This window comes from Rhinoraja longicauda, unplaced genomic scaffold, assembly GCF_053455715.1.
Source record: "Rhinoraja longicauda isolate Sanriku21f unplaced genomic scaffold, sRhiLon1.1 Scf000072, whole genome shotgun sequence".
In the NCBI taxonomy this organism is placed as follows: Eukaryota; Metazoa; Chordata; class Chondrichthyes; order Rajiformes; family Arhynchobatidae; genus Rhinoraja; species Rhinoraja longicauda.
In genome coordinates, this window is record NW_027601290.1 from 197,566 (window position 1) to 249,860 (window position 52,295).

Below are 52,295 nucleotides of genomic sequence, written 5' to 3' on the forward strand. Positions count from 1 at the left end.
TCAGTGAGCTCACACACACACACACACACACACACACACCACACACACACACACACACACACACGATTAGTGAGTGTGTCGTCTATTGTTTATTACAATGCCTAGAACTGTAACACAAGCACCCACACACAGAGAGAGAGAGAGAGAGAGAGGGGGAGAGGGAGAGAGAGAGGGGGGGAGAGATAGAGAGAGAGTGGGGTAGTGGAGAGAAAGAGGGAGGGGGGGTAGTGGAGAGAGAGAGAGAGAGAGGGAGGGAAGGAGGGAAGGAGGGAGAGAGAGAGAGAGAGAGAGATAGAGAGGGAGTAGTGGAGGGAGGGAGGTTTCTGCAGAGAGAGAGAGAGTGAGTGAAAGTTTTGTAAAGTTTGGGAAAGAGAGAAGGAGGCAGAGACTGAGGGGGAGAGAGAGAGAGAGAGAGAGGAGGTGGAGACACCAGGGTTAAAGGGGTGGAGAGAGAGAGAGAGAGAGAGAGAGGCGGGTGCTCCGGCTGCAAACACACGGTACGTCCTCTAGAGAGCGACAGAGAGTGAGAGAGAGAGAGAGTAATTGTGGGTTCCTGGTTTCCGGGGCGCTGCCCCTTTAAGGGGCGTCTCCAAGTCCCGCCCCCTAAATGCCGCCATTAATTAACAATATTAATAATAATAATAATTAATAATCAAAGATTGATTGATTGATCGGTGGGTGGGTGGATGGATGGATGGATGTTAGTAGGGAATCCTACACCGACAAAGATTTTTTCACAGATAACGCGAGAGAGAGAGAGAGAGAGATTGGCCAACTCTCTCTCTTTCTCTCTCTGACCTCTCTCTCTCTCTCTCTCTCTCTCTGACACACACACACACACACACACACACACACACACACACACACAAACAAACAAGTGTGTATTCTCAAAAATGTGGTTTATAATTTCCCGTTTTCTCTCTCTCCCTCCTTTCTTAAAAAGTAGGACAAGCTCAGCTCCCCTCCAATCAACAGGAACCCATCCATAATCTGTGGAGTTGGCGTTGGGCTGGCGTTGGTCAGTTGGATGACAATAATCAGAGACGGCACTGACTTTACCTGTTAGTTTATTAGAGATCTCGTTCGTAGACAGGCAGGTTTCTAAAAGCACAAACACACAGAGTTGCGGCGGTCTCCGGAGACAGACAGACAGACGGGGGAAAGAAACGGAGCTCCGATTAAATGTCCAGGGCCGATAAACCAGAGCCTTGAGGTCGTTTACCACTAGTCTCTCCATGAGCAGTTAAGTTATCAGGATCGGGCGGAAGGAGTAGGGACATAGAGGCCAGGTTAGACAGACAGACAGACAGACAGCCCGCCTGGCTAATAAAGCATCATGAGGTTAGGGATCAACTCTGATGAGTCTATAAGCTGGTCTCTAATGAGCCTTCCGTCTGATTTATATCTTTATAGTTATCATTAGAATGATAAAAGGGGGGGGTAATGTGGACATGAGGAACACAGAGCCATGACCCAACTCCACAAATGTATAGAACATTGGAAAATGATCAACAAAGGTGGGTGGGTGGGTGGGTACCCCGTTCCTGCCTTCTCCCCATACCCCCTCACTCCGCTATCCTTAAGAGCTCTATCCAGCTCTCTCTTGAAAGCATCCAACGAACTGGCCTCCACTGCCCTCTGAGGCAGACAATTCCACACCTTCACCACTTTGACTGAAAAAGTTCTTCCTCATCTCCGTTCTAAATGGCCTAATCCTTATTCTTAAACTGTGGCCCCTTGTTCTGGACTCCCCCAACATTGGGAACATGTTTCCTGCCAATGTGTCCAATCCCCTAATTATCTTATATGTTTCAATAAGATCCCCCTCTCATCCTTCTAAATTCCAGTGTATACAAGCCCAATCGCTCCAGCCTTTCAACATACGACAGTCCCGCCATTCCTGGAATTAACCTAGTGAACCTACGCTGCACTCCCTCAGTAGCAAGAATATCCTTCCTCAAATTTGGAGACAAACTGCACACAGTACTCCAGGTGCGGTCTCACTAGGGCCCTGTACAACTGCAGAAGGACCTCTTTGCTCCTATACTCAACTCCTCTTGTTATGAAGGCCAACATTCCATTGGCTTTCTTCACTGCCTCGACAAGGTGCAGCAGAATGAGAGTAAGAGCAAAGGATACTGTGAGGATTTCAGATTTGCAACATGGAATGCATTTTGTACATGTCAGTTCTCATTTCATTATTCAAATGAGTTGGGACTATTGGGTATGTGAGTGGAAGTAAGAAAATAACACAAATCTGTTGACCACTGTAAGGTAACGTGTGACTTTTGCAACCAGTTTTATGGGAATGGAAGTTTAAAAAAATCGCTATTCCAGAAGATATGAAGGAAAAAGAGAAAATGCCAACATGCTGGAAACACTCAGCAGTTTGAGCAGCATTTGATTACAGTCCCAGTTCTGATAATGGATCATCCACCAATTGCACTTCCACTGTTTTCTGCATTCACTATTTTAATCAATAATGTAAATACACATTGTCTTTATTACATTGTAGGAAAAATGGCAGTCATTTGTACTTGGCCAGATCACGCACAACGTTAAGATAACCAAATATGTTTTAACTTAGATTGCTGGAGATTGTTTAAAGGGAGGGAGAGATCACCTGTCCACAGCTGGGATAGTTCAGGACCAGACGTAGTGCCGTTTAATACAGAGTTGTATCTTTCAGCTATGATAATAGAGAATGTCTGCAAGATAGCAAAGGATAATCTCTGTTTGTTGAGGATGAATCAATTGGAGAGCTGAGCGCTGAGAGGAACAGATTTTTAGTCAACAGTTCGGTAATTCAATGTGCAACTGCAGAGTGAAATTGTTTTAGCACATATTACACATGCAGGCATTGCCATTTTCAAAGTCTAAATCCTGTCTGCCCATGAGCTTGATGTGCTGGTGCAGTTCCTGTGAACAGACCTCCCTGTCCTTAACCATCTTTGTGTCCCGCGGGGCGCCTCCATCTACCCTGAAGGAGCTGTAGGCATGAACCCAGTTCACCCACCTACTGGGCCACTCCTCGCCCCTGACTTCTCCAGCTCCCTCCCGGTAACGCCGTCCTGTGAACCTTTGGGCGGGTTTGGGCAGCGTCCTGTCGAGATGAGACGGATTATTCTCCTGTGAAGTGGGACTGGTGATGGTTATTGCACACAGATACCTGACATCATGGAGACCCTGCAGAGTCTAGGCATGTGATATCCTTCTATGCTGGAATGGACACTCCAGGGATGGCGCTGAAATGCGCCATGGGAGCAGTGGGGACTACAGTTTCCAGTAGAGTTGGGACGTTTGTAGTTGGCCCATGAAATGTTTTATTTCCCGTTCCAGCCAGTGGGGATTTGGCAATAGATAACATGGTGGTGTAGAAGCCTTTGTACTGGATGGCAAGCCAACACCGCCATTCATTGTGATCATGGCTGATCATCCACAATCAGTAACCTGATTCAGCTCTATCTTACTCTCTCTTAAATCCATCCAGTGATTTGGCCTCCACTGCCCTCTGGCAGAGAATTCCACAAATTCACAAATCTCTGGATGAAAAAGTTCCTTCTCACCTTGTGGTAAGAATAGGGCCAGCAGAGTGGACAGTAATTCCCCATTAGTGGGTATTTTTCCTCTTTCTCTGTGAGTTGAAGCCTCCAAACAGGTGAGGTGTGTATGTTGGGGATTGACCGTGTTTGGTCTGGAATAGTGATACGGTGATCAGGGGTTTGAAAGCTTCAGGGATCTGGCACAAATGATGAATTGCTGCCTTGGATAGATCAGGGATCTTTGGATGTCAGGGCAGACATGAATAGCTAGGTGGACTAATCCTACTTTTATGTTTTGTTAATTTGCAGGGGTATAACTTGTTTGGATGGGGTGTTTTCCACACCTCCGCTGCACTGTAATGCTGTTTGTTGGTTCACAAGGCAATGTCTTTCTTCACATTTAATTGTCACCTGATGGTTCTGTTAATATTGTTTATTTCAGAGCTACAGAGTTTGCGAACGCCTGACGACATCATGGCTGAAAGTGGTGACTGTGGAGGTGATTCAGTGACCTCTACATCAACAAAACAAAAAGGTTTGTGAGCCTTCTGTGAAATGTATATGTTGCCCTGACAGTGCGTGGACACCTGTTGTAAGACATGGAAGTGGGACTAGGGATGGGGGTGAACACAGAGAGTTGACATCTCCAGGGATATCACCGTTACAGGTGGGCGGATGCAGGAATTGTCTGATATATCAGCACTCTTTTTAGAAACAAATTATTTGATTAGCCGCAAACGTTATAATATCAGAGTCCAGAATCAGATTCTGAGCAGAAATGAGCCTTTGACCCATCTGCCACCTGACAATTTCTCTGCATTAATCCCATTACTGAGCACTAGTAGTCTATCACCTGCGATTCATTTGCATTTGGAATGGACACCCAGATGCTCCTACAATGTTGTGACAGAGTACCAGCCACCACCTCACCACCTCAGGCTGTGTCCTAGCTGCAGTCATCACTACTGAAAGATTCTTCCTGAAAGATCATCCTGTAAACCTCATGGTCCACGCATTAAATCCATGCCCCCTAGTGTTAACCACCTCTACTATGGAGAAAACTATTTTTCCATCAACGTTGCTTCTCGTAGTATTCTGAAAATCTATCAGATCACTGCTTGTCTGCCCCAGCTTCAAGGAAGACCACTTAAATCACTCCAGTCTCAGTTGATATTTGAAATATTCATTTCCAAACAATATCCTGATGGATCTCCTCTGTAGCTTCTCCAGTGCAAAGGCATCCTTCCCACAGTATGGAGATCAGAATTGCACACACTCCTCCAAATTAAGGCTTAATCAACTCCATGTAAATTTGTAACAAGGCCTCCCTGCAGTTGTATTCGATGCTGCAGCTGATGACAAGAATGCTAAATGTTGTCTTCGTGTGCACTTTAGGGATCTATGGATTTGTACGGGTGTTTCTCAGTGGTCTATAGGCCCTGTCATTCATGATGAATACCCTGGTTTTATTTATCCCTCCAACATGCGTCAACTTGCCCGTATGATGATTAAATATGAAATGTAATGTCCGCCGACACAAATACTGGTTCAAATCCAGTTGCGGGGGTAGAAATGTAAATTTTGGCAGAAAGGCTAAAATCGCTAATACTTGGAACACAATTATCAGATTATCTCGAAAGTAACAATCATCCAAATTTTATATTGGATATCTGGACATAACATAGCACCTGATTCGAGGGCTTCTACGCTCTTATCAAATTTGTGAACGGACCTCGCAGAAGCTAGGGTAAACGCAAAATGCTGGAGTAAAGCAGCGGGTCAGGCAGCATCTCTGGATAGAAGGAATGGGTGACCTTTCGGGTCGAGACCCTTCTTCAGATGCCAGGGATGTATTCCTGTTCTCCGAATTTACTTTTTTTAACTATTTACGCATACCGCATCAAGGACATTGGACTTTGTGTAAGGGACTGATGTGCTACAATGCTGCAAACTACATTCTGCACTCTGTATCTTAACCTTTGCTCCGTCTGTTCTTGAGTTTCAACCTATTATATCTGTGTGTGGTATATCTGATCCTTTTGGATTACATGCAAAACCAAGCTTTTCACAGTACTTCAGTACGTGACGTTCATGCACGTCCAGTTAAAATGAATGCACGACTGAGGAGTTGGTGCAAGGGTCGGATAGTCAGATATTTGAATAATTTGGATCTTTTCGGGGAGAGAGGTGACCTGTAGACGAGGAACCTGAACTGGAAGGAGACTAACATCCATCCGTGTGGCCAGTTTTGAAAGTTCTGCAAAGGAGGGTTTAAACTGATTGGCTGGGAGACGCAATCCAAAGTAGTATTCAGACAGTTCAAACTGAGCTGTCAGTGGACGAGCACTTTGTGACCAATCACAACAATTCAATTAGCTTTGAAACCCTGTGTAAAAGAACAGTTCTGGCCTTCAATATAAAATTCTACATTGGTTGGTGACAGTATGAGATAGGAACAGTGATTGGAGTAAGTTGTATGTGGGCAAAGGGGCATCTGAAAGGGGAAGTCTTTAAATTGTGATAGTGAGATTTCAAGATATGCATGTTGCCAGTGAAGGACAAGTAAGGAACCCTTGATGATGAGAGAAATTGAGGCTCTGGTTAGGGAAAAGGAGACATGGGTTAGGTATAGGCTGCTCGGATCAATGCTTTCCTGGTAGAAGTGTGAGAGATAACTGAAAGGCGAAAATCAGGAATACTTGGATACTTTAGCATACTTAAGAACAAAATCAGTAGGGCAAAAATGTGTGCACAAGGTGGCTCTTATAATTAAGGAGAAGGCAAATATATTTTCCAAGTATATTAAAGGAAAAGGGGTAACTGGAGAGTGAAAGGATATCCTCAGTGATCACCTGTGTGTAGAGCTGCAGGAGATGGGAAAGGTCTTCAATTATAATTCCTCCTCTGTCTTTACCAAGGAGAAAGGCTTGAAGTCTTGAGTGCAGTTGTATTACAGTCGAGGTGGTGCTTGATGTCGTTAACCGTATGAAGATACGTAAATCTTTGGGGGCTGTGATTAGATGTCTCTAAGGCTGCTGTTGAAAGTTAGAGAATACTTTGCAAGAGCCTTGGCTGAGATATGTTAATCATTGTTAACCATGGGTAAAATGCTGACCATTTGAGGGTAGATAATGCTGTGCTTCTGCTTTAGTCAAGTCAAGTCAATTTTATTTGTATAGCACATTTAAAAACAACCCACGTTGACCAAAGTGCTGTACATCTGATTAGGTACTAAGGAAAAAAAATGAAACATACAGTAGCACGCAAACAGTTCACAGCGCCTCCTCAATGAGCCTCAAACGCTAGGGAATAGAAATAGGTTTTGAGCCTGGACTTAAAGGAGTCGATGGAGGGGGCAGTTCTGATGGGGAGAGGGATGCTGTCCCACAGTCTAGGAGCTGCAACCGCAAAAGCGCGGTCACCCCTGAGCTTAAGCCTAGACCGCGGGATAGTGAGTAGCCCCAAGTCGGCTGACCTGAGGGACCTGGAGTTAGAGAGGTGTGTTAGAAGATTTTTGATGTAGGGGGGGGGAATGTCCATTTAGGGCTTTATACGTGAATAGGAGGAGCTTGAAGTTGATTCTGTACCGTACAGGGAGCCAGTGGAGAGAGGCCAGAATCGGGGTGATGTGGTCCCTTTTACGGGTACCCGTCAGGAGTCTCGCTGCGGCGTTTTGGACCAGTTGCAGGCGGGACAGGGAAGATTGGCTGATCCCAGTGTATAGGGAGTTGCAGTAGTCTAGGCGGGAGGAAATGAAAGCGTGAATGATTTTTTCTGTGTCGCCGAATTGGAGGAAAGGTTTGATTTTAGCTATGGTACGAAGTTGGAAGGAGCTGGCTTTTACCACAGCGTTGACTTGCTTATCAAATTTTAATGCAGAGTCAAATATCATGCCGAGGTTTTTGACATGCGGTTTGACTAGGCAGGATAGGCTTCCAAGACTGCCTGTTATCGGTTTGATGGAGTCGGGGGGCCGAATAGGATGACCTCAGACTTGCTCTCATTTAATTGGAGGAAGTTCTGTGCCATCCAACATTTTATGTCCTCAAGGCAGTGTAAGAGGCTGTTTAAATTTGACTGGTTGTTGGGTTTCAGGGGGAGATAAAGCTGAGTGTCATCGGCATAGCAGTGGAAAGAAATGCCGTGCCTTTGAATGATTTGGCCAAGGGGGAGCATGTATAGAGAGAAGAGAATGGGGCCTAGGATGGAGCCTTGTGGAACTCCGCAGGAGAGGCTAGCTGGAGCAGAGGAATAACTGCCTATGTTGATGGCGAAACTCCTATCTTTGAGGTACGAAGCGAACCAGCTCAGGGCAGTGCCATCAATGCCAACCGCGTACCGGAGACGGTCAATAAGGATGGTGTGGTCCACTGTATCGAACGCTGTGCTGAGGTCGAGAAGGAGCAGGATTGCACAGTCGCCGGTGTCGATGGCGAGAAGCAGGTCGTTGTGTACCTTCAACAAGGCAGACTCTGTGCTGTGGTGGGCTCTGAAACCTGACTGGAAACTTTCCAGGATGGTGTTTTGGTGCAGGTAGTTATGCTTTAGAAGTGTTGATAAGAAAATTCTGATAACTCGAGACGAGGACCCACGAGAAGCATAAACTATAGATTAGTGAAGGTGGCTTTTGGCACGTTGACTTTAATCATTCGGATAATTCAATGTAGAAGTTGTAACATATGTTACAGTTGTACATGACATTGGTCGCATATGTATTCTGTTCAGTTTACTCATCCTATTTCAGAAAAGATAGCATTAAGATGGAAGTTTGTGCAGAGAAAATTTACGTGGATGTTCCTAGTACCCATGGACATGAGCTATAGAAATAAGTTGGGCAGGCTAGAACTTTATTCTCTGGTGTGCAGGAGACATTATTCTTTGTTCATCTGGATTGTGGTGCTCTTTGGTCTGTACAAAACCTCTTGGGCTCCCAGCTCAGTTGAAATGTTCAAGAGGGAATGTTGGCCCATACCATACTGCAGGACAACATGAGAGGAGGGACTCGGCGGGGGGCACCGAGAACAATGGTGGGACCGGGCAGAGGGCCACCGAGAACAAAGAGGGACTCAAGGGAGGTCGCCGCGAACAAAGATGGGACCCGTCAGAGGGCCACCAAGAACTGGAGGATCTCGGGGAGGTCGCTGATAACAAATGGAGACCCAGTGGGGGATGGCAGCAACTAAGGGGGCCCAGCGGGTGTGGGGGATGGGTTCCTGTGTTTCCATTCCCCTTTAAAAATGACTTTGGGCACAGAGGGTGGTGGATATGTGGAATGAATTGCTAGTTGAGGCACGTACAATAACACAATTTTACTGACATTTGGGCAGGTACATGGACGAGGAAGGTTTGGAGTGATAAAGGCAAACTTGGACAAATAGGGCTGGCTCAGGTAGGGCAGGTTGGTCGACAAGTCTACGTTTGGCCGAAGCACCTCTGTCTGTGCTGTGTGACTTCCGTGTTTATGCCACGCAGCGAGAGAGAAATAATCTGAAAAGGTCTACATGAGAAAGAAAGATCAAAACAAGCCATTTAAATAAAATTGCATTATATCATTAAGATTACAGGATGCAAGGGACGTGTTTGAAGTAACAAGGCCAAATGGAAAATAGTACGTAGCGATTTTATACATGGATCAACAAAGGTAGATAGAGCATAGTAACGCACAGGACAGAAAAGGTCTTTTTGGTCCACAATGTCCATGCGGACCGATGCCAAGTGAAACTCATCTCCGCTGCCTTCACACAATCTATATTTCTCCATTCCCTGCATATCCACCTGCATATCCTTGAGCTTCTTAAATACCACTATCGTATTTGTCCCTACCACCACACCTGGCAGCGCGTTCCAGGCACCCACCATCCTCTGTGTAAAATAAAACTTCACCCGCACATCACCTTTCAATTCTACCCCTTTCAGCTTAAAACTGTGCACCCCAGAATAACAAACGTCTGTCTTCTCCGTAAATGAGCTTTGAATTTAGAGGACCACATTGCTGTGAATCATGTGCATTCTTATTCTGCTGTTATTGTCGTGGTTTTCTTCAGCTTCGAAATTAAGGCAGGCGACACGGAGAATTCTTCGAGAAGTTAAAATCCTTTATTTGCAAACAACGGCTGGAACAATCAGGAAGTCAACCGCCTGACTGCCCTGACTGTCCACTTAGTGCATCGGGCAGTCTATGTTTATAGGATTATTCCAAACCTTATCTTCTTTACATTACCTCATACCCACACTCCTGCTCTATAATAATTCATTTCTTTGCAGTCCTCCTGTCTAGTCTGCCACCATTAAATCCCATTTGCTGACTTACCCTTATCTTAATACTCTTATCGCTTCACACTTCGCCTCCCTTATTTCCCTGCTAGTCCATCCCTCACATCCATCCATCACCCCAAGGCCTATGTCTTTCCTTATCTCTTCTCTTGCCACCATTATCTTTCATCCAAATGTGACAAGGCAAAGAGATAATGGTGTACAGGCAATACCTATGTCAAAGGTTACCAAAGTAGGAATGTAGTACAAATTACCAAAGTGCTGCTGACTTTAGGGATCTAAGGATTTGTACGCGTGTTTCTCAGTACTCTCTTGGCCCTTGTCATTCATTCATGGTAAATATCCTGGTTTTATATGTCCCTCCAACATGCGTAAATTTGCCCTTATCAGGATTAAATTTGAAATCTCATTTCTCCGCAAAACATGTTGAGTAATCATCCACAAATACTGGTTCAAATCCAGTTCCGGCGGTAGAGTCAAGTGATTACAATTTTGGTAGATAACTGAAAGGCCAATAGGAACAGTCATTGTAGTCGGTCGTCTGTGGGCAAAGGGTCGTGTGAAAGGGGAAGTTTTTAAATTGTGATAGCGAGATTTAAAGATATGCATGTTCTTAGTGAGGAACCCAGCTTGATGTGAGAATTCGAGGCTCTTCTTAGGGAAAAGGGGACATGGGTTAGGTCTAGGTCAATGCTTTCCTGGGAGACCTGTGAGAGGTTGAGGAGCATAAAGAATAAAATCAGGAGGGCAAAAAGGGTGCACATGATGGCACTTATAATTAAGGATAAGTCAAATAGATTTTCCAAGAATATTAAATGTAAAGGGTTAACTGGAGAGTGAACGGATACCCTCAGTGGCCATCTATGTGTAGAGCTGCAGGAGATGGACAAGGTCTTCAATTATAATTTCTCCTCCGTATTTGGCATAGAGAAAAACTTATAACTTCAAGTCTTGAGTGCAGTTGCATTACAGTCGAGGTGGTGCTGGATGTCCTTAACCGTATGAAGATACGTAAATCTCTGGGATCTGTGATTAGATGTATCTAAGGCCGTTATTGAAAGTTCGAGAATAAATTGCAGGAGCCCTGGCTGAGATATGTGAATCGTCGTTAACCGTCGGTGAAGTGCGGAACATTTGAGGGTAGATAATGCTGTGCTTCTGTTTGAGAAGTGTTGCAATGAAAAACCTGATAGCTCAAGACTGGGAACCACGTGAAGCATAAACTATAGATGAATAAGCCGAATGTTTGTGGTAAGACAGTTATGGGAGAGGATATAAGATGTATGTGCATTTGAAAAGACAGATATTGGGGATAGTCACCATTGTTTTGGCTTTGGAGGTTTCACGAATTTGAATGGCTCTTTTGAAGATGTACCTGAGAAGGTTGATGAGGGCAGAGCCAGAGACATAGTCTCTACAGATTTCAGCATATACGATTCCCTGTGGTAGGTTAGATCGTATGGTGTCCTCGGGGAGATGCCTAACGGGTACAGAATTGGCTTGATGGCTGGAAACAGAATGAGGGTGGAAGATTGCTTTTCAGACTGGAGGTCTGTGAATGGTGCGGTACTTGGGGTCCCTGTTGGGCCCAGTGCTGTCTCATCTGAAGAAATTAATTCAATGGGAATGTCAAGGTATGAATAGCAAGTTTGGACATGTAAGTTTGTGAAGTCAAACCGTAATATGACATTCATGTTGAAAGGGAACGCCCTGGAGAGAATCCAGGAGTACAAGTACTTAATTCCCCAAAAGATGGCATCACGGGTAAATAGTGGTGAAGGAGGTCTTTAGCACGCTGGCCTTAATATAGAAGCTGGAACATATGTTACAGTTGTACAAGACATGGGCCGCACTTTTATTCTGTTCAGTTTAGTCACCCTATTTCAGAAAAGATAGCATTAAGATGGAACGTTGTGGAAATAGGATTTACGAGGATGTACCGGGTACCCGAGGACATGAGCTACAGAAAGAAGTTGGGCAGGCTAGAACTTTATTCTTTAGTGTGCAGGAGCCATCATTATTTGTTCATCTTGAGTGTGGTGCTCTTGGGTCTGTCCAAAACATGTTGTCCTCCCAGCTCGGTTGAAATGTTCAGTAGGGAATGTTTGCCCATCCCAGATTGCAGGACGACAGGAGAGGAGGGACTCGGCGGGGTGGGGGGAAGGTGATGAGGTAGCCCAGAACAAATGTGGGACCGGGCAGAGGTCCACCGGATACAGAGGGACCAAGGGTAGATCGCCGGTAACAAAAGGGAAACCATCGGGGAACGGCGAAATAAATGGGGTCTGTGGCCACGTGCAGCGGCAGGCCTGGTTCACCGCTGCGAGCAGCAAGTAGAACTGTTTGATTAACGCGGCGACTCTTGTGTATTGCCGAGGCGAGTTATTACTGTGTGATATTACCCGGTTATGTGCAAAACAATGCATTTCACTGTACCTAGGGACATGTGAAATTAAGTATGATGAAATATTGAGCTTGAAGGCTGATTTTATAGAGACGTATAAAATAATGGGGGGAAATAGAAAGGGTGTACGTACAGGTATTTTTCCTCAGAGTTGAAGAATCCAAAGGGAGGGGAACCTTTGATGGGAGGGGAACCATTTAATAGGAACCTGAGGGTTAACATCTTCTCACAGATTGGTGGGCATATGGAACAAGCTGTCCGTGGTAGTAAATTGAAGCGGGCAGAATAATAACATGTCAGAGAGTTATAGAGTGACACAGAGTGGAAACAGGCCCTTCTGCCCAACTTGCCCACACCAGCCAACATGTCGCAGCTGCACCAGTCGCACCTGCCCGCGTTTGGCCTATATCCCTCCAAACCTGTACCTGTCCAAGTGATTCTTAAAAGTTGGGATAGTCCCTGCTTCAACTACTTCCTCTGGAAGCTTGTTCCAGACACCCATCACACTTTGTGTGAAAAAGTTACTCCTCAGATTCCTATTAAATCTTTTCCCCAAAGTAAATTTGGACAGAGTGGTTTGGAGAGATTATGGTCCAACCTTGGACTGATGGGACTAGCATAGATGGGGCATAGATGGGCCAAAGTGCCTGTTTTCGTGCTCTGTTTCTAAGACGATCATGCACTTCCACTTGCCCCAGAATGCCAGCTCATATCGCTACCAGTTATTCCGAACCTGCGGGTTTCTTAATTTGAAATTGTCGTGCAACCTGCAATTAATGTGGGTTTTTTTCAGGTGGGATATTAACTCAAGTTGGCAAGGTGCTCAAAAGTATTTGGCCAGGCACCTCTTCAAAGAAAGATGGTCAGAACACAGGATCAACGACAGAAAAGCAAAGTCAGATGGAGAGCAGAACCTCAATGGAATGTGAACCCGCCGAAAAGGAAAGGGAGCAATGTCAGCCCAGAGGGAGAGGAATAGGAGACATGGTTCACAGCCCTGGAACTGACCCAAGTGGCGAAATCCATCATGACCGAGAATTATTAAACAAGGAATCATCGAGTCTCATCCAAGGAGCAGGTGAGTGACATGGGTGGGGAGGGAATGCTGCAGAATGGTGAAGACTGCAGGGAGAGAAAAGAGAAAAAGAAAACTAAGGAGTTAGGGCGAGGGGAAATAGGAGAGAGGAATGGTGGTGGAGCAGTGTTATACCGACTTGGTTAATGACGCTACCGTTTTCTGCGAGGATCAGTTCTGGAACCTCTGCAACTTCTGATCATGTCTATGATTTGGACAAACATGTAGGTGGTCGAGTTAGTATGTTCAAAAACATTCAAACTATTTGCAGAATTGTGGATCATGAGGAAAGCCGTCAAAAGATCCACTAGAATACACATCAGTTGCAAATATGATCTGAATGAAGGCAGACAAAGATTGGATTGTTTTCTCTGAGTAATGAAGGCAGAGTGGAGGCCTAATAGGAGTATAGGATAAAAGGGGCATAGATATTGTCAGTCTTGTTCCCAGGGTGGGGATGACTCTTACTGGGGAAAGAAATGTTTAAAGGGGGCATGCTGGACAAGTTTTTTACGCAGCCTTTGGTCCGTTCCTGAGGACCTGGTGGAAACGCTGTTTAGACTGACGCATGACTGACATAGTCAGGGAACAGAAGGATCCAGTCCATGAGCAAGTAGTCATGATATTGTTAGTGCAGATATGGGGGATCTAAGGGCCAGTTCCCGTGCTGCACTATTCTATGTTCTATGTATCATCTCCAGGTTTGGCTTCATTAATCCAAATCATACAGTCATGGACTCGTGCAGCAACGAAACAGGTTCTTCGGCCCATGTTGCCCCATCTGTACTGGTCCCACCTGCCTGTATTTGATCCTTCTAAACCTGTGCAAATATATTTTAAATGTTGTGGTAGCACCTGCCCCAACTACCCCCTCCGGTAGCTTGTCCCATATGTCCCCATGATCTGTGAAAACATTTCCCCCAGATTCCTATGAAATCTTTATCCACTAACCTTAAATCTATTTTCTCTGGTTCTTCATTCCCCTGCTCTGCGTCTAAGACACTATCCACTCCCCTCACGAACTTATCCACCTGAATAAGATCATCCCTCGTCCCCCTGCCCTCCAAAAAATAAAGTTCTCGCATGCTCAACCTCTCCATGTCATTCAGGCCCTCGAGTACTGGCAACATGCTCTTAAATCTTCTTCGGACCATTTCCGGTTTGGTAACATCTTTCCTATAACAGGGTGTCCAGAACTGAACGCATAAACATAGAAAACATATAAAACATAGAAAACCGGTGCAGGAGGAGGCTATTCGGCCCTACGAGACATTACTGCCATTCACTATGATCATGGCTGATCGCCCCCAATCAATAACCCATGCCTGCCTTCTCCCGATATCCCTCGATTTCACTAGCCCCTAGAGTTCTATCTAACTCTCTCTTAAATCCATCCAGTGATTTGACTTCCACTGCCTTCAGTGGCAGACAATTCTACAAATTCACAACACTCTGGGTGAAAAAGTTCCTTCTCACCTCAGTTTTAAATGGAATCCCCTTTATTCTAAGAATGTGGCCCTTGGTTCTGGACTCGCCAAACATTGGGAATATTTTTCCTGCATCTCGCTTGTCCAGTCCTTTTATAATTTTATGTTTCTATAAGATCCCCTCTCATCCTTCTAAGCTCCAGTGAATACAAGCCTGGTCTTTTCAATCTTTCCTCATATGTCAGTCCCGCCATCCCAGGGATCAATCTAGTGAACCTACGCTGCACTGCCTATGTTACTGTAAATGTGACCTCGCCCAAGTCTTGTACACCTGTTACATAACGTCCCATCTTCTATACTCAATATTCTGATTGATGAACCCTGTCCTTCACCGAGGTCCTGTCCTGCTTTGACTTCCCAAAATGCAACACCATGTACTTATCTATATTAAACTCCATTCAACATTCCTCAGCCCAACGGATGAAGGCCCCATTGCAACACTTGATAACTATCGTACTAATCATGTCTTGTGTACTCATCCAAATCTTTGAGATAATCCACAAACAGCAATGGGACCAGCAACGATCCCTGGGGAACACTACCAGTCACAGGCCTGCAGTCTGAAAAACAAACTTTCATCGTCACCCTCCGCTTCCTATTACGGTCAATTCTTTATCCAGTCACCTAGCTCTCCCTGGATCATTTGCGATGAAACCTTCCAAAGCAGTCTATCACGTAGAACGTTACCAAATGCCCTGAAGTCCATATGTAAAGTCTACGGCTTTTCCCTTATCAATCTTTTAAGTTACTTCAGAAAATTCAATCAGATTTGTGAGACATGATCTCCAATGTACAAAGCTATGCTAACTCTCCACAATCAGTCCTTATCAATCCCAATATGGATATATCGTTCCCCTCAATATTCTCCAGTAATTTGCCTACCACAGACGTTAGGTTCACTGGTCTATACTTCCCATGGTTTACCTTGCAGCCCCTCTTAAATGCAGACATGGCATAGCTACCCCCCCCCCGGCACATACCTGTATCTAATAATCATTCGTATAGCTGAGCCAAGGCACCTACAATTTCTAGTCTACCTTCCCACACTGACCTCGGACATAACTGATCAGACCCTGGAGATGTATTCACCTTCATACACCTTGAGGTATTCAGCACCTCCTCGACAGTAATATAGACTGTTCTCGACACTTCCATTAATTGTCCCACGTTCCCTGCATTACCCATCTTTCTCCAGATTAAACACAGAGGTAAAATACTCAATAAGAACGTTGTATATCTCCTGTGGCTCCACACTGAGATGACCACTTTGGTTTCTAAAGGGCCCTATTTCCCTTAATATCAATTAGAACTTTGAATCTCCCTTAATATTATCTGCCAGAGCTACCTCTTGATCCATGTATACCCGCCTGATATCCTCCTTTGGTATGCTCCTCAATTCCTGAAACTCTTCTGGGAATAGACTTGATCCCACGTTCCTAGATCGATCCCAAGCTGCCTGCATTTCCCTGACCAGAGCCTCAAATTCTCTCATCATGCAAGCTTCGATGCTCCCACTTGCCTTGCCATTCTCTTTAATATGAGCATGCATGCCTTGAACTCTTGTCACAACATTTTTCAAAGCATCCCAATTTCCGGATATTCCTTTGACAGTAAGTCAAAATCCCCCAAAATGACTACCTTATTAGCCGTATAGCTACCTGTAATCTCTTGGCATTTGCGCTCCTCCAATTACCGCTGACTATTTCCCCCCGCCCACCCCCCTCCCCCAGCAATTCACATACCCATCAAGGTGATCAGCTCCTTTTTAGTTAATTGCTCCACCAATACAGACTTACTTGAACGAGCCATGAGCCATCTCAAATTATTCACAAAATGCTGGAGCAGCTCAGCAGGTCAGGCAGCATCTCGGGAGAGAAGGAATGGGTGCGGGACAAACAAAGGATATAGGAGATCTGGGAAGGAGGAGGGAAAGTTGGAGAAGTCGATGTTCATACCACTGGGCTGCAAACTGCCCAGGCGAAATATGAGGTGCTGTTCCTCCAATTTCCGGTGGGCCTCATTATGGCACTGGAGGAGGCCCATGACAGAAAGGTCAGACTGGGAATGGGAGGGGGAGTTGAAGTGCTCGGCCACCGGGAGATCAGTTTGGTTAATGCGGACCGAGCGCAGGAGTTCAGCGAAGCGATCGCCGAGCCTGCGCTCGGTTTCGCCGCCATATCATCTCGGTCTACTGCCGCAACATTCTTCCTACTCAATAAAGTCCTCTTTCGCCCTCGCCTCACTCGCTACATCCTGGAACATTAAGCTGCCAGTCCTGTCCCACTTAGCCAGATTTCTGTAATGGGTACAACATCCCAGTGGCACATACCTATCCCAAACCCTCAGCTCCTCCGCCTTACCCCTCAGACCTCTCACATTAAAATAATTGCAATTCAATCAAACAGCCCTACCTCGCTTGTTGTCACGTCTATATTGTCCACCCCCACCCCCCAAACTTATGGGAATCCCACCACGATGGGTCTTCCAGGCACGATGCTTCCTCCTGCCTAATATTCCTGCTCTTCCCTGACGGGTCATCGCCTAACAGTCAACATAGCATCCCAGTTGCACACACCTATTCACACCCTCAGCTCATCAGCCTGACATTAATAATTGCAATACAATCATGTAGCCCATCCTGGCTCGCTGTCATGCCTATTTTGTCAACTGAACTTTCTCTGAAAATTCGCCTCCTGTTTCTCATCTGCCTCAGTCATGCATTGGATCTCATCCTTCAACCAATCTAGCGTCGATCCACCCACATAGCTGCAGCAAACTTCCGGCCAGGATGTGTAAGAAGGAACTGCAGATGCTGGTTTAAACCGAAGAAAGACAAAAATATGGGCAATTGTAGGAACAGCACCTCATCTTTCGCTTGGGCAGTTTATACCCCAGCGGTATGAACATTGTCTTCTTCCACTTCAGGTAGTCCCTACTTCCCCTCTCTATCCCCTCCCCTTCCCAGTTCACCTACTAATCTTCCTGTCTCCGACTACATCCTATCTTTGTCCCACTCCCTTCCCTGACATCAATCTGAAGAGGGCCTCGACCCGAAACATCACCCATTCCTTCTCTCCTGAGTTGCTGCCTGACCCGCTGACTTACTCCAGTATTTTGTGTTTACCTTCGATTTAAACCAGCATCTGCAGTTTTTGTTTCCCGAAACAACGGATACAGTAGATAAGTTTGGATGAGGTGCAAATTAACTTTTGCCTAACCTGAACGGACTATCGAAGTCCCTGGACAGAGTCGAGGGAGGAGGTATCGCGACAGGTGTTGCATCTTGTACGGTTGCAGCGGAAGGTACCTGGGAGGGGGAGGTTTGGATGGGAAGGGATAAGTTAACCAGGGAGTTGTGGAGGGAACAGCCTCTGCGGAAGGCAGCAAGGCGTGGAGATGGGAAAATGTGGCCACTGGAACCCCATTGGAAGTGGTGGAAATGTTGGAGGATTATGTGCTGTCTGCGACGGCTGATGGGTTGGAAGGTAAGGACGAGGGAGACTCTGTCTCTGTTGCGAATAGGAAGGGGGGGGCAAGGGCGGAGCTGCGGGGTACTGAGGAGATACGAGTCAGGGCCTCATCTATGATGGGAGAGGAGAACCCCCGTACCCTAAAGATGAGGACATCTCAGATGTTCTAGTATGGAACACCTCATCTTGGGCGCAGATGCGGCGTAGATGGAGGATTTGGGAGGAGGGGATAGAGTCAAAGCAGGAAGCAAGGTGGGAAGACGTATAGTCGAGATAGTTGTGGCGGTCAGTGGGTTTGTAATAGACGTCAGGCAGTGGTCTATTTCTTGTGATGGAGACTGGGAGCTGCCGCTCAGGATATTGGCGTTCCCTTTAGGTTCAGCTGCAACTCATCCCTCTTGTACAGGTCACGTCGGCCCCAGCACGGAGCACAAGGAGTACTACGGAGATCACTGCGCTGTATTTTATACATTTTTCTGAACGTCCAATGTCATTTGTATCAACATGCAGAGTGACTTCTGGCTCCTCACTCTCCCCCTTGAGAATATCAAGTAGCCGCTCCGAATCATCCTGGACCCTGGCACCAGAAAGCAATACACAATACAGGAGTCTCGATTGCTTCCATGGAATCTCCTGTCCACCTCTCTCCTCTCTCCCCAACAGATGTATATCCTACCACTATGGCTTTGCCAGGCACGGAGTCTCATCCTGCTGATACTGCTGCTCTCCCTGACGGGTCATCCCCTAACCGTCTCCAAACGTTTTACGTGATTTGAAAGGGATTGGCCACCTTTACCCTTTGCTAACTAGAGGTCCTGGGGGTCACCCACCTCCATTTATCCTGGTCTTTGGGCATGACCCACCTCGCTGTTAGTTTTGTCCAAAAGGTCTCTCGGATGATCCCGAGGTCTTCCGTCTGCACCTCCTATTCCCAAACACAGCCTGCAAGGAGCTGCACCTGGACACATTTCCCATGGGTTTGGTAACCAGGGACACCAGCAGTTGCTCTGACATCCCACGTGCTGCAGGAGGAACGTTGCATCATTCCACCTGCCTCTTGACGCTACTGAAATAAGAACTAACAAGCTCACCAATATCACACAACTGGCTAAACAGCAGGTTCAACAGACTGTACCTTTATCTGCAGCCCCCTCTCCTCAGTCTCCTTGCCATAGACTCGTGAGCCGAAGACTCGCACTTGCCCTCTGCACAGCACTTTACCTCTACACAGCCTCTCTACCAACACAGCCACTCCCAACGGGCTGCTTCGCTGGATCTTGCCTTCTTATTAGTTGCTCAATCAGACAATTTCGATGCTCCAAACAATTCGCGCGCCATATTTTCAAGTGCCCTGCGAAACTTCGAAGTCCTTTTATCCGCGTCATTAATGTAGGTTGTAAAATAGGGAGACCCAGCACTGGCCTTTGCAGCATCGGTCTAGTTATTGACCCATTTATCCAAGTGAATGGGCTGCCACGCAAGTCAGGCAAGTGTAAGAATATATTTGCAGATGCTGGTACAAATCGAAGGTATTTATTCACAAAATGCTGGAGTAACTCAGCAGGTCAGGCAGCATCTCAAGAGAGAAGGAATGGGTGACGTTTCGGGTCGAGACCCTTCTTCAGTCTGATGTCAGGAGGGCGGGACAAAGGAAGGATATAGGTGGAGACAGGAAGACTGGGAGATCTGGGAAGGGGGAAGGAAAGAGAGGGACAGAGGAACTATCTGAAGTTGGAGAAGTCAAAGTCAAGTCAGGCAAGTGGTCAGTGTTATCCTGGATGGCGTAGGAGCTACAACATCTCTTGACGGTAGCGCAGCGGTAGAGTTGCTGCTTTACAGCGAATGTAGCGCCGGAGACTCAGGTTCGATCCTGACTACGGGTGCTGCACTGTAAGGAGTTTGTACGTTCTCCCCGTGACCTGCGTGGGTTTTCTCCGAGATCTTCGGTTTCCTCCCACACTCCAAAGACGTACAGGTATGTAGGTTAATTGGCTGGGTAAATGTAAAAATAAAATAAAAAAATTGTCCCTAGTGGGTGTAGGATAGTGTTAATGTACGGGGATCGCTGGGCGGCACGGACTTGGAGGGCCGAAAAGGCCTGTTTCCGGCTGTATATATATGATATGATATGATATGATATGACGTGTCCCTTGTGGTCCATGGGGGAAGGTTTGAATGTGAAGAAGCGAGTCTCAGTGCAAGATTTCAATACTGTTATACCACCAGGCCACAGGATGGAAATGGCAGATTCAGTTTAGTTTCTGGATCAATGTGGACATTCCACGCCCCCTCCCACAAAACCTACCCGCTCCCATCCCCAACACCATAAGATTGGTAGTGGTGGATTGTGGTTCACGGTTCACTTGGCAATCTTTTCCTTCTTGTCTTAATCATTGTCTAATCCCACTATTATTATTCGGTTTACTGCAGAGCAGCAGAATATGGTAATACCTATCCACACAATGGCAGAAGATGGAAACAGGACTGCGGCTCCAGTGACCCCAACAACAAGGACGGACACAGGTGTGTTGCAGAATTCTTCAAGATGTAAATGTTGTCTTGATATCTGGTTGCATCTAATGCATGGTCGACAGGTCCGAAGGATAAGGGAATAAGGAAGGGATTGAGAAAGAGAGGATGTTACCCTGCTGGCGGTAGTTGAAAAGACAGAGGGAGTGATCGTAGAGGTGATGAATCATCTTCATTGAAGATTCAGATGTGCATTCATGCAGTGACTGGGGAGAGGCTTTCTGAGAAAGTGAAGAGTATAAGATGACGCATAAAACATGGCAACTTTTGTATCTGGACTCTGTGCAGTCTGCACTGTTAGAGTTATTATGGTCAAGTTGTACCTCAGAGTCATAGAGGCATACGGTATGGAAAAAGGCTCACCTTGGACATGTCAAACAACATGGCCGATCTACTATAGTCCTACCAGCCTGCGTAAGACCCATGTCCTTCTAAACCTATCCCATCCATGTACCGATTTTGTCATAAAATCCCCTACTCCACCTGAAACCCATGTCATTTGTTTCTTGATTTCCCTCCTCTGGGTAAAAGAGTGTGTGCAGTTACCTATTCTATATAACAGATAGTGTATCGATTCTTCTCCTGATCCTCGTGTACAGGAGGATGGTCACTGATCTTCGGTACACATGACAAAGTATCCATTGAAGCCAGGGAGCATGAGGCCACAGAGAGTGGAGTGAAGCTGGGTAGTTCATGCATGTGGAAGATAATCCTAGGAAGATTAGCTGGCATCAACTACAGGGTTGCCTCAGGCGATAAGTGCATCTGAACCTCTTCATCAGTGCATTCGTTTAATGTGCGTTTTTTTGCTGTGATCTGTTCTCTGTCTGAACACCGGCTATGGAGATGATCACACTCCCCCAGTGCCCACTCTTCCCGTGTCCAACGCTGCCCCATCCCCCTGGGGCCCATGTTCCCTGGTCACACCGTCACATCCTCCTCGGTTCGGACGCTATCCAACTCTCCCCTGCTCACACTTTGCCTCAGCCTCTCCGATTCTTCAGACTGATGGCAGAGTTAGCCGTAAGCTGGCAGAGAGGTGCGGCAACACAAAGCCTGGCAAGTGAGATGGATGTTATTGAGGAGGTTTTTTTTGATAGGTAGTTGGTTGAACAAAGGCTAGAGATGGAACATCAAGATGTTAAGCAGCAGGACTGAGTGTTGGAGATTGTGAGAGTAAAGAAAGGAATATTGGAGGAAGGAAATGGGGAGGGGAGAAATCGGTGCGAGACTGTGGAGAGAGTGGGCGGAAATAAGGCGGGTGTGCGGTTTGGATTGTTACTTAATCTTGGAGAATTCAGTGTTCATACCATTGGATTTAAGGCGACACAAGCGTAATGTGAAGTGCTGTTTCTTCAGTGAGCATGTGTCCAAGGACAGAGAGGTTGCTATGGCAATGGGACGAGAGTTGCAATGTTTGGCAATTGGTGAGACAAAGCATAGACTCGGCGACTGTTTTTCCGAACACTTCCGCTTTATCCGCCAAAACCTAGTGGATTTTCCGGTTGCTAACCATTTTTGCTCCTCGCGCAAATTTCTGCCACCCCCTCCTTTTCCACTTACATGAATTCATCTCACTGCACAATTTGCGACTCTTCACTCCATTTGTTTCACACCTGTCTTTTCATCTCTGGCCTTTCCCCAATTATCAGCCTATCAAAAACTCCCCTCACCTGTATCCACCTTACTTACAGTCTTTCACCTGTTCTTCCTCTTGTCCACATTTCTCCCCACTCATCGCCACCACAATCAGCCTAAAAAAAGATCCAGACTTGAAACGTCACCTACCATATTCTCCAGAGATGATGGTTGAACCACTGAGTTCCTCCAGCAAATTGTCTTATTCCGATATTCTTCTTGGATCATTCTCATTAGGAGCCTGGAACACTCAGGGTGAGGGTTGCTGTTGTAGCGGGAGCCAAGGGTACTGATTCAGATGATGTTTTGTTTCTCTCTTTGAATACACAGATCTGACGCCTACATTGTCTGAGCTCCTGACACAGTGGAACGAGTACCAATTGTTCCAACTAACAAAATTCTATCGGGAGAGACTAAAACAGGCGATTGAAGAAGGGGTTGAAAATCTCAGCTTCATGATGAGACCGGAGGGACATTTCACTAAACAAGAACACGTGGTAAGTGGAAGGATCACGGTGACTTCTGTTTCCCGTCACAGAACTGACGGCATTGGGGAAGAGTGACCAATGCCAGTCTCACTCACCTCGCACTCCCTGGGCTGAACAATGTAATGGACAATGCAATAATCTCTGATCGGTTTGTGTCCTGTAGATCTGGTATCAGGAATAAAACCTGTGACATGGGAACTTCTGAGAATTGTCCATTCTGATCCAGCTGTTCTTCCCACACATGCATCTTAGCACAACGGTCAGGGAGCAGTAAACTTGTAAACTAGAATCAAAAACGATAACATGTTTTATGTGGCATCGGTTTCATTGGTCGCATTTAGTTCAGTTCGTTAAACCACAGAGGGCATTAGGCAAAAGCACAAGAACTGAAGATCCTGGTTTACAAAAAAAGAACATACTGTGCTGCACTAAATAACTCTGTGTTTGGAGATTCAAGATTCAAGATAGCTTTATTTGTCATCCAATATTGGACGAAATTCAGTCACCCACAGTCCAACAATAAAAGCATTAAATAGGCATTAAAATTACACAACCCCAAAAACACACAAAAAAAGAAACATCCATCAAAGAAACATCCATCACAGTGAGTCTCCCCCAGTCCTCTCCTCACTGTGATGGACGGCCACAATGTATTTTCCCTTCTCCTGCCGCTCCCGCGGTCAGGTTGTTGTGGTTGCAGGCCGCGCCGGACGGTCTGCAGCCGCCCGAGCCTAAGGCGAGTCCCAGCCGCTCCCGGAGCCTCCGAGGACGGCCGGCTCCGCTGATGGTAAGTCAGATCCGCGGGCTCAGCGAACCAGAGCCCTGGAGGCCGCCAGCTCCAGGAGTTGGGCCGATGGGAGGCCGCAGCAGGAACGGAGACAACACCCAGAAAACAAAGGTCGGGTCTCCGTTCGGAAGGGACACCTATTTACAATTTTACAGTTCCCCCCCTCCCCCCCACATATACACATAGTACACAAACACAAAAACACCACATCACAACTACAATTAAGACAAAAAAACAACAAAAACACAAAGACAAATGGACCGCAGGTAAGCCGCAGCTGCTAGGGCAGCGCCGCCATTTTGCTGCCTGACCTGCTGAATTACTCTAAGACATTAAACTGTTCGCTTGTCATTCAATTGAAAAAAAAAGGAAAAAAAGTACATTTGCTAAAATCTACAATCTGAACAATATTCAGCAGGCCAGTTATGCGCGCATCTGTGGGAAGAGGAGCCGAGTTCATATGCAGTAAAAGGAGGGGATGAGCTGCAGGAAATGTGCAAGAGAGGGAGTCTTTGATCGGGTGTAACTGGGGTAGGTATAGAAATAAAAAAGTTATCTGGTCAATGAGTGAATGCGGGCTCGGAGTGTAGGAAAATAACTGCAGATGCTGCACAAATCGAAGGTATCACAAAATGCTGGAGTAACTCAGCAGGTCAGGCAGCATCTAGGAGAGAGGGAATGGGTGACGTCAGGTCTAGACCCTTTTTCGGACGGATGTCAGGGGGCGGGACAAAGAAAGTATATAGGTGGAGACAGGAAGACAGTGGGAGAACTGGGGAGGGGGGAGGGGGAAAAGAGAGAGACAGAAACTATCTAAAGTTGGAGAAGTCAATGTTCATATCGTTGGGCTGCAAGCTGCCCAAGCGAAATATGAGGTGCTGTTCCTCCAATTTCCGCTGGGCCTCACTATGGCACTGGAGGAGGCCCATGACAGAAAGGTCAGACTGGGAGTGGGAGGGGGAGTTGAAGTGCTCAGCCACCGGGAGATCAGGTTGGTTAAGGCGGACTGAGCGAAGGTGTCGAGGGAAACGATCGCCGAGCCTGCGTTTGGTCTCGCCGATGTAGGGAAATTGACATCTAGAGCAGCGGATAGAATCAATGAAGTTGGTGGAGGTGCAGGTGAACCTCTGTCTCACCTGGAAAGACTGTTTAGGTCCTTGGACGGAGTTGAGGGGGGAGGTAAATGGACAGGCGTTGCATCTCCTGCGGTTGCAGGGGAAAGTGCCCGGGGAGGGGGTGGTTTGGGTACGAAGGGACGAGCGGACCAGGGAGTTACGGAGGGAACGGTCTCTGCGGAACGCAGAAAGGAGAGGAGTTGGGAAGATGTGGCCGGTAGTGGGGTCCAGTTGTAGGGGAAGGAAACGTTGCAGGATGATTTGTTGGATTCGCTGGCTGATGGGGTGGAAGGTGAGAACGAGTGGGATTCTGTCCTTGTTACGAATGGGGGGGGGGGGGGGAGGGGGAGGGGGAGCAAGAGCGGAGCTGTGGGATATAGAGGATGTCCCAGTGAGAGCCTCATCTATAATGGTAGAGGGGAAGCCCCGTTGCCTGAAGAATGAGGACATCTCTGATGCCCTAGTGTGGAACACCTCATCCCGGGCGCAGATGCGGCGTAGACGGAGGAATTGGGAGTAGGGGATAGATTTTTGCAGGAGTCAGGGTGGGAAGAGGTGTAGTCCAGATAGTTGTGCGAGTCAGTGGGTTTGTAGTAGATGTCAGTGGCTAGTCTGTCTCCTGTGATGGAGATGGTGAGGTCCAGAAACGGGAGGGAGATGTCGGAGATAGTCCAAGTATAGTTAAGGGCAGGATGGAAATTGGTGGTGAAATGTATGAAGTTAGTGAGTTCTGCATGGGCACAAGATGTGGCACCAATGCAGTCGTCGATGTAGCGGAGGTAGAGTTCGGGGATGGGTCCGGTGTACGGCTGGAACAGGGATTGTTCGACGTACCCGACAAAGAGGCAGGCGTAGCTGGGCCCATGCGAGTGCCCATAGCTACGCCTCTGGTTTGGAGGAAGTGGGAGGCGCCAAAGGAGAAGTTGTTAAGGGTATGAATCAGCTCTGCCAGGCCGAGGAGAGTGTTACTAGATGGGGATTGGCTGGTTCTACGGTCGAGGAAGAAACGGAGGGCTTCAAGACCATCATTGTGGGGGATGGAAGTGTAGAGTGACTGGACATCCATGGTAAAGATGAGGGAGTGGGGGCCTGCAAACCGGAAGTTACCGAGGAGATGGAGAGCATGTGAGGTGTCTTGGACGTAGGTGGGGAGGGATTTGACCAGCAGGGATAGGATGGAGTCGAGGTAGGTGGAAAGAAGTTCGGTGCGGGCTCAGAGTGGGTAAGAATGTAGATGAAATAACATAGTAGCTTCAAAATGCCGAGCAGGAAGCAATGCAGGCTGGACTGGACGCATCAATTTCTAGTGGGATATTATCTATGTGAGGCCAAAATGAATTGGATAAATTTCCCATCCATATCAACACAGCCATTGTTGACCTAAATGGCCTGTTCCCGTGCTGTACTCTGCTGTGTTCTCGGACACTGCCAGGTGTGAAGCGCGTTTCACACTGTCAGGACTCTGGGAGTGCACAGTTTGTCAGCCCAGTGTCATGGGTGTATGAACAGGCAAACCAATGCCTGCCTCTATGCTCAATAATCCCAGAATATCCCATTGCTGAATCGCTAATACCCCCCCCATTAGCACTGTCTCATTCACTTCTCAATATATTCATTATTGTTCTTCACAGAATATCACTGAGCTCGTGGACAAGGGAAACCGCAGTGACTGTTCGACCATCTTCCTAAGTCTGGTGATGGAGAAAGGCAACCGGCCCCGGCGGGTGATGTGGGAATCCTTTGTGAAAATGCAGAATGAATTACCAAAGCTGGACAAAATACTGAAAGAAATCCAGAAGCTCGGTACGGCAAATCAACACACTGAACTGAATATCACTTTGGAACACTGGTGTTAACAATGTTATTCAAGTCTGGTTTAATGAATGCTCTTTGATTTGAACAGGTCCTGATCCACAAGAATACATGAACATCACCAGTGGTTTATCTGAATTATCCTCTCATATGGAAGGTGAGTGTTGAAATGTACAGTTCACACCAATGACTTGTTAAAATTGATGTAATACTGAAACTGTTTGTTCAGAGATTTGCAGAATTGGAAATCAGAAGAACAAACCTTAAGTAATTGTTCGACTGAAAGTAAGCATGCAGGTACAGCAGGCAGTGAAGAAAGCTAATGTCATGTTGGCCCTCATGACAAGAGGAGTTGAGTATAGGAGCAAAGAGGTTCTTCTGCAGTTGTACAGGGCAGGTCCTTCTGCTGTTGTACTAGTGAGACCACACCAAATTTATGTCTCCAAATTTGAGGAAGGACATTCTTGCAGCAGGTGCAGCGTAGGTTTACTAGGTTAATTCCAGCAATCGCGGGATTGTCGTATTTTGAAAGACTGGAGCGACTGCAATTTGAAAGCATGAGAGTGGATCTTATTGAAACATAAGATTATTATGGGATTGGAGAAGCTAGAGGCTGGAAACATGTTCCCAATGTTGGGGTAGTCAAGAAGCAGGGGCCACAATTTAAAAATAAGGTGTAGGCCATTTAGAACGGAGATGCGGACATTTTTTTTCACTCAGACAGTTGTAAATCTGTGGAATTCTCTGCCTCAGAAGGCAGTGGAGGTCAATTCTCTGGAAGCTTTCAAGAGATTTAGATAGATCTCTTAATGAAAGCGGAGTCAGGGGGTAGGGGAAGAGGGCAGGAACGGGGTACTAATTGTGGATGATCAGCCATAATCACATTGAATGGCGGTGCTGGCTCGAAGGGCCGAATGGCCTATTGTCTATTCTCTTTTGACACGGGGATTCTCTATGGATTTCTTCTTTGTCTGTGGATTCAAGTGCAGCTTAGTTTAGTGTACTGACACATAGTGACAGTACTGTCATATGGTGAGGTACAGTGAAACGTTTTTGTTGCGTGTTACCCAGTCAGCAGAAAGACAAGACGTGATTATAATCGAGCCATATACAGTATAGATAAATTATGAGGAAATAACGTTTAGTGCAGGGTAAAAGGAGGAAAGTCCGATCTAGGATTGCCCGCGTGTAACCAAGGAGGTAGATGGTAGTTTCCAGATCACCCGATCTCTGACCGGAACTATTACACTGCATTATTTCAACTCTTCCAGGCGTTAATTGTACAAGGCTTTGCAATGCATCAGGTTGTGGGTGAAATCAGTGATATCCAGTGCACACCTGGGGGAGAATGTGTGCGTAGTGATGCCCCACACACTGCTGGCAGGGTTCCTCACACACGGGAAAACCCCACACACTCCTAGATGGGTCCTGACACACTGTGTAACTCCACACACTCCTAGATGGGTCCTGACACACTGTGTAACTCCACACACTGCTAGATGGGTCCTGACACACTGTGTAACCACACACACACACGCCTACATGGGTCCTGACACACTGTGTAACTCCACACACTCCTAGATGGGTCCTGACACACTCTAACCCCACACACTCCTACATGGGTCCTGACACACTGTGTAACCCCACACACTCCTAGATGGGTCCTGACACACTAACCCCACACACTCCTAGATGGGTCCTGACACTAACTTCACACACTCCTAGATGGGTCCTGACACACTAACTCCACACACTCCTAGATGGGTCCTGACACATTGTGTAACCCCACACACCCCTAGATGGGTCCTGACACACTGTGTAACTCCACACACTCCTAGATGGGTCCTGACACACTATAACCCCACACATTCCTCACAGGGTCCTGACACACTGAAAATATGTACATTTCTGAGAACATTCCCGAATGTCTACAATGTCGAGGATGAGGTTCCCTCCACCACAGTGGATAGAAACCTGAATGAATCGGATCTGTCTCTCACTCCCCTGTTCATGGGCAGGCCAAGTACTCCGTTACATAGTCTTCACTCTGTACCCGACAATCCTTCTCAATCAGTTGATGATTTTTCACAATTGTTGACAAGTCAAAATAAGTTCTCACCTCTAGACACAACACCCCTACCTCCACATGTATGTTGAATGAATTGCTTCCTTCATGACTCACTGCCTTGCTCTTCCATGTCCAGCTTCTATTTCTAATGTCACTTCCCCATGGACACCCCTCCTTTGCCCACTTTGCCCAAACATGCACGGGACCACTACTAGATGAAGCTACACTACTTGCAGTTGTCAACGATGACTCGCCAATGACTGTCACTTCGGTCATCCCAGTCCCACTCTGCTCTCTCCCCCTCTCCCTCCATCCCCCTCTCTCTCTCCCATTCTCTCTCTCTCTCTCTCTCTCTCTCTCCTCCTCTCTCTCTCCCCCATTCTCTCTCCCCCATTCTCTTTCTCTCTCTCTCTCTCTCTCTCCCCTCTCTCTCTCCCATTCTCTCTCTCTCTCCCCCTCTCTCTCTCCCATTCTCTCCCCCATTCTCTTTCTCTTTCTCTTTCTCTCTCTCTCTCTCTCTCTCTCTCTCTCTCTCTCTCTCTCTCTCTCTCTCTCTCTCTCTCTCTCTCTCTCTCTCTCTCTCTCTCTCTCTCTCTCTCTCTCTCTCTCTCTCTCTCTCTCTCTCTCTCTCTCTCTCTCTCTCTCTCCCCTCCATATCTCTCTCTCTCTCTCCCCTCTCTCTCTCTCTCCCCTCCATCTCTCTCTCTCTCTCTCTCTCCCCTCCATATCTCTCTCTCACTCCCCTTCATATCTCTCTCTCTCACTCCCCTCCATCTCTCTCACTCTCTCTCTCTCTCTCTCTCTCTCTCTCTCTCTCTCTGTCTCTCTCTGTCTCTCTCTCTGTCTCTCCAAAAGAAATGTCATCTCCCGTGTCTGTAACCAGGTTTACCTCACTCCACTGAAATCCTTCAGGAGCGTTGAACTCATTCTTGTAATGGTGAATGTTGAGTTTTGAGTTGAACCATCTAACATTGTGTCCATTATCTCCCTATTCCCGTGCAAGATGTTCAACGTAAACACAAGGAGACTCTGCGAGCACAGACTGAAACACTGAGCGTGAACACGATCCTGATGAAGGAGAAGGTGAAGGTTTGCCAGCTGCTTGATCGATACGCTGAGCTCACAATCACCTCCACTGTTCGAGATCGGACACTGGTAGAACATGAGCTGCTGGCAAGAGGCCGGGACCATGAAGAGTGGAGAGAGAAATGTCTCCGGAGAGAGCTAGAAAAAATCAGGACAGATGAATTATTCCACAGCAGCGTTTCCCGCAGTAAATCCCGTTCTGGGAGTTCAGCATCTGTGGCCGGAGTCCCGGGGATCGGAAAAACAACAATGGTGCAAAAGATTGTTCATGACTGGGCCACAGGGAAAATATATCAAGACTTCCAGTTTGTTTTCAGTTTTAAATTCCGAGATTTAAACACTATTAACTGCACAGTGACCCTGAAGGAACTGATTCTGGATCAGTATCCTTACTTTAGGAATATCCTGGGAGAGGTCTGGAAGAACCCAGAGGGATTGCTGTTTATATTCGACGGTCTGGATGAATTCAAGGGCAGGATCGATTTTGCTGACGGTCGGAGAGACACAGAACCTCAGCACAAGTGTCCAGATCCCGAGTGGTGGTGTGAAGTGTCTGACATTGTGTACAGTTTAATCCCGCACAAGCTGCTGCCAGGGTGTTCAGTGCTAGTGACCACCCGACCCACTGCGTTACATTTACTGGAAAAGGCAGAGATCAGTGTCAGGGCTGAAATCCTGGGATTTGTTGGGGAGGAACGGAAAGAATATTTCACCAGGTATTTTGATGATCAGACGGTGGCAGCAGCTGTTTTCAAACACGTGGAGGAGAACGAGATCCTGTACACCATGAGCTACAACCCCTCCTACTGCTGGATCCTCGCCCTGACACTGGGCCCCTTCTTCACACAAACACACCGGGACACGCAGCGAGTTCCCAAGACCATCACACAACTATATTGCTACTTTATTTACAACATCCTGAAAAACCACGGCCGTGAGATTGAGAGCCCCCGTGAGGTGTTACTGAGGGTTGGTCAGATGGCCTTCACTGGAGTGTCCGAGAAGAACATTGTGTTCACAGATGGAGATTTGATCAAATACAATCTGCAGCCTTCCCAGTTCCTGTCCGGGTTCCTGATGGAACTTTTGGAGAGAGAGGATTCAGCCCGGAGCGTGGTGTACACCTTCCCACACCTCACTGTCCAAGAGTTTGTAGCCGCACTCGCACAATTCCTGACTGCAGATACCAGGAATACGCTGAAACTCCTGTCTGAAGCCAACAGCTCGACAGACGGGCGATTTGAGGTATTTCTCCGTTTTGTCGCTGGTTTCTCCTCCCCACGGTCAGCTCGGGTCCTGGAGGAGTTTCTGGGACCATTTCCTCATCAAACAATCTGCCGAGTGATTGACTGGGTGAAGGAGGAGGTTCAACGCCAGGCTGGAAACACATGGAGTGTAGCTGGTGTACGGAGCTTCCTGAACACGCTGCACTACCTGTTTGAGTCTCAGAATCCTGCACTGTCTCAGCAGACACTGGGATCTGTGGAAATACTTTCATTACTTGGACTGGGACTGACCCCGATTGACTGCGCGGTCCTGTCTCATGTCATCAGGCACTGTGATACAATCAAACACCTCGATCTGTGGAGCTGCGGCATTCAGTGTGAAGGTCTCCAGCGGCTGGGACCGGTTCTGCACAAGTGTCAGCACTTGGGGTAACTGTCCGTTTGACGCAAACACTGACCTGTAAAATTGTTTCACTATTTTGTTCTTCCGTCCAGCAACCTTTCTATGGGGCCGGCCGTCACTGTGCACGGCACCCCTCCTCTTTTACACTACCAGGATCGCCGGTGGTCTACTCCGTCCCCCTCTCCATCGGGTCGCCGGTGGTCTACTCCGTCCCACCCCTCCATCGGGTCGCCGGTGGTCTACTCCGTCCCACCCCTCCATCGGTTCGCCGGTGGTCTACTCCGTCCCACCCCTCCATCGGGTCGCCGGTGGTCTACTCCGTCCCACCCCTCCATCGGGTCGCCGGTGGTCTACTCCGTCCCACCCCTCCATCGGGTCGCCGGTGGTCTACTCCGTCCCCCCCTCCATCGGGTCGCCGGTGGTCTACTCCGTCCCACCCCTCCATCGGGTCGCCGGTGGTCTACTCCGTCCCCCTCTCCATCGGGTCGCCGGTGTTCTACTCCGTCCCCCCCTCCATCGGGTCGCCGGTGGTCTACTCCGTCCCACCCCTCCATCGGGTCGCCGGTGGTCTACTCCGTCCCCCTCTCACCCGGGTCACCGGTGGTCGACACCGTCCCCCCTCCACCAGGTTACCGGTGGTCGACTCCGTCCTCCCTCCCCCGAGTCACCGGTGGTCCACTCCGCCCAACCCCTCCCCTGGGTCACCCGTGGTCGATTCCGTTCCACCCTCCTCCCTCCCCCGGGTCGCTGGTGGTCGACTCCTTCCCGCCCTCATCCCTCCCCCGGGTCGCTAGTGGTCGATTCCGTTCCACCCTCCTCCCTCCCGCGGGTCACCGATCGTCGGTTCCGTCTCCCTCTCCCGGGTTGCTGGTGGTCGACTCCACCACCTCCCCCTCCTTCCCGCGGGTCACCAATGGTAGCTGCCGTTCTCCCTCCATCACGTCACGTGTGTTGCAGGCGTTCTCTGCACGGGGAACATTTCCCAGTCGTCGGGGAATGAGAATAAATGGTAAAAGTCACCAAACACCACAACGACAGAGATTTATTCAACAATTTGCTGAGGCGCTTCCAGAAATATCAGTTTCAGAGAAGTTATCTCAGCCACGGGGTTTGTATCAGTTTGTTCCTTACTCTGTCTGTTTGTGTTTAGACTGGAATACAATGACCTGGGTGATTCAGGAGTGAAACTGGTGTCTGCGGCGCTGGGGAACCCGGACTGTAAAATACAGAGACTGGGGTAAGTCCCAGACTGTGAGAGATTGTGTTTACAGTCACTGGGTGTTTGACACTGAACATTAATATCATCAGTAATTGTGTCACTGATAAACACTGGGGATTTGCACCGTCTCGTGTCTCTCTGTGTCCCTCACCCTCACTCTCTCTCATCTCCAGGCTGGGCAGTGTCGGTCTCACAGACTCTGGAGCCGAGGATCTCGCCTTCGCTCTCAGTACAAACACCTCACTGACGGAGCTGGAGCTGAGTGAAAATGAACTGGGCGATTCCGGAGTGAAACTGGTGTCTGCGGCTCTGAGGAACCCGGACTGTAAAATACAGAGTCTGTGGTAAGTCCCAGACTGTCAGAGATTGTGTTTACAGTCACTGGGTGTCTGACACTGATCATTAATATCATCAGTAATCGTGTCACTGATAAACACTGGGGATTTTCACCGTCTCGTGTCTCTCTGTGTCCCTCACCCTCACTCTCTCTCATCTCCAGGCTTAACAATGTCGGTCTCACAGATTCTGGAGCCGAGGATCTCGCCTCCGCTCTCAGTAAAAAACCCTCACTGACGGAGCTGTACCTGGGATACAACTCCCTCACAGACCGATCTGTTCCCGGTCTCCGCCGCCTCATACTGAACCTCCCGAGACTGGAGCTTATCTGGTGAGTGTTTGTGTTAATGTTTATTGTGATAAAATATCTGGGGATGTGCGGGCTTCTCCTGTGATTTAGTTCTGTGAGTGTTGTTGAAATATCAACCACAGTCCCTGTTCCTGACACTGATGTTTAATCTGTTTATTTTGTCTTTATTCCTGGGCTTGTTTCAGGCTGTGGGGGAATACGTTCAGTGCAGATGGACAGAACCAGCTGAAGAGTCTGCAGGGAATCAGACCCGGACTGAGTGTGGTCGTGTGAACATCTCGGAGTGTAAACGTCACCGCCCTGGGGACGGGAATATTGTTGGCCGATTCCCCGCCCTCCCCTTTAAACGGCCGCCCTCCCCTTTAAACTGTCGCCCTCTCCTTTAAATTGTCGCCCTCCCCTTCAAACTGTCACCCTCCCCTTTAAAAGGCCGCACTTCCCTTTAAACGGCATTTAAATACCGTGCTTCCCCCCAGTGGGGGACCGGGGAATTGCATTTGGACCTGCAGGGTCTCGGATGTGCCTTTCTTTATCATAGACAATAGACAATAGGTGCAGGAGGAGGCCATTCGGCCCTTCGAGCCTGTACGCACCGCCATTCAATGTGTTCATGGCTGATCATTCTCAATCAGTACCCCGTTCCTGCCTTCTCCCCATACCCCCTGACTCCACTATCCTTAAGAGCTCTATCTAGCTCTCTCTTGAATGCATTCAGAGAATTGGCCTCCACTGCCTTCTGAGTCAGAGAATTAATCGCACAGATTCACATCTCTCTGACTGAAAAAGTTTTTCCTCATCTCAGTTCTAAATGGTCGACCCCTTATTCTTAAACTGTGGCCCCTTGTTCTGGACTCACCCAACATTGGGAACATGTTTCCTGCCTCTAACGTGTCTAACCCCTTAATAATCTTATACGTTTCGATAAGATCTCCTCTCATCCTTCTAAATTCCAGTGTATACAAACCTAGTCGCTCCAGTCTTTCAACACATTTATATTTCAACAGAATATAAATGTTGAGCAGGGACGTGCTATATTCAAAGGACAGAAATCAACAAATCACAAATAAACCACGAATTGGACGTTACATGGAAAATGTGTTTTTCTGGGTCTCTGGGTTGTCACGCCTTTCATTGTTATTGGAGCTCTCCCCCTTAACTCAAGCCCAATGCAACCGCAGTAGCAGCTTCACCTCAAGACATCAACATCTTAGCAAAGCTGCAGGAAGCAGTTTCATTTGGATGAATTAATTGGCTGTAAGTCCCGTTGATATATTGGTACGTTTCTGCATTCTGGTTTGTAAAATATAAAAATGTGCATTTTGCAGATCCATTCACTGCAGTCTATTTGTGAGATTTCGATAAACTATCCTGAGATCTTCACACGCTTGTAACATGTAGCATGGAACCTGAGTTCGATATTGCTTCTTGCATCCTTAACCACAGACACTTGATCACACTTTACACTTTCTCATTGGTTTCCTTTAGTGAAACTGGCCTTTCACTGTCGGTTGTGGTCAGAATGGGGGCTTTGGAGCGTAGCCTTCAGATCCCAGTATCTACTGATTTGGAAGATAGAGAGAGAGTAGTGGAGGGAGGGAGGTTTCTGCAGAGAGAGAGAGAGAGTGAAAGTTTTGTAAAGTTTGGCAAGGGTAGTGCCATCAATGCCAACCGCGTACCGGAGACGGTCAATAAGGATGGTGTGGTCTATATCCTACATAAATAAAAATGTATTTCAGTTGCAAGACGCAAGTGCTCTCTCTCTGCCTCTCTCAACACACACACACACACAGTCTGTGTCTCTCTCTGTGACTCTCTATATTTATTCCAGTTGCTGCATATTCCAAAATGCAGATTGTATTAGTTCAACTTAGGAATTCTACAGAAAGAAACATTCCTCCCCCCCCCCCCCGGCAACAGATGACGCTCTGCGCTGTGGCGCGGCGGCCAATCAGCGGTCTCGTTCTGCCCAGGCAACAGGAGACGCAAAAGGCATGTGCGCGGCGGCCAATCAGAGTTGCTCTTTCCACCCTGGCAACAGGCGACGACTAAGGCATAGGCGCGACGGCCAATCAGAGGTCCCGTTCTACCCAGTGGGCGCGGTGGCCAATCACAGGTGGTCTTTCTCCCCTGGCATCAGATAACGCTTCGCGCTGCAGCGCGGTAACCAGAGGGGCTCCTTCTCCCCTGGCAACAGATGACGCCTTAGACATGGGCGCGGCGGCCAATCAGAGGTCCCTTTATACCCTGGCAAAAGATGACGCCATAGACATGGGCGTGGCGGCCAATCAGCGCTGCTCTTTCTCTCCTAGCATCAATGACGATATGCGCTGTGGCGTGCTGACCAAGCAACGGCGTTCTTTCTCCCCTAGCACTAAATGACGTTATAGACATGGGTGCGGCGGCCAATCAGCGGTGCTCTTTCTCCCCTCGCATCAGATGACGCTATGCGCTGTGGCGTGGTGACCAATCAGCGGCGTTCTTTCTCCCCTAGCACTAAATGACGCTATAGACATGGGCGCGTCAGCCAATCAGAGATCCCTTTTTTGTCATGGCAACAGATGACGCCAAAGGCATGGGCGCGGCGACCAATCAGCGGTCCCGTTCTACACCGGCAACAGATGATGCCATAGACATGGGCGCGGTGGCCAATCAGAGGTCCCTTTATACCCCGGCAACAGCAGACGTCGGCCAATCGTCTGCACCCCGGCAACAGATGACGATGCGCGCTGTGGCGCGGTATCCAATCAAAGGCCTCTTTCCACCCCTGGCAACAGATGACGCAATAGCCTTGGGCGCGGCGGCCAATCAGAGGCGCTTGTTCTCCCCTAGCTGGGAGAGATATGTCTATGCACACTGATTGACACGCCTATGCACACTGGTTGACACGTCTATGCACACTGATTGACACGCCTGTGCACACTGATTGACACGCCAATGCACACAGATTGACACGCCAATGCACACAGATTGAAACACCTAACTTGTTTCCTGCATCTAACTTGTCTAATCCCTGGTGACAATAGACAATAGGTGCAGTAGGAGGCCATTCAGCCCTTCGAGCCTGTACGCACCGCCATTCAATGCGATCACGGCCGATCATTCTCAATCAGTACCCCGTTCCTGCCTTCTCCCCATACCCCCTCACTCCACTATCCTTAAGAGCTCTATCCAGCTCTCTCTTGAAAGCATCCAACGAACTGGCCTCCACTGCCCTCTGAGGCAGAGAATTCCACACCTTCACCACTCTCTGACTGAAAAAGTTCTTCCTCATCTCCGTTCTAAATGGCCGACCCCTTATTCTTAAACTGTGTGGCCCCTGGTTCTGGACTCCCCCAACATTGGGAACATGTTTCCTGCCTCTAATGTGTCCAATCCCCTAATTATCTTAAATATCTTATGAAACCACACCTGGAGTATTGTGTGCAATTTTGGTCTCCTAATTTGAGTTTAAGAGCAAGGAGGTCCTTCTGCAGTTGTACAATACAATACAATACAATATATCTTTATTGTCATTGTACAGGAGTAAAACAAGATTGGGAATATGCCTCCCATACGATGCAATAAATGAATTAGCTAGTCAGTCGGTTGTGGTCAGAATGGGGGCTTTGGAGCGTAGCCTTCAGATCCCAGTATCTACTGATTTGGAAGCCACTCCAGACAATGAGGCAAGTTTATACCAGTTGTCCCTCTGTTCTGTGGATGGATGGATGGATGTTAGCACTGTCCCCTGTCTCTGCCTTACTCTCTCTCCCTCTCTCTCTCTCTGACTCTATATTTATTCCAGCTGCTACATATTCCAAAATGCAGATTGTATTATTCACAAAATGCTGGAGTAACTCAGCAGGTCGGGCAGCATCTCGGGAGAGAAGGAATGGGTGACGTTTCGGGTCGATACCCTTCTTCAGACTTTACCCATTCCTTCTCTCCCGAGATGCTGCCTGACCTGCTGAGTTACTCCAGCATTTTGTGAATAAATCGATTTGTACCAGCATCTGCAGTTATTTTCTTATACTGCAGATTGTATTAGTTCAATTTATGAATCCTACATCAATAAATATTTAAGTTGCTGCATATTCCAAATTGCAGATTGTATTAGTTCAATTTCTGAAATAAATATTTATTTAAGTTGCTGTATATTCCAAAATGCAGAATGTATTTGTTCAAGTTATGAATCCTACATTAATAAATATTTTGGATAAAACACACAACTCTTGTTTATTCTTTATCCCATAATCAATAAAAGAGGCAAGTGCACTCTCTCTCTGACTCTCTATATTTATTCCAGTTGCCACATATTCCAAAATGCAGATTGTATCAGTTCAATTTAGGAATCCTAAGCAAACCCCGCCATTTCAGTAAATACCCCCGCCATTTTAGTAAGCAAACCCCGCCATTTCAGTAATCAAGCCCGCCATTTCAGTAAGCAAATACCGCCGCTCTCACTGCCCACGCCATTTTAGTAAGCAAACCCCGCCGCTGTGCGCTCTGTCCAGCCATTTCAGTAAGCTACCCCGCCATTTTAGTAAGCAAATACCGCCGCAGAGCGCTCCCTCCCCGCCATTTTAGTAAGCAAACCCCGCCATTTCAGTAATCAAACCCCGCCGCTGTACGCTCAGCCCCCGCCATTTTAGTAAGCAATCCCGCCCTTTTAGTAAGCAAACCCAGCCTCATTTCGCTCTGCCCCAGCCATTTCAGTAAGCAATCCCCGCCGCTCTCACTGCCCCCGCCATTTTAGTAAGCAAACCCCGCCGCTGTGCGCTCTGTCCCAGCCATTCAGTAAGATACACCGCCATTTTAGTAAGCAAATACCGCCGCTGTGCGCTCTCCCCCCGCCATTTTAGTAAGCAAACCCCGCCGCTGTGCGCTCTGTCCCAGCCATTCAGTAAGCTACACCGCCATTTTAGTAAGCAAACCCCGCCGCTGTGCGCTGTGCGCTCTGTCCCAGCCATTCAGTAAGCTACCCCGCCATTTTAGTAAGCAAATACCGCCGATGTGCGCTTTCCTCCCGCCATTTTAGTAAGCAAACCCCGCCGCTGTGCGCTCTGTCCCAGCCATTCAGTAAGCTACCCCGCCATTTTAGTAAGCAAATACCGCCGCTGTACGCTCTCCTCCCGCCATTTTAGTAAGCAAACCCCGCCGTTGTGCGCTCTGTCCCAGCCATTCAGTAAGCTACACCGCCATTTTAGTAAGCAAATACCGCCGCTGTGCGCTCTCCTCCCGCCATTTTAGTAAGCAAACCCCGCCGCTGTGCGCTCTGCCCCCGCCATTTTAGTAAGCAACCCCGCCATTTCAGTAAGGAAACCCCGCCATTTTACTAAGCAAACCCGCCATTTCAGTAAGAACCCCCGCCATTTTAGTAAGCAAATCCCACCGTGCATTAAGAGGGAGTTAGATGTGGCCCTTGTGGCTAAAGGGATCAGGGGGTAATGGAGAGAAGGCAGGTACGGGATACTGAGCTGGATGATCAGCCATGATCATATTGAATGGCGGTGCGTACAGGCTCGAAGGGACGAATGGCCTCCTCCTGCACCTATTGTCTATGTTTCTGTTTCTATAAATTAAAGCTCGTAGCTTTTTCAGTTTGTTTGTACGTGGGTGAATCTCTCTCTCTCTCTCCCTCCCTCCCCCTCCCTCCCCCTCCCTCCCTCTCTCTCCCTCCCTCTCTCTCCCTCTCTCCCCGTCTCTCTCGCTCCCTCTCTCTCCCTCCCTCCCTCCCTTTCTCAAACTCTCCAAACCTATCTCCACTTTATCCCAGAGCTCAGGGCTGCACAATAGAAGCGATGATCACATTGGAGTAACCAGACATGAAGGCAGCTTCGGCCCCTTGTTTTACATTCACACCTCCAACCATGTACACAATAGACCAGTTTTGGTCTCCTAGTTTGAGTTTAGTAGCAAAGAGGTCCTTCTGCAGTCGTACAGGGCCCTGGTGAGACCGCACCTGGAGCACTGCGTGCAGTTTTGGTCTCCAAATTTGAGGAAGGACGTCCCTGCTATTGAGGGCGTGCAGCGTAGGTTCACCAGGTTAATCACCGGAATGGCGGGACTGTCGTATGTCGAAAGACTGGAGCGACTGCAGACTGCAAATTTGCAGATGATACAAAGCTGGGTGGCAGAGTGAACTGTGAGGAAGATGCTATGAGGTTGCAGGGTGACTTGGACAGGTTGTGTGAGTGGGCAGATACATGGCAGATGCAGTTTAATATGGATAAGTGTGAGGTTATCCACTTTAGTGGTAAGAATAGGAAGGCAGAGTATTATCTAAATGGTGTCAAGTTAGGAAAAGAGGACGTACAACGAGATCTGGGTGTCCTAGTGCTTCAGTCACTGAAAGGAAGCATGCAGGTACAGCAGGCAGTGAAGAAAGCCAATGGCATGTTGGCCTTCATAACAAGAGGAGTTGAGTATAGGAGCAAAGAGGTCCTTCTGCAGTTGTACAGGGCCCTAGTGAGACCGCACCTGGAGTACTGTGTGAAGTTTTGGTCTCCTAGTTTGAGGAAGGATATTCTTGCTATTGAGGGAGAGCAGCGTAGGTTTACTAGGTTAATTCCCGGAATGGCGGGACTGTCATATGTTGAAAGACTGGAGCGATTGGGCTTGTATAAACCGGAATTTAGAAGGATGAGGGGGGATCTTATCGAAACGTATAAGATTATTAAGGGGTTAGACACGTTAGAGGCAGGAGACATGTTCCCAATGTTGGGCGAGTCCAGAACCAGGGACCACAGTTTAAGAATAATGGGTAAGCCATTTAGAATGGAGATGAGGAGAAACTTTTTCAGTCAGAGAGTTGTGAATCTGGGATTCTCTGCCTCAGAAGGCCATTTTGTTGACAGAAACAGCGAGCACATGTGGCGGCCATTTTGTTGACAGAAACAGCGAGCACATGTGGCGGCCATTTTGTTGACAGAAACAGCGAGCACATGTGGCGGCCATTTAGTTGACAGAAACAGCGAAATTAGAAATGCGTGCACTCAAACAGGAAATTTGAAATGCGTGCACTAAAGGTGCAGCAGTTATAATGGGTGACTTCAATCTACATATAGATTGGGTGAACCAAACTGGCAGGGGTGCTGAGGAAGAGGATTTCTTGGAATGTTTGCGAGATGGTTTTCTAAACCAACATGTCGAGGAACCGATGAGAGAGCAGGCCATTCTAGACTGGGTATTGACTAATATCATATCATATCATATATATACAGCCGGAAACAGGCCTTTTCGGCCCTCCAAGTCCGTGCCGCCCAGTGATCCCTGTACATTAACACTATCCTACACCCACTAGGGACAATTTTTACATTTTACCCAGCCAATTAACCTACATACCTGTACGTCTTTGGAATATGGGAGGAAACCGATGATCTCGGAGTAAACCCACGCAGGTCACGGGGAGAACGTACAAACTCCTTACAGTGCAGCACCCGTAGTCAGGATCGAACCTGAGTCTCCGGCGCTGCATTCGCTGTAAAGCAGCAACTCTACCGCTGCGCTACCGTGCCGCCCGAGGAAGGGTTAGTTAGCAGTCTTGTTGTGCGATGCCCCTTGGGCGAGAGTGACCATAATATGGTAGAGTTCTTCATTAGGATGGAGAGTGACAAAGGCAATTCAGAAACAAGTGTTCTGAACTAAAAGAAAGGTAACTTTGAGGGTATGAGACGTGAATTGTCCAAGGCAGACTGGCAATTTATACTTAAAGGGTTGACGGTGGACATGCAATGGAAGGCATTTAAAGGTCGCATGGATGAACTACAACAATTGTTCATCCCAGTTTGGCAAAAGAACAAACCAGGAAAGGTAGTGCATCCGTGGCTAACAAGGGACATCAAGGATAGTATTAAAACAAAAGATGAAGCATATAAATTAGCCAGAAAAAGTATCATACCAGAGGACTGGGAGAAATTCAGAGTCCAGCAGAGGAGGACAAAGGGATTAATTAGGAAAGGGAAAATAGATTATGAGAGAAAACTGGCAGGGAACATAAAAACTGACTGCAAAAGCTTTTATAGTTATGTCAAGAGAAAAAGATTATTTAAGGCAAATGTATGTCCCTTGCAGTCAGAAACAGGTGAATTGGTCATAGGGAACAAGGACATGGCAGACCAATTGAACAACTACTTTGGTTCTGTCTTTACCAGGGAAGACATAAACAATCTGCCGGAAATAGCAGGGGACAGGGGGTCAAATGAGATGGAGGAACTGAGGGTAATCCAGGTTAGTCGGGAAGTGGTGTTAGGTAAATTAAATGGATTAAAGGCCGATAAATCCCCAGGGCCAGATAGGCTGCATCCCAGAGTGCTTAAGGAAGTAGCCTCAGAAATAGTGGATGCATTAGTGATAATTTTTCAAAACTCTTTAGATTCTGGAGTACTTCCTGAGGACTGGAGGGTAGCTAATGTAACCCCACTTTTTATAAAGGGAGGGAGAGAGAAAATGGGGAATTATAGACCAGTTAGCCTAACATTGGTAGTGGGGGAAATGCTAGAGTCAGTTATTAAAGATGTGATAGCATCACATTTGGAAAGTGGTGAAATCATCGGACAAAGTCAGCATGGATTTACCAAAGGCAAATCATGTCTGACGAATCTTATAGAATTTTTCGAGGATGTAACTAGTAGAGTGGATAAGGGTGAACCAGTCGATGTGTTATATCTGGACTTCCAGAAGGCCTTCGACAAGGTCCCACATAGGAGATTGGGGTACAAACTTAAAGCACACGGTATTGAGGGTTCAGTGTTGAGGTGGATAGAGAATTGGTTGGCGGACAGGAAGCAAAGTGTAGGAATAAACGGGTCCTTTTCGGAATGGCAGGCATTGACTAGTGGGGTACCGCAAGGCTCAGTGCTGGGACCCCAGCTATTTACAGTGTATATTAATGATTTGGACGAGGGAATTGAATGCAACATCTCTAAGTTTGCGGATGACACTAAGCTGGGTGGCAGTGTTAGCTGCGAGGGGGATGCTAGGAGGCTGCAGAGTGACTTGGATAGATTAGGCGAGTGGGCAAATGCATGGCAGATGCAATATAATGTGGATAAATGTGAGGTTATCCACTTTGGCGGCAAGAACAGGAAAGCAGAGTATTACCTGAATGGTGGCCAATTAGGAGAAGGGGAGATGCAACGTGACCTGGGTGTCATGGTGCACCAGTCATTGAAAGCAAGCGTGCGGGTGCAGCAGGCAGTGAAGAAAGCGAATGGTATGTTGGCATTCATAGCAAGAGGATTTGAGTTTAGGAGCAGGGAGGTTCTGCTGCAGTTGTACAGGGCATTGATGAGACCGCACCTGGAGTATTGTGTGCAGTTTTGGTCTCCTAACCTGAGGAAAGACATTATTGCCTTAGAGGGAGTACAGAGAAGGTTCACTAAATCGATCCCTGGGATGGCAGGACTTTCATATGAAGAAAGACTGGATAGACCAGGCTTATACTCGCTGGAATTTAGAAGACTGAGGGGGATCTTATCGAAACGTACAAGATTATTAAGGGGTTGGACACATATGAGGCAGGAGACATGTTCCCGATGTTGGGGGAGTCCAGAACAAGGGGCCACAGTTTAAGAATAAGGGGTCGGCCATTTACAATGGAGATGAGGAGAAACTTTTTCAGTCAGAGAGTTGTGAATCTGGGATTCTCTGCCTCAGAAAGCCATTCTGTTGCCAGAAACAGCGAGCACATGTGGCGGCCATTTTTTTGCCAGAAACAGCGAGCACACGTGGCGGCCATTTTGTTGCCAGAAACAGCGGGCACATGTGGCGGCCATTTTGTTGCCAGAAACAGCGAGCACATGTGGCGGCCATTTTGTTGCCAGAAACAGCGAGCACATGTGGTGGCCATTTTGTTGCCAGAAACAGCGAGCACATGTGGCGGCCATTTTGTTGACAGATACAGCGAGCACATGTGGACCTGAAAAAACCCACAACTTCCCCAAGGATCAGCAACCCCACCAATTATCAATTAGCTGCCCGTCCGACGGGCGACATTGAGAACTGAAATAAAGTTGAGATCGCTTTGGAGAGTTTGAGAGAGGGAGGGAGAGGGAGGGAGGGGAGAGAGAGAGGAGGGGGAGACAGAGGAGGGTAGAGAGTGGAGGGGAGAGAGAGGAGGGGGAGAGAGAGACAGGGAAGGGGAGAGAGAGAGAGAGAGGGAAGGGGAGAGAGGAGGGAGAGAGAGAGAGAGTCATTCACAAACAAACTCAAAAAGCCACGAGCTTTCATTTATAAAATATCTTTTATAAGAGAGAGGAGGGAGAGAGAGAGGAAGGAGAGAGAGAGAGAGAGGGGGGAGAGAGAGGGGGAGAGAGAGAGGGGGGAGAGAGAGGGGGGAGAGAGAGGGGGAGAGAGAGGGGGAGAGAGAGGGGGGAGAGAGAGGGGGGAGAGAGAGGGGGGAGAGAGAGGGGGAGAGAGAGGGGGGAGAGAGAGGGGGGAGAGAGAGGGGGGAGGGAGAGGGGGGAGAGAGAGGGGGGAGAGAGAGGGGGGAGAGAGAGGGGGGAGAGAGAGGGGGGAGAGAGAGGAGTCAAGTCAAGTCAATTTTATTTGTATAGCACATTTAAAAACAACCCACATTGGGCAAAGTAGGTTTTATCTTTTATAATTTAGAGGAGGGGGAGAGAATTATAGAGAGAGAGAGAGAGAGAGAGAGAGAGAGAGAGAGAGAGAGAGAGAGAGAGTGAATAGATTTGGAAAGAGAGAAATAATAGAGAATTATAGAGAATTAGAGGGAGATAGAGAATTAGAGAGAGAGTAGGATTTCTAACTTTAACTAATACAATCTGCATTTTATAATATGTGGGAACTTAAATAAATACTTATTTATGTAGGATTCATAACTTAGAACTAATCCAATCTGCATTTTGGAATATGCAGCAACTTAAATAAAGATTTATTTATGTAGGATTCCTAACTTTAACTAATACAATCTGCATTTTGCAATATGTGGGAACTTAAATAAAGATTTATTTATGTAGGATTCATAACTTTAACTAATACAATCTGCATTTTATAATATGTGGGAACTTAAATAAATACTTATTTATGTAGGATTCATAACTTAGAACTAATCCAATCTGCATTTTGGAATATGCAGCAACTTAAATAAAGATTTATTTATGTGGGATTCCTAACTTTAACTAATACAATCTGCATTTTGCAATATGTGGGAACTTAAATAAAGATTTATTTATGTAGGATTCCTAACTTTAACTAATACAATCTGCATTTTGGAATATGCAGCAACTTAAATAAAAATAAGGAGTCAGAGATTTGTCAGTATTGCTCAGCCCTTGTCTGCTTTCGGTTTGGGTTTGAATGGTGCCTGCCAGTCTGGGCGGCTCAGGGTGATCTGCAGATGGACAGTGGTCCAGGAGTTACTTCAAATTGATACCTTTGCAGAATGATTTTGCAAACTGACTCTTGAGTGCATCGATCCGATTGGGTTTTGCAGCACAGTGCATTGAGCTGTCCTTGGTATTATTGGTTCAGGGAGATGCCTGTTATGTCTGTCTGGTCCCTCAGGTTGGAGGGGGCAGATAAAAGAGATGGCGATCACAAGCTTGGTGCTAGATCCTCGTGGAGTGTGTCTGTGTTCACTAGACTGGGAAAGGTGCAGCTATCACAGCTACAAGAACAGGTAAGAGAGAGAGAGAGAGAGAGACTCCAGATAAGGGATTCTGTGTAAATTTGGGAAATGAATATCTGCTTTGAATCTGTAACCTGTGGAAATGTCGGATGGAGTTGTTGAAAAGAAAATGTTTTTAAATTATTCATTATTTGAAAAAGTATTTTTTGATATTTAAAAAAAAAATTGCACGTTTTATTGCTGATGGGATAAAGAATAAACAAGTCTTATGCTTTATCGAAAATATTTAATCACAAATACTTATTGATGTAGTATTCATAACTTTAACTAATACAATCTGCATTTTGGAATATGTGGGAACTTAAATAAATACTTATTGATGTTGGATTGATAACTTTAATACAATCTGCATTTTGGAATATGTGGGAACTTAAATAAATACTTATTGATGTAGGATTGATAACTTTAACTAATACAATCTGCATTTTGGAATGTCGGATGGAGTTGTTGAAAAGAAAATGTTTTTAAAATATTTATTATTTGAACAAAGTGTTTTTTTGATATTAAAACAAAACGTGCCCGTTTTATTGCTGATGGGATAAAGAATAAACAAGTCTTGTGCTTTATCAAAAATATTTATTGATGTAGGATTCAAAAACTTTATCTAATACAATCTGCATTTTGGAATACTTAAACAACTTAAATAAATATTTATTTATGTAGGATTCCTAACTTGAACTAATACAATCTGCATTTTGGAATATGCGGGAACTTAAATAAAGATTTATTTATGTAGGATTCCTAACTTGAACTAATACAATCTGCATTTTGAAATATGCAGCAACTTAAATAAAGATTTATTTATGTAGGATTCATAACTTTAACTAATACAATCTGTGTTTTGGAATAAGTGGGAACTTAAATAAAGATTTATTTATGTAGGATTCCTAACTTTAACTAATACAATCTGCATTTTGGAATATGTGGGAACTTAAATAAAGATTTATTTGTGTAGGATTCCTAACTTTAAGAGAATCTGCATTTTGGAATATGTTGCAACTTAAACACCTGCCAGTCTGGGCTCAGGGTGATCTGCTCCAGGAGTTCCCCATGTTCCTTCAAATTGATACTTTGCAGAATGTTTTTGCAAACTGACTCTGAGTGCTTTATCAAAAATATTTTATCAAAAATGTTTATTTCTGTGGGATTCCTAACTTTAACTAATACAATCTGCATTTTGGAATATGCAGCAACTTAAATAAAAATAGTGAGAGAGATTTGTCAGTATTGCTCAGCCCTTGTCTGCTTTCGGTTTCGGTTTGAATGGTGCTTGCCAGTCTGGGCGGCTCAGGGTGATCTGCAGATGGACAATGGTCCAGGAGTTACTTCAAATTGATACTTTGCAGAATGATTTTGCAAACTGACTCTTGAGTGCATCGTTCTTATTGGGGTTTGCAACATTGTGCATTGAGCTGTCCTTTGTATTATTGGTTCAGGGAGATGCCTGTTATGTCTGTTTGGTCCCTCAGGTTGGAGGGGGCAGATAAAAGAGATGGTGATCACAAGCTTGGTGCTGGACCCCCATGGGGAACTACTGGGAGTGTCTACTAGACTGGGGGTTAAGCTGAGAAAGGTGCAGCTATCACAGCTACAAGAACAGGTAAGAGAGAGAGAGAGAGAGAGACTCCAAATAAGGGATTCTGTGTAAATTTGGAAATGAATATCTGCATTGAATGTGTAACCTGTGGTTATAAAGATTTTAAATAAAGATTTATTTATGTAGGATTCCTAACTTTAACTAATATAATCTGCATTTTGGAATATGTGGGAACTTAAATAAATATTTATTTATGTAGGATCAATAACTTTAACTGATATAATCTGCATTTTGGAATATGTGGGAACTTAAATAAATACTTATTTATGTGGGATTGATAACTTTATCTAATACAATCTGCATTTTGGAATATGTGGGAACTTAAATAAATACTTATTTATGTGGGATTGATAACTTTATCTAATACAATCTGCATTTTGGAATATGTGGGAACTTAAATAAATATTTAGTTATGTAGGATTCCTAACTTTAACTAATACAATCTGCATTTTGGAATATGTGGGAACTTTATTTAAGTAGGATTCATAACTTTATCTAATACAATCTGCATTTTGGAATATGCAGCAACTTAAATCAATATTTATTTATGTAGGATCAATAACTTTAACTAATATAATCTGCATTTTGTAATATGTGGGAACTTAAATAAATATTTATTTATGTAGGATTCCTAACTTTAACTAATACAATCTGCATTTTGGAATATGTGGGAACTTTATTTAAGTAGGATTCATAACTTTATCTAATACAATCTGCATTTTGAAATATGCAGCAACTTAAATCAATATTTATTTATGTAGGATCAATAACTTTGACTAGTACAATCTGCATTTTGGAATATGTGGTAACTTAAATAAAGATTTATTTATGTAGGATTCCTAACTTTAACTAATATAATCTGCATTTTGGAATATGTGGGAACTTAAATATATATTTATTTATGTAGGATCAATAACTTTAACTAATACAATCTGCATTTTGGAATATGTGGGAACTTAAATAAATATTTATTTATGTAGGATTCCTAACTTTAACTAATACAATCTGCATTTTGGAATATGTGGGAACTTTATTTAAGTAGGATTCATAACTTTATCTAATACAATCTGCATTTTGGAATATGCAGCAACTTAAATACATATTTATTGATGTAGGATCAATAACTTTAACTAATACAATCTGCATTTTGGAATATGCAGCAACTTAAATAAATATAGGGAGTGAGAGATTTGTCAGTATTGCTCAGCCCTTGTCTGCAGAACTACACAGGCTTTCGGTTTGATTGACACCTGCCAGTCTGGGCGGCTCAGGGTGATCTGCAGATGGACAATGGTCCAGGAGTTCCTTCAAATTGATACCTTGCAGAATGATTTTGCAAACTGACTCTGAGTGCATCGATCCTATTGGGTTTTTGCAGCAAAGTGCATTGAGCTGTCCTTTGTATTATTGGTTCAGGGAGATAGATGCCTGTTATGTCTGTGTGTGTGTGTGTGAGTTTCACCCATATCTGTGCGTTTTGTTCCTCAGGTCGGAGGGGGCAAATAAAAGAGATGGTGATCACAAGTTCGGTGCTCGATCCTCATGGGGAACTGCTGGAGTGTCTGTGTCCACTTGACTGGGGGTTAAGCTGAGAAAGGAATCCTACACAAATAAAGAGTTTATGACAGCAAGCAACACTTGTTTATAACACACACACACACAACACCTGTTTATTCTATATCCCTGTTATGTAAGTATGTACGGGGTTAATCAATATCTGTTATTGGGTAAGTTTAAGACAACCAACCTCATGTGTGTTTCGGCCTTCAGGTTGTCAGATAAAAGACGGCGATCGCAAGCTTGGACACAACTGCTGGAGTGTCGGTGAAACAAGAAGTGAGTTTTAATAGTATACTAGCACAAGTGTGCCCGTTGGGCCCGTCCTCGTAGGGTTTCCATTGTAACCGGGAGGGGAGTGGGGGGGGGGGAAGGGGAGGGAGGGAGGATTATCTGTAAGGGGTTTCTGCACCGAGCTTTCGCCCGACCTAAGGTCCCCGTGCCTTGCTCTGATCCCTTGACCAGGCCGTGCACACTGGTTCCCCGTGAGTGGTTCGACCCACTCACCCCTTACGGTTCTAGACACTGGGCTTAGATGCAGGAGCTCTTATAGTGCAGAAAAAATTCAACCAGACCAGATTTTAAAACCAGGGTTTAAATGAAAAAGGCTTTTATTCAGCACTTGGGACTATTGTCCATGAATACTTATACAGTTCTATAATACATGTCTATGAAACACATACCGAATCACACGAATACTTATAACTATGAATCATAAAACACACACAGTTCTATAAGACATATACACGAATACCTTTTACTTATGAATTCTTAAACACAGTTCTGCAAGACACATACACGAATACCTTTTACTTATGAATTCTTAAACACAGTTCTGCAAGACACATACACGACTGTAAGATGGGGAACGCACAACGCATCGCAACCTTGACCAACACATATTTTAGTACACACCCAACGTTTATTCACAACCACCCTCCTCTCTACACTAAACTATGTCCAGGATATGTAGGATTTGGAATGCATGCTCACCATGGGGCTATTACTGGGGTTACTGGCTGTTCGTGCTGCAGTATTTCTCCTCGAGTTGCGTGCCTGTTCCTCTCTCTTGCATCCGTTTTTCTTGCCTGTCTTTTCTTCCTGCATTCGTTTTCTTGCCTGCTTGAGTTTCTTGCAGGTTTTCTTCTAGCTTCAGCTTCTTCCTCCAGTATTTCTTCTTGCCTGCTAGACTGGGGTAAGTGAGTGAGCTCACACACACACACACACACACACACACACAATTAGTGAGTGTGTCGTCTATTGTTTATTACAAGGCCAAGAACTGTAACACAAGCACCCACACGGTCGGTCGGTCGGTCTGCTGGAGTGTCGGTCAGTGTCTACTAGACTGGGGTAAGTGAGTGAGCTCACACTCACACACACACACACACATACACATACACACGATTAGTGAGTGTCGTCTATTGTTTATTACAAGGCCAAGAACTGTAACACAAGCACCCACTCGGTCGGTCCGTCCGGGTCGGTCGGTCGGTCGGTCCGGGTCGGCCGGTCGGTCCGTCCGTCCGGGTTGGTCGGTCCTTCCGGGTCGGTCGGTCGGTCCTTCCGGGTCGGTCGGTCCGTCCGGGTCGGTCGGTCGGTCCGTCCCGGTCGGTCGGTCGGTCCGTCCGGGTCGGTCGGTCGGTCCATCCGGGTCGGTCGGTCGGTCGGTCCGTCCGTGTCGGACGGTCGGTCGGTCCATCCGGGTCCGTCCGTCCGTCCGTCCGGGTCGGTCCGTTTGGGTCGGTCGGTCGGTCCATCCGGGTGGGTCGGTCGGTCGGTCCGTCCGGGTCGGTAGGTCCATCCCGGTCGGTCGGTCCATCTGGGTCGGTCGGTCCGTCCGGGTCGGTCGGTTGGTCCATCCGGGTCGGTCCGGGTCAGTCGGTCGGTCCATCCGTCCGGGTCGGTCGGTCCGTCCGGGTCGGTCGGTCGGTCGGTCCATCCGGGTCGGTCGGTCGGTCCATCTGGGTCGGTCGGTCCGTCCGGGTTGGTCGGTCCATCCGTCCGGGTCGGTCGGTCCGTCCGTCCGTCCGGGTCGGTCGGTCCGTCCGGGTCGGTCGGTCGGTCGGTCCCGGTCGGTACGTCCGGGTCGGTCGGTCGGTCCGTCCGTCCGTCCGTCCGGGTCGGTCCATCCGGGTCGGTTGGTCCGTCCGTCCGTTTGGGTCGGTCGGTCGGTCGGTCCGTCCGTCCGGGTCGGTCGGTCTGTCCGGGTCGGTCGGTCGGTCCATCTGGGTCGGTCGGTCGGTCCGTCCGGGTCAGTCGGTCCGGGTCGGTCGGTCGGTCGGTCCATCCGGGTCGGTCGGTCGGTCCGTCCGGGTTGGTCGGTCCGTCCGGGTCGGTCGGTCCATCCGGGTCGGTCGGTCCGTCCGGGTCGGTCGGTCCGTCCGGGTCGGTCCGGGTCGGTCGGTCGGTCGGTCGGTCTCATGTGTGTTTCGTTTCGTTCCTCGGGTTGGCGGGGCAGGCAGGCAGATAAAAGACGGCGATCACGGAGAACTGCTGGAGTGTCTGTGTTCACCAGACCGGGGGTTAAGCTGAGAAAGGGGCAGCTATCACAGCTACAGGTAAGAGAGAGAGAGATTGTCCAGATCTCACGCACACACACACACACACACACACACACACACACAACAAGGGGGAGAGAGAGAGAGAGAGAGAGAGAGAGAGAGAGAGAGAGAGGGGGAGAGAGACAGAGAGACAGAGAGACAGAGAGAGAGAGAGAGAGAGAGAGAAAGGTTGAGAGAAAGAGGTTGAGAGAGAGAGAGAGAAAGAGGATGAGAGAGAGAGAAAGAGGTTGAGAGAGAGAGAGAGAAAGAGGATGAGAGAGAGAGAAAGGTTGAGAGAGAGAGAGAGGTTGAGAGAGAGAGAGAAAGAGGTTGAGAGAGAGAGAGAGATGTTGAGAGAGAGAAAGAGATTGAGAGAGAGAGAGAGAGAGAGGTTGAGAGAGAGAGAGAGAGAGAGAGAGAAGGAGGTTGAGAGAGAGAAGGAAAGAGGTTGAGAGAGGGAGAGAGAGATGTTGAGAGAGAGAGAAAGAAAGAGGTTGAGAGAGAGAGAGAAAGAGGTTGAGAGAGAGAGAAAGGGGTTGAGAGAGAGAAAGGTTGAGAGAGAAAGGTTGAGAGAGAGAGAGGTTGAGAGAGAGAGAAAGAGGTAGAGAGAGAGAGAGGTTGAGAGAGAGAGAGAAAGGTTGAGAGAGAGAGAGAAAGAGGTTGAGAGAGAGAGAGAGAGAGAGAAAGGTTGAGAGAGAGAAAGAGGTTGAGAGAGAGAAAGGTTGAGGGAGAGAGAGAGAAAGGTTGAGAGAGAGAAGGAAAGAGGTTGAGAGAGAGAGCGAGAGAGGTTGAGAGAGAGAAAGAGGTTGAGAGAGAGAAAGAGGTTGAGAGAGAGAAAGAGGTTGAGAGAGAGAAAGAAAGACGTTAAGAGAGAGAGAGAGAAAGAGGTTGAGAGAGAGAGAGAGCGAGAGAGAGAGAGAAAGAGGTTGAGAGAGAGAGAAAGAGGTTGAGAGAGAGAGAGAAAGAGGTTGAGAGAGAGAGAAAGAGGTTGAGAGAGAGAGAAAGGTTGAGAGAGTGAGAAAGAGGTTGAGAGAGAGAGAGAGAGAGAAAGAGGTTGAGAGAGAGAAAGAGGTTGAGAGAGAGAGAAAGAGGTTGTAAGAGAGAGAGAAAGAGGTTGAGAGAGAGAAAGAGGTTGAGAGAGAGAGAGAGAGAGAGAGAGAAAGAGGTTGAGAGAGAAAGAGGTTGAGAGAGAGAGAGAAAGAGGTTGAGAGAGAGAAAGAAAGAGGTTGAGAGAGAGAGAGAGAAAGAGGTTGAGAGAGAGAGAGAGAGAGAAAGAGGTTGAGAGAGAGAGAAAGGTTGAGAGAGAGAAAGAGGTTGAGAGAGAGAGAGAGACAGAAAGAGGTTGAGAGAGAGAGAAAGAGGTTGAGAGAGAGAGAGAAAGGTTGAGAGATAGAGAGAGAGAAAGAGGTTGAGAGAGAAAGAGGTTGAGAGAGAGGTTGAGAGAGAGAGAAAGAGGTTGAGAGAGAGAGAGAAAGAGGTTGAGAGAGAAAGAGAATGAGAGAGAGAGAGAGAGAAAGAGGTTGAGAGAGAGAGAAAGAGGTTGAGAGAGAGAGAGAAAGGTTGAGAGAGAGAGGGAGAAAGAGGTTGAGAGAGAGAGAGAGAAAGGGGTTGAGAGAGAGAGAGAGAAAGAGGTTGAGAGAGAGAGAGAGAAAGAGGTTGAGAGAGAGAGAGAAAGAGGTTGTAAGAGAGAGAGAAAGAGGT

The 52,295-nt window shown here is 46.9% G+C and overlaps 1 protein-coding gene across 1 annotated transcript; it reads left to right on the plus strand.

Annotated features, from left to right (window-relative positions):
* Positions 1-3,989: 3,989 nt before the first annotated feature.
* LOC144589752 (NACHT, LRR and PYD domains-containing protein 3-like) lies at positions 3,990-34,344 on the plus strand. The gene is made up of 9 exons (XM_078394851.1): positions 3,990-4,077; positions 13,013-13,297; positions 20,682-20,774; positions 22,749-22,915; positions 26,440-26,611; positions 26,712-26,777; positions 29,692-31,429; positions 33,122-33,289; positions 33,454-34,344. The coding sequence occupies exons 1-9, from the start codon at positions 4,017-4,019 to the stop codon at positions 33,539-33,541; spliced, it is 2,838 nt and encodes a 945-aa protein (XP_078250977.1). The 5' UTR covers positions 3,990-4,016; the 3' UTR covers positions 33,542-34,344.
* Positions 34,345-52,295: the final 17,951 nt, after the last annotated feature.

Bases quoted from the DNA above. Each gene is read 5' to 3' on its own strand.
- LOC144589752 (XM_078394851.1), top strand. From the start codon at position 4,017: ATGGCTGAAAGTGGTGACTGTGGAGGTGATTCAGTGACCTCTACATCA. The intron at 20,775-22,748 runs GTGTGTTGCAGA...TTGAATACACAG, and splicing joins AACAACAAGGACGGACACAG to ATCTGACGCCTACATTGTCT. The intron at 26,612-26,711 runs GTACGGCAAATC...TGATTTGAACAG, and splicing joins GAAAGAAATCCAGAAGCTCG to GTCCTGATCCACAAGAATAC.